At 50.1% G+C, this 58,266-nt stretch overlaps 1 protein-coding gene across 2 annotated transcripts; it reads right to left on the reverse strand.

Moving 5' to 3' along the window:
* Positions 1-9,218: 9,218 nt before the first annotated feature.
* Tent4a (terminal nucleotidyltransferase 4A) lies at positions 9,219-50,406 on the reverse strand. Of its 2 annotated transcripts, none has more exons than XM_046430367.2 (13): positions 49,675-50,406; positions 27,685-27,808; positions 26,638-26,684; positions 25,296-25,416; positions 23,712-23,819; positions 22,915-23,043; positions 20,321-20,534; positions 18,247-18,373; positions 17,153-17,253; positions 15,758-15,930; positions 14,793-14,951; positions 12,899-13,063; positions 9,219-11,377 (listed from the first exon to the last, which is right to left on the reverse strand). In XM_046430367.2, exons 1-13 carry the CDS (start codon positions 50,379-50,381, stop codon positions 11,186-11,188), a joined length of 2,367 nt encoding a protein of 788 aa, XP_046286323.1. In that variant the 5' UTR covers positions 50,382-50,406; the 3' UTR covers positions 9,219-11,185. The 2 variants fall into 2 exon arrangements, with proteins under 2 accessions (XP_046286323.1, XP_046286322.1); XM_046430366.2 differs by having other exon boundaries at positions 9,219-11,380.
* Positions 50,407-58,266: the final 7,860 nt, after the last annotated feature.

The raw sequence follows: 58,266 nt of genomic DNA on the forward strand, positions 1-58,266 counted from the left end.
GTGGTTTGGATGTGGCTCAGTGGCTTAGCTTTAGTGGTTTGGATGTGGCTCAGTGGCTCCAACCCCTGGTACTAAAAAACAAACAAACAGCTGCAGTCAGTGCAGATGTTCTTCTGCTTGGGAAGGTGATGCATCGAAAGCACTGTTAGGTCAAAGTGCACTGAATGCAGCTAGCCTCTGAGCTCACCGCGTGGCCTGCTTCCCTCTGACTGCTCAGAACCCCTACACTAGCCCACACAGGGAGATCATCTACCACGGGGCCCGATTTACAGATGAGACGCAGGACCAGGCTGCATAGCGGAGAAACAACGGTGGAGTTCCACCTGCACATCCAGCTCCAAAATCCAAGTCCTCCCCACCCTGCTCCCACACAGACTCCTGCGCCCCAGGGAGAGCGTGGAAAGGTGCCCACTTGTGAGCCCCACGGGTCTGAGTGGCTGGGGCAGTGACAGTGCTCTTTACCACAACCACCTCACACTCCCTGGGGAGACAGAATGCTGGGATCCCACAGGAGCTGAGGGGGCGGGAAGGGTCCAAGGGGCTAATTTGTACCCGGCAGGTTGTTCCAGTTCTCCACGAGGCTGACAGCACATCACCGCCGTCACCTTGCAGATGTCAGAAGGACTGAGCTGCTGCAGAGACGCGCCCGACCGAGGCTCACACCTTGCCGCCTCGGCCCCCACAGCTCAGCAGGTACCTCCTTTACAACCACAGGGGGGTGGCCAGCACGGGATCCGATGACAAGCCACTGCCGCCTTCTCTGCAGGACGGTGGACGGGGGAGTGGCTGCTGGCTTACTGGGTCAGACAGTGTCCTCCAAAACTCCACATCCACTGGGAACCTCAGAATGTGACCCTGTGGAACTAGGGCTTTTGCAGGTGTCGTTAGTTAACGTAGGATGAGGTCATACCAGACGTGAGCCCCGATGCAATGCCGGGTGTCCTCATAACAGAGGGAATTCTGGATGCACAGGGAGGAAGAGTCCCATGAAGATGAAGGCAGCAGTCGCAGCAACTGCAGTCAAGAAAGGACGAGGAGCTGGAAGAAGCAGGAAGGGTCCTTCAGAGACAGCGTGGCCATGCGACGCTGGGCGTGGGCTTCTGCCCCAGGGATCTGAGAACACCTGCTGCCTGAGCCCTCCTGGTTGTGGTCCTTTGTTACAGCCCTGGGCACCAGGGCAGGCCCAGTGTGCTGCTTGTAGGCAGAGGTCTGGCACCCAGGGGGCTGCAAAGCTGCTGTAGAGCACAGTCTCATCCATCTGTGCCATGCGTCCTCCCAGACCTCAAAGCTAGGTGCACCTGCGGACACTTGCATCAGCCCCCACCTGTGGGTGCTCGGCCAGTGGTCTGCGAGGCTGCAGGTGCAGCTGGACGTGCAGGCCTGGAGCCAGCTGCTGAGCAGGAGTCCCCGCCTGCCCATTGCTCACTGATGACTCTTGGGAAGTTTACTCACATCCGCCACCCTGTCTCCTCACCCGTTCCCTAGGATAGTGGTCAGGATTAAATAGATTGACACCTACCAGCGCTCAGGGCAGCACTGGGCACACAGTGAGCCCTGCATAAAGCCGGCTGATAAGTTCTCACTTGGATCAAGAACAGGGCTGTGCTCTGGGCTCTGTGGACTCTCAGGTGTCCCAGGCTGGGACTAGGGAGCATCTTCTCCCACCAGCCACAGGGAGCCAAGCTCCCAGTCACCTCTGTGATCCCTTACACACAGTCAAGGCCCACTGTCTCCATTACGTCCAGCATGGAAAGGTTGATTCAGGATGAAAAGGGTGAGTTGCAAAGATGAAAAGCTTTGCTGCCATTTTCCAGGTCACTTGGTCCTCATCAAACAAAGTCTACCTGAAAACTGTCTCAGGCCAACACAGAACTGTGAGAAGACGAAATGAACAGGCCCACCTCGGGAGGTCGTCCTACAGGTTCTGGATCAGAGTCCAACCACAGACTTTCCCATGTGGGTGCACACCATACACACACGCCTGCAAGCACACACACCCACACGTGCACACACGAGAGTGAGCACGCAGCACCAAGAGCCACTCCATTGGATCACCACGCTCTCCAGGCTTTGCCAGAAGTCTTTGGACCAGGATGCTGCCCCAGGAGGGCGGGGCAGTGAGTGTTCCCCTAAAGTCACTGACTTGCTGGGAGTGTCGGGCTGGGGGCAGGCCAGCTTCTCTGAGGAGGTGACATGGGGCTAGAGTAGAGTTTTCCAAATGGAGGAACAGGATCTCAGGCAAGGAGGGAAGTTCCCTTCACCTTCAAGCCCCAAAGACAGTGGGGCCAGCTAGGCCAATGGCACACACACCCCAGCCATGTGGCTTTTTGAGACTTGGCCCTTCTCCACATGCAGACACTCACCAACACCTGTGTATCCAGCCAGGGGAAGAGGAGCAGGAAGAAAGCCGGGCCCTCCAGCTCCCCTCAGGGATGCGTCTGGAACTCACCATCCAGCCAGGTTGCCAGAGCAGGGCTTTGAAGGGTCGTGGGAATCTTCCCAGGCAGCACTTAGCATAAAGCAGTCTCCAAGGAAGGTTCTAGAAGCACCCCCTGCCCATGCTTTCTTTCATTCCTTGACTCCCTCAGCAAACATCGGCTGAGCGCCGCCTTGTGTCAGTGCAAGATCCAAAATTAGATTCCACGGGAAGTGCTACCTGAACACCTGAACCTCAAGAGGGCTTGCCACGTGGAGACCATTCCCCACAGCACAGTCCCCAACCAAGCACCCTCCCACGTGGGGTGAGGCCCCACCCCTGCTCTTCTCTGAGCCGTGACTGCTGGGCTCCCAAATCTCCCAGATAAGAAGTGTGGCTCTCTGTGCCTTTACTGTCTATAGGGACAGTGTGGCTCATACTGAACCCGCTCTCCTTCCAGGAGGCTGGAATCTGGGTACATCCCAGTCCCTGGGGGCCGATGTGACCAGCCCCAATAAACACACGGAGACGCTGGAGCCCTTATGCCCTTCCCTTAGTGACAGCACTTCACGTGAGTTGTCACACTTGCCAGAGGAATTTAAGCATGTCCTGAATGACTCCACCTGACTCCGCCCATGTGCCCCTGACTCCGCCCACATGCGTTTTCCTTTGGCTGCAATAAGCCACGCCCATGAGTACATGTCTACACCTCCATTCCTATGACTCCTAAGAAAATCAGTGAAATTCAGGGTGGTCTTGGGACCCCCAACACAATCCCCTAAGCCAAACAGTTCAATAAATCCCAAAGCAAACTTCAAATATGAGGGCCCACACCAGCTGAGAATTTGGTTTCAAGAGTGTGCTCGGAAAGTCAATGCCCAGTGCTCCACCCTGAATGGCGGGGAAGGGGACCTGGCTCCTGCCTCCAGGCCCGGTCAGGCCCAGCCCCCCAGGGGGCTCCCAACTGCAGATGAAAGCAACCCTCAGACCTGCTATGCCAAAGCCACCTTGCTGGAGCACAGGAGCATCCACCAAGCAGGAGAGGACAAAGCAAGACTGCTCTTTCCCTGAAGTGTGTAGCCCGAGGGGCGAGGGGCTCCATTCACAGGCACATGCATGCTGAGCAGTGCTGAGGCCGCAGAACAGACCCATACCCACCCCGCCATGTGTAGGGAGCATTTTTCTAACCCAAGGGAAGGGCCACTCAAGACACGCAGGAAGTCCCTTGCTTTGTGTGCAGGTCACGGTATGCACCCAGCCCTGTCCTGGCTCCTGGAGTACTCGCCTGCCTGCACAGATGCACTGAGAGCCTTCCACCTACAAGGTCCTGCAAAGCTCCTGAGGGTGTGCAGAAGTCGGGCAAACTAGGGGAAGGAAGCAGGTGCAGGCCAGGTAGGTCCAGGGCACCCAGGCACTGTCTGAGGCGCAGTTCCGGGAAGTGCAGCCTCGTGCCAGCTCCTCTTTCCTGTCAACTGGGGCCAAGAAAAGTCAATGTCTCTGGTGGATGCTGTTAAGTTGTAGGCAGTTTCTGTGAGGTAGGAAAAAATACCTCTAGAGGATGCGGCTCTGCCACCACTCAGGATGTGCTGCAAGTTTGCATTTAATTTAGACAAGCTCACACCAGCTCACGTGTGCTCTCCCTCTCCCCCTCTCTCTCTCTCTCTCTCCATCTGGTTCGGATATCCTCCTTTGAACCAATCAAACAGGGAGGGGGGAAAGGAGGACATGCAAATCCAGGAGTCTCCCCCAGGTGCATTCCAGGGTCACTGAAGTTCACTGCCCCAGTAGACAGGCATCTGAGGGACCACATCCTGCCTCAGGAGCCTCACGTGAGCTGAACATCCAAGTGCCCAGAGGCCCCATGCCAAGGGGAGCTGTGTCCCCCAGCACCTTGTCCAACCAGCCAACAGGATGACAAGCCTGAGAACCACACAGCTCTCATGAGGGTCAGGCCACACACACTCCCAGAACGCAGGGACCGGGAACACAACATCTCCTATGGAAATGCCCTGTCACCTCCCTTCCCTGATGTCAAGGAAAAGCCCCCTCCTGTGTAAAAGGACTTCCTCCTGTCTGCCTGCGGTTTCCTTATCACCCATCACTGGGCCACCATCAGCCACAGTGCTTACCTCCTCCTGAAAGTCACCTTGCCTGCACCTAGCTGCCCAGCTCTTTAGCTGACTGTCCCCCAAGCCAGCATTCCTCCCACCTAAGTCTCCCCAAGGCACCAGGCAACTAGAGACCACAACCACCCCTACAGCCCGGAGCCCACAGAGCTACTCAGACCAGCCCATCCTAGGCCATACACCTAGGCCATACAGCCCATCCTAGGCCATACACCTAGGCCATACGGCCTATAGGTTTCTCCTTAATACTAGCTTAATGCCCAGCCTACCTTAGGGAACAACCCGCCTGGAGGTGAGATGCCAGCCCAGCCCACAAGAAGCCTGGGCGGGGGACCACCGCAGGAGCGTGGAGGAGAAAATCTGCATGCGGAGGCTAGAGTGCCCCCTGTCTTCTCACGGTGAGACTGCTCCTGCAGCCAGAACTTCAGGAAGGCCTGCAGAGAGGTCAGCCTGGCAGGGGGAGGCAGCCCCAGTCGGATGGTACTCAGGGATTCCAGGGGGACAGCGGTGCCCACCGGAGCTGGCTCACCATGCCAGTTCCCCTCTGTGCAGGAGCACAGCAGTAAGGCCAACCCATCGGGGATTAAGACATGGAAATGACTGAGATGAAATACTGATAATGACCTGCCTCACTGTGGCTCCAGCTCATCCTCAGCCTATGATGATCAGCTGGCAAAGTCATCCCAGATGGGCCACGGTCAGAAGGCCACAGTCATGGACCTGCCTCAGAGGTGGTCAACATTTATCTATTTAAATTCAAATTTAACTTGGATTTTTGCACATAATTTTTCCAAAATCTAGAAATCCTAGGAAGTAATTAAAGTAAACAGATATTGGGCTAGTAATCAGCAGCATCTACTATGGTGTGTTAGAATAAATTTGAAAACCACTGTACTGGAATGTCAAATGACAGAATTAAACCATACCACTTTTCTTTGAAATTGCTCAAAGCCCCAGACTAAGAATTTTAAATATGAAATGAGCAACGTTATAAACTTGAATGCAAGAAGAAAGGAAAAGAAAAACACACGGCCATTTATTAAAATACATTCCCTTTGCCTCTCAGGGAAATCGGCTCCTCGTCGCACTCCCTTCTGAGGGGGCAGCTTAGTCCCCCCCAGCAGTCCCATGGCTCTGACAGCAGGAGTGGGCTGAAGGGGTGAGGGGAGGGGAGGAGCCCCCAGAGGGTGAAGAGCGCTTTCAGGACAGGAGACGCCTGGATGGGCTTAAGGACAAGGATGAGCAGGTCCCCTGCAAAGGGGCCCTGTCCCTAGAAAGCAGGCGCCTCTCTGTGATTGTGTGATCTGCTGGTCAGGGAGGCAGGCAGGAAGGGGGTCACTCTGGAGAGCTCTCTGACAGGGAGGTGAGGCCCTCTAGGGGACATGGAAGGAGAGCTGGGGAGGCGACAAGAGTTGCAACCAAGTGGAGATTAGGGAAGGGAAAAGGAACAGGAGAAAGGGCTGCTCATGGCAGAAGGGTTCCCTCTGACACATGTCATATGATCCTGGCTGAGGCCCTGGAACCCTCTGCTTCAGCCAAGTCACCTGTGCCACCTACGCTGGACTCTACGGCTTTCCCTGTGCTGGGCACAGGGCTGAGGGCACTGGGAGTCAGTGAGTCCACATGCAGCTTTTGCCAGAAGGACACTATGGAAAGACAGGGGATGAGGAATTTCACCCCGTGGGCCACGTATCCTAAAGCAGGTGCACAGCCAGTCAGCCAGGAGACGAGGGAGGAGGCAGCACCGTAGCGACCCAGTGAGAGCAGCACAGACAAGCTGCAGCGACCCAGAGCGGGAGGCAGCATGCTCAACGGTCAGAGCAAACGTCTCCAGAATCCACTTTTTCAGAGGGCAGAATCTTGTACCTATAAAAACCACCATTACAACCAAGCCCAGCAGGAAATCTCCAACACTTTGTGAGCCTGAGTAGTTTTATCACAGACACTTCAACACTCTCACCAAGCTGAAGAGAACACGGTGTCGCCAGGCAGCACCACGGATGGACAGCAAAGCACGGACACAGGCCACGTGTGGAATTTGTTGGGGCTCAATAATAACGTCGACCAGCTCCCAGCGGAAGACACAGCTGCCATCAGAGAAAGAGGAGGGGTGCCACATTGTGTGACCAACAGCCCCGTGTGGCTCCGCTCTGCACACGGCCTGGCTGCTGCTTCTCACCGAGGACAGAGCAGACTCGGGAACTCTAGCCTGCTCTGGGTTATGGGGCAGGAGTTGCAGTCTCCTGAGATGGGAATTGGCCTCCACCATCTGCGCCACAACCCACTTGGGACCTGAAACACAGGCTGCGATCCTAGAAATCTGCATCAAGTAACACACTTCTTACCAAAAATGCTAATAATTAACTCTCACCTGGTTACAGTCCTAAGCATCATCATTTCATCTCAGAGGAGGGTCCACACTTGCTGCAAGGGTACAGCCTTGGAGGACCCTGAGTGGTGGTACTCCATGGCACAGGGCCCCTAAGACAGGTTCAGACTCCGGGTGACTCGTGCACAGCCCCTTTCCCTCTAAGTCTGGTTTCTTGACATCACTTGAGATTCATCCTCATGCATCTAATGTCATGGACTGTCCTTTTCTAAGACTGAGTCATGTGCTGGAGTTAAAGGTGAACGAGGCTACCATGTGCTCACCCCTCATGCCCAGGGCTGGCAGGACCCAACACCTCCCCACAGGCCTTGGAGACAGTAAATAAAACACCTTGAGCAGTTCTCAGGCAATGAGGACAGCCCTCAGTGTGGGGTGTCCAGGATGTCTGTTCAATGTTGGCGTGGCCTCTTCTAAACCAGCACCCTTTGTCATCGAAGCCTGTGAGCAGGCAAGCACCTCACAGTGGTATAGCACACGGGTGAGCCACATGTGGCCCTAGACATCTTGGTTACACCATGGGGGGGGGGGGATTAAAGCCATGCATTATGGCGACAGGTGCGTGTGGATCACAGATGTCACCATGTGGCATGCATCTGTGGGTTGGGCGCCTCCACTCATTGGTACCACTAGGCGTCAGGCACGGAGACATAACTTGCCACTCACCATCCTGTGACATCAGGCACAGGGACACAGCTTGCCACTCTCCATTCTGTGACACCGGGCACAGGGACACAGCTTGCCACTCGCCATCCTGTGACATTGGGCACGGGGAACAGCTTGCCACTTGCTATCCTGTGACATCGGGAACAGGGACACCATCCTGTGACATCAGGCACGGGGACACAACTTGCCACTCTCCATCTTGCATCGTCAGGCATGGGGACACAAGGCACTCGTCATCCTGTGACATCAGGCACGGGGACACAACTTGCCACTCTCCATCCTGTGACATCTGGCATGGGGACATAGCTTGCCACTCTCCATCCTGTGACATCAGGCACGGGGACACAACTTGCCACTCTCCATCCTGTGACATCAAGCACAGGGACACAGCTTGCCACTCGCCATCCTGTGACAACTCAGGAGGAATCCTGGAATGTGGATCGGATGGAGAGCTAATAGGTTCTCGAGATGAGGGGACCTTGCCAGTGATCAAAAGGAGGCACGGCCACCCTGCAAACCACTGGCCGGTGGGAGCAGCCTCCAGTGTGCCTGATGCCCACCAGGTATGGACAGGGGTGCACAGGCCCTGCTTGGATAGGACCCCTCCATCCCTCAGAAGCCCCTGGCACAACACGTCTGTGCCCCCAGCTTCCCAAGAGAGCACAGTCAACCTCCCCCGTAGGCGACTGGAGTCCCTACTCTCTGGCTCCTTCTGGCTCCCTCAAGCTGTCCTGCAGGCAGGCCCCTCAGTGAGACCCAGGGGCAGGACAAGGCAAGTCCCCTCTCCCCCACCAGCCCATCAGATGGTCTTCCGCTCCATCTCCACTCAGAACACCTGCAGCCAGGTCTTACCTGCTGTAGCATCGTCCTACAGCACCCAACCTCCAGTGGCCCCCATGACCCGGCTCATCTGCTACCAGCCTCTGCTGGCACAGCCATTGCTGCGTCTGCAAGGGGCTGGCTCCCTCTGTTGTCCAGGCCAGTGCTGGAGGCCTCACTGCCCGAGAGCTTTCCCAGACCCACACTGGCCCTCCCGCTCCTGTGCTTTCCTAACCAGCACCACCAGGTACTTCTGCCTCCACACACTCATTAGAACGGCGTGCTGCAGGGGTGGGGCTGTCTTCGCCTGGCAGCACCTGCTGTGAGCCCTTGTGAACCCCTTGAGGAGGGTGATTTTTACCCCAATGTCCGCCTGTGCCAAGCCAGGGCGCTGAGGCTAGTGGTCTCAGAGCACACACTGCAGGGGCCAGACAACCTGGGCAGAGTTCTGCCACTGCTGGCCGTAAGCACCCTAGGAAACATCCTAAGAGTCACACCCAAGGGACAGTAGCTCCACTGTGACTGCTGGGTGGCTGGAACCCTGGGGCACTGCACTGTGGACACCATCTGCTTGTCAGAACTACAAATACGGCCACTGGGAACCCCCTTAGCATGTTGGCACAGAGCGAGCTTCTGTTACTTTTCTCTCACTCTGGACTCGCACAGAAGGCTGGAACCCAAGGCCTCAATGTGCCAATGATAAAATAAGCCCAGTCACCTCTTTCCAGGCTGGATAATCCTGCTTAGACCAGGTCATGAGCTAACATATCACCACCTCACCCATGCATCTACTAACACACAAAACTGGTTTCCAAAGTTTATTAAAAATCAAAGAATAGAAAAACTTTACATAAAAATATGTCAATTTTAGCTTCCACATTGTTGTCCACACACAAAAGAAAATCAAAACATGATATCTTTTTGTTAACCTGCAGCACGTGACCACAGTGGCAGCCAGACCAATTCATTTGGTTCACCATGACGGGAACGGACATGGTACCTGTGTCTCCGAATGGAGCTTTAAAACACGCACCTACGGGACACTCACTGTCCCCACAATGGTTTCCTTAATGTAGGTTTACAGTCAGTATTGCTAACGCGTAGAGATTAGTACAGGCCTATAGATCAGTGTTTATAAATATTCTCTATCGATAGTTCACAATTTAAATATTTTTAAATATTCTGGGTGATTCCGATCGTCACGAGCTGCAGATCACGAGCTGCTGCTCTGGAAGGCTTCCCGGACACTGCGGCAGCAGGCGGCAGCACTGACGACAGGGCCAGGCTGCTTCAGAGGCAGACCCTGACCCGTGGAGCTGGTCCTCGTCGGGTGTCCACTGCGGTCAGACATCAGTCTAGAACTCCCCACCACCAGGCATCGATCAGATGTCATGGCCGTTAGCTTCTTTCCTCGACACTCTCCACTAGTGGGCTTCAAAGACCAACCTACCTTAGTGTTTATTGAGCAGGGCCAGAACCCATTTTAAAAACAGGAAGTCAGAGGACCTACAGGACACAAACCAACTCCCAGGACAACTGTGGTGCTCCCAAAACTCAGGGTTAGGCAGAATGGATATAATCTTGTTCAAAAAAAAGGTAACAAAGACAGTGGTTGTGGCAGAATACACTTGCATAGTATACCTGTATGCTTCTGACAGCGGCCCCAGCCGCCCGGCCACCCTGGCTGTGCTCTCCTGTGATACGTTAGGTGCTCCCCTGGCGCGCTGGCAGCGCAGGTGCTTCTCAGGTATTTGCTCTTAACAGAACGAATGCATACTGCTATGCAGATTCCTCCACGGAATCAACGGAATTCCTTTCTCCACATTCCTAAAACTGGGTGCCATTGTCTGTAATGATATCCACCAACCCACCATTACAGGCCATGCCACTAAAACTGACTGACGCTTCCCACGTTCACATCTAAGATTTTATAATGTGACAACCTTTTCTCTCCTTAGAAAGTTATACTTCTGGCACTTTAAATGCTGGGTTTGTTGTCTAGTTTAAAAGAACCAAAAGCAAAAATGTTAGAACTCCTGGTCAGAGCAGGCAGCACCTGGGGCCTCGAGGAAGGGCCCCTGGGGTGCTGGTCAGAGGCGGTTTCCCCTGCACCTGACCAAGAGAAAGACGTAAAAGTAAAACTCCAAACCTTCTGTGGTGTTCGTAATGATGCTCATCAGACAACCAGCCAACACGATGAACCCAACTTAGAAAATGTAACTTGGGAAAGGATCTAAGCTTGTTTAAAAAAATTCCCTCTTCCCTTAAATATAACTTATGTGAAAATATGAAATTAAATAAAAAATATTTGAGTTATTGCACAAATCATAAGTTTTCAATATTTACATAGAAAAACAGTTCTGAAGTTTCAAACAAAACTTGAGGGCAGTAAAACACGGCCTCCAGCCCTGAACGCTGGGGAAGACGGAACGGCAGCTCTCGGCTGACGACAGGAAACGAAAACCCCACCCGCAAAGGACCAACGCGGCTACTGCAGACACGACTCAGAGTGGCCCACGTCCCGGCGGTCCTGAGCCGGGGCTGCTGGGCTGAGCGGGGGCTCCTGGAAGGCGCGGTGCGCCCCTTTCTGGTGAGGCTCCGCGGGCGCCACAGGGGCTGTTCTTTAAAATGGGGGCGACCACCACACAAAGACATGCAGAGTGATCAGCCGGGTGCTGGACAGCCACGTCGCAGGAGCTGGATGTTGGTCCCGGCTCCCCGTGGGGCTGAGGCCACTGGGCAGTCTGGGGATGGGCGCACAGCCAGGAGCCATTATCTGCTGAGACTCACGGGCAGGCTGTCCCTGGTGTGCGCATGCTTTTTCCTCCTCCAGCCTGTGCGGTTATACTGGTGGTGTCCCCGGTTGCCCACGGGGGGCCGCACGCCTCCGCTGCCCACAGAGCTGTAGCCACCACTTTGGGCATGGCTGTGGGAGCCTTTCATGGACAGTTTCATTCCGTTGTGCTGCTGGAGGGAAAAAGAGGAGAGCAGTGTGGGAGCACAGCACACACACAGGCCCACTGAGACCCTCCCAGTGGAGCCCTGCGAGGCCCAGTCCTCAGGCAGCACACTCGAGCGCCCACGAGCACCCTCCATCTCCAGTGGCAGGAAGTCACCAAGTAGAAAGGGAGAATATGCAATGCCTAATGCAGCACCTTGCCATGCTGCCCACATGGAAACACTGAGGTGACATCACCCAGGCAGGAGTGACAGACACCTGCACTCTCACACCTTGAAGAGAAAAACAGCTTTATTCCCACTGAGCTGAGGGAAGTATGGAGGGCCCATGTCCAACTACACAAATTCATCAGACTCTCACTTCCAGCTGATCTGCACACAGGAGCAAGGTCTTGGCCACGTCTTCCCTGTCTGCCACCTGGCATCACCCACCAAGCTGGCACGCCCCCGCCCTCAGGCCTGCTCACTAGTACATGCACATCCAGGGCCTTCCAAGGCACATTCCCTGCACTACACGGCTCACGGAGCTGGTCTCAGGACAACTCTGAGCAAAACGAACAGTTGTTCCTTGGGAAAGAAGGAAAGCCAACACACACGGGAGTGACAAAGCTGCTTTCCCTCGTCTGACAGGTCACACAGCCATGAGGGGAAAAAGGCCCGCTGCAATGGGGTGGACACAGCCAAGGAGTGCTCGTTACTGAATTACTCAAAGAAAACTAATAACCAGGAATGAATGGCACAGGGCCAAAGAACTAGCACCCAAGAATAAAGAATTTACCAGCAAAACATCATTAGATGAGCTAAGAGGGACCGAGGAAGAGGCATGAGGACTAGCAAAGGCACCAAGCATCACCAGCGTCCAGGGGAAGGCCTCAGACCCTGCAGGGGTCCCTGGAAGGTTGTCTTCCAATACTCAGGCGCATCAAGGGCACAAGAACAAAGAAGACCAGTTTTCTCAGTGCACGCTTCCAATTCCTTGGGCCTGACAGGCGAGCGGCCAGGGGTGTGCAAGAAGCATTCTGGCCCATGGAGACCAAGTGAGCTGAGCACACCCAACAAGGCTGGGCCATCCAACTACCCCTAATGACCTCCAATGGGGACAGGGAACATTAAACTACAAGATTAAAACAGTACTGTGCAGAGGTGTGGCAACAGTGGTTCTTAACTTTGTCTTTTGTTTCTTGAAAACCAAAATATTTAGCAATAAAATGAACTTTAAAAGTAAGTGGGAAAACAGTCTTCATTTTGAACTTGCCTTCTTCAAGTTTCTGTTTTATACTAATCAATTCAACAAAAGAAGGATGCTTTGGGTGAATAATTACACTATATTACATTTTAAAATAATATTTTTAAAGTTTTGTTTAGAAAAGAAAGCAAACGTGAAACTGAATGACAGCAAACAAATTCCCTTTTAAAACAATCTCCCTGGGATTCTCTTAAGAGAGGATGCACGCACTAGCCTCTCAGAGCAGACGCAGCATGTAGGCGTCATAGGCCATGGGCATGTGGGCCCTGTGTGGCACGTACCTTGTGATACAGGTGAGGACTCGACAGTGGGTTGGGGGACGCCGAGGGAATGGCTGGGGAAGACACGTGGTGGACGGCTTTCAAGGACACAGTTCCTTCAACACCTGCCTGTCTGCAAGGAACAGGAGCAACCCCAAGGGTCGGCGGAGGGATAGTGAACCTGGTCTAGGAACAAAACAGAAACATCCCCATGTACAAGTGGAAGCACCAAGTCCCAGTACCACAGCAAAGGCAACAGCTGCCACCCAGGCTCAACAGAGCAGCTGTGTCTTGTTATAAGCTGTCAGCATTTCCTTTGAATTAGAAAGATCTTACATTCTGAAATAGCAACAATATGAAGTATGCCCAATAATATAACTCTTAAGTTTTAAAACTCATTGAAGACCAAACCAAGATTCAAAAATATTAGTCCTCAGAAAACTGCCACTCAGATCCCTGGTAAATCCCCTGCTCCAATCTGGCTGAACACAGGACAGGACAATAGTGGGCAAAACAGTCCCTGCCTTGGCCCCTCCCCAGCTCTGGACTACTCTACATGGCCCTTGCCCCTCCACCTCAGAGGCATGCTGGTGGGGAGAACTCCCCAACTGCCACCACCTAATCGTCAGGCATCACAGACGCAGGCAGCCTCCAGTGCAGGGGACCAGCAGCCACAAGCCAGCAGCCACCCCCATGACACTGGCTACTCCTCACTGTAAGCACAGACAGGGGACTCTCACCCGGAGTCTGGCTTCTGGCATGGCCCTACAATAGACCCACGTTCTCTCCTCTGCAGGGGCTTCACCCCCTGGGGAAATGGGTCACCAGGACAGCAAGCACCATCCCCAGGGGTCTCTCTGACAACTTAATGTGCACCAACTCCAGCATCTTTTTTCTTTTTCCTTTTTGTTACCAAGGCTTGAACCAAGCAGCTTTAACCTCTGAGCAACATCCATGGCCCTTTTTTATTTTGAGACAAGGTCTCTGCCAAGTTGCTGAGGCTGTTTTGAACTCTCAATCCTCTTGCCTCGACCTCCCAAGTTGCTGGGATTACAGGCGTGAGCCACTGCGCCCAGCTCTAACGTCATCTGGCTTAGTCCCCAGATTCGGACACCCTGGTTTTTTGAGCTGCACAGGACAGACAACGCATACAAGTGCCTCAAGACAACACTGGAAGGAGGGAGGCCTCAGCCTGTGTGGACACTGCAACAAGCTGAAAACTCGGCCTCTCTCTACTGGCCTGGGACAGATGGATAAGTGGCAAACTGGACCACCGTCTGACGTTCTGTTAGACAACATAGGCCATATGAGGACCAAGCAGCAACAGCAGCATGAGGCTGAAGCTCAGTGGCTGCCAGGGGCTCTCAGAGCCCTGAAGAGCTGAACAAATGCCTTTTGACACAAGAAGGTCAGATGCCAGGGCCAATGTCATGACCAGGAAAAGGCAACTGAACATCCGGGGCAGAATTCCCTTTGATAGCTTAGGCACATGCTGCGGTCCTGTACGCTGGATCAGTGAAGGATGGCAGGCTATGTGACACATCTTGAGCAAGGCGTGTCACACTCAGTAACAGGTGAGATCATGGAGCTGGGCTTTTGAGTGGCTGGGGGCCTAGGAGTTCCTCCTGTGAGAATAGGTCCCTGTAGAGCCAAACTACTCCAAGAAGCACATCTGCACACACCAACGTCTTTTCCGAAACTGGCCTGCCTTTCCTTCTAAGGAAATCAGTGTGTTGGTTTGTACACATTCAATTTATGTATAATGGGACAGAGATACAATGAGAGAATTTCTATGAAAAGATAAAAATGCTGACCAAATTGAAATCTGAGAAAGCTCTTCTCCTAATTCAAAAGCGTCTCATATCTCCTCTAGTGCCCTTCACAGCTGGGCTCCATCCTGGAAGTAAAGCCATACCTGACTGTTGGTTGTCATGATCAGTGCTCTGGAGGGAGTGGACTGAGGCTTGCCACTGGGCACTGGCAAGGCAGCGGGTAGGCTGGCCATCAGAGCTGCTGGCGCCTGCAGGCTGAACTGGTAAACGCTGGGTGTGGTACATGGTGGTGTGTCGGAGTCCTGGAGTCCAACACAAAAAAACAAGGATTGCTGCTCACGGAGGAGCACTGCCTGGTATAGGTGGGACACAGGGTCTGCTCTGGGAATAAGTAAGCCCTGCTCTGAACAACAGGAGAATGCAGTAGGCCAGACTGCCCTCTGGGGCTCTCAGGACTAGAGAGGCCTCGTGAAACACAGAGGACACAGCTGGGTTCCTACTATTTTCATTTCTATACAGGCTTTTTAAAAACTGTTTAAGAAAGTCCACTGACTTGACTGGAACAGTATCACGGCTCTTGACCAAGAGGTCACATGAGTGACCAGGACCCCAGGTTCTCAAGGGGACGCAGACTCAGGGTGCATACACACACAAAGAGGGATGCAGACTCAGGGTGCACACACACATACACACACGCACAAGGAGATGCAGACTCTGGGTGCGCACACACATATACATTCACGCACACAGGGGGATGCAGACTCAGGGTGCACATACACACACACACAAGGGGATGCAGACTCAGGTGCACACATACATACACACACGCACAAGGAGATGCAGACCTAGGGTGCGTGCATGCGCGCACACACACACACACACACACACAGGGAGATGCAGATTCAGGGTGCACACATATGCAAGCACACACATGCCCACACACATACACAGGGGGATAGAGACTCAGGGTGTGCATGCGCACACAGAAAAACCAAAAATTCCTAAAACTGAGGAATGGGTTTTGGACTCGCTAGGGCAGGTGCCTACCAAGAACACAAACCATCCAGCAGACATATCAGGAGGTGGTGGAGGGCAAGGTCATACTCACTATGTCACTTCCAGAAAGTGAAGACACAGAGGAAGCAGAGGAGCCTGAAGAGAGGAGCTGGGGACTAGACAGGGACAAAGTCAGGCGCTGGCTATAGGGTGACCCGGGCTCTCGGCTCTGCGTCTGCTCCCCGTTGCACGTAGTGACTCGCTCCTTTATCTTGATCCTGTTGTCTGTCACAGGGCACAAAAACAGGTTATGAGAAGAGCAGATGCACACCGTCCCAAAGGGCAGCATCAGGCCCTGGTGCCGGCAAGCCCAGGAGAGCTGCCAGTGTGACTGACAGAGTCCATTCCACGTTTTCATGAATCTAACCTTTTTTTTTTTTTTATTGGTTGTTCAAAACATTACAAAGCTCTTGACATATCATATTTCATACATTAGATTCAAGTGGGTTATGAACTCCCATTTTTACCCCAAATACAGATTGCAGAATCACATCGGTTACACATCCACATTTTAATATAATGCCATATTAGTAACTGTTGTATTCTGCTACCTTTCCTATCCTCTACTATCCCCCCTCCCCTCCCCTCCCATCTTCTCTCTCTACCCCATCTACTATAATTCATTTCTCTCCTTGTTTTTTTTCCCCATTCCCCTCACAACCTCTTATATGTAATTTTGTATAACAATGAGGGTCTCCTTCCATTTCCATGCAATTTCCCTTTTCTCTAATCTTAACTATATTTGATGAATTACTAGAAAACATTAAAATGTTTGTAATAATGTAAATAAATCATCTCCAACTGCAGCTTTTCTGAATTCTAAATACAGATCAAGTTATTTCTCTTTTTTTAAAACTGTTATGAAGGGTTTGTTTTTTTCATGTCATCATGAAAATTTTATTTCTATTGGTTCTTTCTGTTTATACACGACGGTAGACTCCATTTTGATATAATTATAAAAGCATGGACTAAAACCTTGTTCTGATTCAGTCCCCTCCCCCACCTCTGCCCCCTTCCCTCATCTTTCTGCCATTCACCCAAAGTTATTTTTTAAATTAATTTCTTCTAGATATACACAATGGTGATATTTAGCCCTGAACTAGGATGTGCTATAAGTATAAATAATGCTGTATTTCAAAGAGTTAATGTAAAAAACGCTATATAATAATTCAATAATTTTATTTTGATTACATTGAAATGTTAATATTTTAAGATAAGTTGAATAAAATTATTGAAATTAATTTCATCTGTTTCTTTTTATATTTTTAATGCAGCCATTAAAAGTTTTCAATTCTACATGTGGCACACACCGTATTTCTACTGGGGAGTGTTGTCTAGAGCGTATTAATGACTACAGAAAAAGACCTAGCTATTTTCTTAGTCCAAAGAACTGACCACAAAGAAACAAAGAAGTACTTGTGCACGAGCACATGGAATCGCTTCTCACCAAGATCTGGTGCTGCGTGGACTCTGCTGCCCCACTTCTCCTTGATCCACCTCCGGTAGTCGATCACTTCCTGAGTCACTTTGATGATTCTTCCTAGAGTACTGTAAGGGACAAGGTGGACATCAACATGGTACAACAGGCAGCCATGGCCCCTTGAGGAGCTTCTTCATCTCAAGAACAGTGTGCCATCTCAGTAAAGCAGAGATGGTGGGGAAGAGCAAAGGTGACTTCCAGAAGCATGAAGACTGCCAGAGTAGCTCAAATGCACTAAGACCACAGTGCAGAAAAGTGGGTCCACACAGGTGACATCCTTGACCCTTCATCTGCTAAGTAAGACAACTGCTCCAACCCAGGGGAGCTGCTTCCCACCCACAGGGCAACACACATCTAACACTTCCATTTGTGCTGGGGCACTGTCAGTGGAGGGACAGTGCCAAGAGACACTGAGTGCCTGTCACTGGGCCCAGGACTGACCCAAGTACATGTAACTCCATGGTCTCTATCACCACCAGGGCAGGGAGATGCTCCTGGGACAGGCCTCCAAGTCCATCTACTTACTTCCCCAGGAATGGAAGTAAGGATGCTGTGAGCTACTAGGCTCGAGAACCACATTCTTCCTCCTTTCTATGACCACTCATTTTCCTCCCTCCACCATGGCAGCATAAACCAGCATCAGAAAGAATATTTCTGGCTGCCAATAAAGTGTACGTGGCAAAAGTGTTCCACAATGTAGCACAAGGGACATCCAGACATGCGGAAGGCAACTGAGGCAAGTGTTCAGATACCTTCACTTAGAAACGCATGTGCTCACCTAAGGACTGCCCGGAGGGGAGGCACCAGTCCAAAGCTTTAAAAGCCCACTATCACCTCCCAAAACAGTATACCCCAATAAACATCAATTCCCCAAACATTATCCACAGGCAAATCGACAGCCGCCCTGAGTTCCTGCAAAGGTCTCCCTTCACAAACATGGGCAAGTTCAACTAAACAGGAGTGTGCGTCCACTAATAAAGGTCACAGAAGTACAGGACACAGGAAGGGCATAGCTGCTATCCTGTAGGAGCTGAGGGACACAAACACAGGACATCAGCTACCTTTCGGAGTCCCTGTTGGGATAGGACCTGGCGAGCGGTGACACAGCATGACTGAGCACAATGTAGGCGTAGTCAAACACCTGTTTCACCTGCATAGCCCCGTAGGAGCTCCGGCCAACATCATTTCCTGTAAAACAAAGGTAAACGTCAAACTCACCACAGACTTGAGCCAGTTTCCAGAAATGTCTCTGAGCTTCTCATAGTGTTATTCAAAGTCAGGCCCAAGCCACCAAAACACTTCCAGCCTCTACCATCAAAGTGGAGTTGGGCTAACAACAGCACTCCTGGAAACCAGATCTGTGGATGCCCGTCAATCTCAGAGTGTGGCTCTCAGCAGCCAAGTGCCCAGGGCCCAGCATGAATCAGCGTCCGTGTGGTTGCAGTCTACCACCAACAGGGAGGTAGGCTTCAGCCTCAGGAGGTGTGACAGTTCCTAAAAAGTGTGCTCATTTCCCAGGTGGTAAATACACAAAGAAGCCAAAGGCCACTGAAACAGACCAGCTGCGCGGACCTGCTGTGATCGATGGCTCCAGCTGTGCACATGATGGGCAGTTCACCCCGAGGACCTTGGGATTCAGTTAAGGGTAGTGGAACGTGAAGGAAGCAAATCCTTAGGACAGAACATTCCAGATATGAATCCTCAGGTGTTGGAAAGAGGGCAAATAGCTAACTCAAACAAGGCCACCACTGAAACCAGCTGCAAGGCGCTCCACGTTCACAGGGAAAGCGGTTCAACCTCAGAACCATCCTCTTTGCAGCCCAGGCCAAGTATGGACTTTTAAGGAGATGTGTTCCAAGTATTAAAATTTTACCTTTTCTAAATTTAAATTAACCTAGTGATAATGCAGGTTTGTGTTTTTCCTGTACAATTTAAGTGGACACTTGAAGACAATGGAGTCTCCAGTGACAGATCCAACAGACACAGCCACCATTGTCACCATGCCACTAAGAAAATCAGTTCTCCAGAGCATAGTACAAGCCACACACTCCAAAATCACAACCAAAGGCAATAGTGTATTTTCTTTCAAATGATTTTTAGGAAATAAATCTCACATCCTAGAAACCATAAAACAAAATTAAAATAATCACTAAATCCGAAGATGTTAAAACAACAACTGTACAGGAGCAGAACAATAAAAACAGCCAATACAGAGGAACAACAAACTGGAGGGAAGTGTGGTATGTGGGACAGAAAGGTCTCCCTAGCACACACAGCCAGTGAGAAGACAGCCCAGCAAAAGGAGAGAGCGAGCGAGCATAGGAAAGGAGCACAAAGGGGCGGTGTGCCTGCAGCTGGTGTCTCCACCACCCTTTCTGTCACCTGTGGGCACTGATTCAATAAGAACACCGTTTCAAAAAACGTTTGTGGAATTAACAAATAACAATGTATCAAACCCACTCTCATTAAAGAAATGTAAATTAAATAAAAATTTACATCACATGATTTTGTCAGGTTGGCAAAGATTAAAAAAACTATTGCCAAAGGAATGGAGACAATAAGCACCCTCAACACACCAAGGGGACCAAGGCTGGGAGGGGCAGAGGCCCAGCCCGAGGTCTTCCACATGGCCATCCCTAAACTGGATCATGACCTATAGGCAGAGTGGGGTCCCGGCCTGTCAAGTCCAAAGCCAAGTGCAGTCTTGTTGTTATGGAATCTACCACTGAACTCGTAATGGTGAATACTGCTCTTCACACAGGGAAAACTGGAGAAATGGACATCTACAGGGGAGGAGGTCAAAGAAAACTCTGCTTTTCTAGTAGATTACCCCTGTGAAGTGAATGGCTTGTGGTGAATATGTAATGCCTTTGTAATCTAAAACAAAAAACAAAAAAAACTTTTTCTTAATTCTGGCTGATTACAGAATGTAAGAAGTTTAGAAGACAGGAAGCTAATCATAAGAATTAAAGGAATCCTCAAAGTGTGACTATTAACTATGTTGATAGCGGGAGGAACCTGCATCCAGAGCAGACTACCTACCCTGGGCTCTCAGGGCCCAACTTGTCACCCCCACTTGCCAGGGCACCCACGAGGCCTCCTGGCCCCCTGCTGTGTGGAGCAAGGTGCTCTTACCAGGCAGCAGGGGGTCCTCGATACATAGCATCGATGGTCTGTACCCGCTGGTCATGGCTTTCATGATCTCTTCTTTGGCGATATAGGCACCTCCTTCTTTTATTCTAATACCAGTTTTCAAGTAATTAAAATTTCTTCCGTAGAGTTCAAAAAATTCTACGAGAAGCATTCCAAGGTTTTCATCAGCTCTCCGGGCATCAATTCTTGGATGCAACTGTAAAAGCAAGGCAGCCACAATTTGTGTGGATTCAAGCAGGGCTGGAAAACAGGTGGCAGATGATGGAGCAGGCTGCCTAGCAGCCTCTGCAGGGAACCCCACTCCAGGGCACTCGCTCACACATCAGCCAGGGAGGAGACACCCAGAGCCTGAACACAACCGGGACCAACTGTCAATATAGGACGTTGAAAAAAGATCAGATACCCTGCTATGAACATTTTATTACTTTGAAGTTTCGAAATTGGTAATCCATGCAAGCAACATCCTATAAACACAGACATCTGATTGGCCCCAAGTTGCCAAATATCGATAAAAACATTGACCACATTCTGCATAATTTAGTCATCTAGATGGTGGATGTACCTTGATAGATTCCAGTCATCTTAATGTCATCATTCTGAAAGAGGACCATTAGGTGGCAGTATTAGACAGAACAGTACCATATCACATAAAACTAGAAGGTACAATGATGGATTTAAGCTGTGCATAGGTAAGGAGTATTGTATCATAATATTCATGCCATACTCACACCCTGATTGTCATGCAGAAGAGAGCCAGTGCTGGTGTTGCCCCACCCTGTCTTCAAGCTGATCTGTCCCTAAGCTACTGTCGGCTGGCAACTCCTGAGTACACCAATTTAACAGATCCAGAGTTCTCAGCTGCCCCGGCCTGCATTGCCTACATGCAGCTACTGCTATCTGAATGAATTTAGACGCTGATGAAAAGTCCAGCCACACTCTAAGCACTTAGGAGTCAGGCCTGTGGCCTTCCTGTGTGGGCTGTGCGGATACAGAGCACTATCATCCGAACAGAAAACTCTGCTGGGCAGCACCGTCCTACCAACAATGGTTAGGTTACCTCCAAGAGAAAGTTGTGGCAGAGGAGGGGATGAAAACACCTGAGGCTCAGAGCTCCATGAGGTGAAAACAAGAATCTGAATGGCTGTAGCTTCTGAAGATCTGCTTATTTCCACGGTGCAAGCCAAGTTGTCTCACTTCTGCCCCACCCTTAGTCCCTCCTGTTAGTGAAGTCCAATATCTGAGAGCCAGCCTGGCACAGGGTTTAGACACCATGCCCATCAGCTGGAAAATGATCATGGGTGCTACATGGCCCTGCCCTGAGGCAGGCCAGGCTAGGGGCACAGGCAAGGCACTGGGTGAAGGGAAGAGGGCCACAAAGCTGTAACAGGAGGCCTGACAGGCCCCACACAACACACAGTGCAAGTCTAGGCTGTCATTACAACATGGCCACTGAACCAGCCCCAATCAAAACCAGAGACAGAACAGAAGGCTGAGTTCAGCTCAACGTGTCCAAGCACTAGGGAGGGACGGCTGAGGGCCACATTACAAGGACAGCCAGACTAGTTGTATGTGCAGGCAACAGTGGGACTGTCTCCACCCAGCCTCTGTGGATATGCTGGAAGCTACAGGGGCCACAGGCAGTAACACTACAGTCAGTCCTGCTCTCCACTGGTCAGCGGCAATGGGAGACACCAACCCCAGGCAGACAGTCCTCACTGCACACAATCACACATGTAAAACGTGTGGCTATGGGGGCACAGCAGTGTGACTAAGACACAGGCAAGAACAGGTCGAGAATGAAACCCCAGCTGGGTTGTAGGCAGTGGTAGAGCACTTGCCTAGCAAGTATGAGGCACTGGGTTCAATTCTGAGCACTGCATATAAATAAATGAATAAAATGAAGGTCTGTCAACATCTAAAAAAAAAATTTAAAAAAAGAACGAAACCCCCACTCAAGAAACTGTAAGCGAAACAATCAATGCTTTAATGAAGACTCTGCCATGCATTAAAAATCAAAGATAAATCCTATGACATATCCATGAGCTTTATTATATTTTCTATCACGTTCGTTACTCAACAAAATAAGGACCATGTATTAAAAAGGCAAAAAATTGATGTTTCATTAATGCTAGAAGACTTGCTCTCAAATTTTTTTCCCCAGATATTTTTTCTTTAGATATTGGTACTGAACTTGATTCTGACATTTTTTTTTCATTATAAATCACATTTGAGTACCATGGAAAACACTTTTTTTTTTTTTTTTTTTTTAAATAAAGGAATGAACACTTTCTTAATGCTGATGACTGAGAGTGTTTTCCTGGGCTCGGACTGACATGACTCGACTTTGGATCTGGAAGAGCACCCTGTACCCATACAGTGGGTTAGCCAGGAAACAAGCTGCCATGGGGCAGGAAGCAGTGCTGACCTTGAGGGGATGTACCACAGCCAGAAATCTCCTCCTCAAATCAGAACAGAACTGGGAAGGGAAGGCCAGACCTGTGGATAACTCAGGAAGCAACTGGTCAGAGCCTCAGAGCCTGCCTCCCACCGTCTTCTCAAGGACAGCGCATACGCACCTGCAGAAAGCTGATGGCCATTAAAATCAGGCTGTACGAGCTGATTCCACCTGTGAAGACTTCATTCAGGTCCCTCTGCAGGAGGAACTGCTTCAACACTAAGATCAAGTACGGCAGCAGTGAATACTTCTGGAAATTCCAAAGAAGAAGATCGACTTGGTTAGTTGATATACCTTTAAGGAAATTTCAGACAGCAAATTTCATGAGAGAAAGCAAAGTTCCACTGATCCTCATCAAGAGTGTGAGTTGATAGGTCCCAATTTTAGGGACCTAAGAACACATTTCCCAATGGGCTGTGAGCATCTGCAAGTGAAGACCCTTCCCAGGCAGTGATGCCAAGGCAGAGGGGGACCTGCCTGAGGAGCTCCAGGCACAGAGGGGTTAAGTACGTTTGTGCCATAAGGGGAGCAGGGAAGGCCCTCACCCCGTGGGCACTGGGGCCTCCAAAATGAGTCACTCTAAACTTCCTCATGATTATTCCAACCTCCAAGGACCCTGGGATTAGATGTGTCAATGTGGCACACCAACCTCAGGCAACATCACTTTGCAGGAACAGGAAAGCACACTTCAACAAGCTCTCCAAAATAAAATCAATTTCAGGAAATGGTGATGTAAGAAAAGCAAATCTGAAAAACAGCTATGCTTTCAGAGCATCTATAGGAAAATTGCTGCAGCGTGTGGTCTACATTGTAAAGACGCCTACATTCAGGTGAAGGTTTTTAACATGTGAAAGAATAAGGACACCCAGTGTCAGCCTCGACTCCCTTGTGTGGATTGTGCCCTGCCAATGACAATACCTTCATGTAATTCTTGATGAACTCTGCTGCCCGGACACCAGTCTCCATGTTAAAGCTGATGTCGACTTTAACTTCAGTCTCCTGATCTGTGAGTTTTATTATCGGTACCTGTAAAGATTTAATTTTAAAAACTATACTTTAATATGCAACATCCTCCATAGTCAGGCTTCAAAATGTCTCCAAAGTTGTACAGAAGTTTTAGTTTCCTTTCTTATTCCCCAGAAGAGCTTAGACATCATGAATACCAGTTTTTAAAAGGAAAAGAGGCCTTTGTCAGGATTTAATCTCAGTGGTCCCTGAAAACTATAACAAGCCCCAGCATCTAATGGTCACACAGTGGCACTCTTGCTCTGCATCCCACTCTCCACCCCATCGATGATGACTTTACAGAAAAAAGGGAGGGGGCAGGTCAAGTAGAACAGGTGTCTGATGGAAGGAGGAGGCAGGTGGGAAGGCCCAAACCCACATGAATACACCCCGAGGAGATGCCACACCACAGGCCTGGTGATGGTCCCCCACTTCTGCTGAGAGTTTTTGAATACGTTAATAGACACAGTCAACTTCTGGCAATGAGCAGTAACTCTACAGTACTGATGTTTGGATGCTTGTTCCAAATAGACTGTGCCTTAAATAGAGCCTTGACCCATAGGCTCCTGCCCATGATGGCTTTATTGGAGGGTATACAGCAGAGAAGAGCTGCCAGTCAACAGCAGAAACTGGCCCTCAGACAGCACAAAGAAAGGTACTCAGTAACCAATCTGCTATAGCAGCAGGGCCACTGGGACAGAGAAATTATTACAACAACGACTCAAAGCACTGCCTGTCTTCAGATGCTAGTGATATGGCATGCACAGAGTAAAAATGCATCAAGATGTTCACCTGGTTTTTATTTAAACTCCCTCTCGTGCCCAGGGAAAACATCTGACAGAGCAGACGCTGGAGGGAAGTGGAGTACCTTGATCCAGCCTTAACTCTGACAATCTGCCAGCGCTGTGGGACATCACCACACTGAGAATGAGTGGACGCTCCAGCTCAAGACTGAAATGCCTGTGCACAGCACAGCTCAGCTCAGCTGATGACTGTCACATCACAGGTCAGTGCCCTCCAGGCCCTAAGCTGCTTCCATGTTGAACTGCTATTCTTGAACAAGCACACATGGGAAGCAGTCTCCATTCCAGTTTCTCCCCAGGGCAAGAGGCTTTCCACATGCAGTGTTAGCAGCAAAAAGTACAGGAAGTTTACTTTCTGGAATATAAATTAGCAGACGGCAATCTCTTCCAAGTCAATCATAAATGTCAGCGTGATCACTGAAATATACACTCCAAAATGGGCGGCACCCAGTGTGGTGTTCCCTCTGTAGACATGTCTCTCCTTTTCTTATCCACACTCACAAGGGATATATTCAGTCTGAAGATTCACAAATTTCCACAGTTCAGACTGTCACTAAACCTTTTCTCAGCTAATAACCATGAACATAATAATCACATTTACTCCAGAAATAGAGAACTATGGAAACACAGCATGGGTTAGTCATTCAGGGAACCAGAGGAGGAGGCTCCCCCCAGGCAGAGCCCATATACTCACTGTAGCTTTGTCAAGGACTTTGATGGAACACGGTTCAGCCACATTGTGCTTCCGCAGGGCTTGTTCCAACAGCTGTAAAGGAGGGCGTTCCCATTTTCCAAAGACCACCAGATCTATGTCACTGGGCAGATGAGAAAGCACATATCAACCACGCCTCCCCTGAGCCACGACACAATCCCATGACACGCACCTCCCTTGGGAACGTGCGGCACAGCTTACGACTATGTGTCATGATGGAGAGCAGAGGATAGAAAGCTTTTCCCAACAGCACCAAGTTACCCAGGGGGTTACAAAGAAAACTCCCTCCAAGCCACACTGTGCCCATACTTCCCAGCACCCACTCCTGGGCTGCCCACACCGGACCATGCTTCCTGGCCCAGGGATCTCTGAGTGCCCTGGATCTGCTCAGTACCCCACTGTCCCTGCCAACACCAACCCCAAAATTATGCCATCACAGCCTCTCAGCCTGCAGATGCTAACCAGCCACGGGTAACAGAAACAATCACAAGAAATTTATTTAAATATCATGAGTCCTTAATGAGAAGACACTGAAAATAATGTGAACTTTACATTTTTCTATCATAAAAAAAAATCCTCAAAAAATATTAAGTAGAATTTTGTTTCTTAAGACTTTATGTATTTACTTATTTATTTATTTACTGGTGCTGGGGGTCAAACACAGGGCCTTCTGCCTGCCAGGTACGCTGCTCTATACTGAGCTACACACCCAGTCCTTCATTACCACTTCATAAAGCAGTATTTCAAAAACATCCCCCCAAACCATCAGCAGAACATTCTCCACTGTGTTTACTCCCATAGTCCCTGCTGTGCCTTGAACGTCCCTGCAGTCCCTCCAGAACCTACACTGTCATGGGATGGGAAACCTGCCTGTGCTGAGGCAGGGCCTTCAGGAGTGGATTAAGGGTTGCCGTGTGAAGCGGTCTGCCCCCCACCCCACGTGATGATGCACAGAGATGGTGCTTGCAGATATGGCCTCTGGAGCTCAGACTCCACAGCCTCCACAATCAAAAGCAAATGAACCTGTTGATTATAACTTATTCTCCGTCTCTGGGATTTTGTAACAGCAGCAGAAAATGGACTAAAACCTCTCATTTTTCTTCTGCTTCTCACATCCAGCATTTTTGTTCCCCAACACATTAAGTGTAAGAGGAAATTAAATTTTACTTTCTGTCCATTTTCTCCTTGGGCCTTCAAACTTTTCCTTTGGCTGTCATTTTTAGACTTCAATTGACCACCAGGAACCGTGTTTCAGCCTTCATGTGCACACCATCTGCCCCCAGAAGCACGAACACTAACCTGTGCAGTGTGATGTGCTACTCACCTTGTTGGAAGGTAGAGACCTGTGCTAAAGCTGCCAAATATCTGCACCTGAAAGAAAGTGGGGCTCTGTTAAAACAGGCACCACAATTCAGTAGGCAGACTTCCCAAAAGGCCTCACTATCCTCTTGGTAAATAGTAAAGCCACCTTGGAAATTGAGGAGAGTGAAAATCCTACAACCAACAAGAAAATTCCTTATGTCTTTGTATTAAAGACCAGCCCCAGAAATATTTTTAGGATTCAATATTAAAGAGATGAAATCACTATGGTCCTCGGAAAAAAAAAAAAAAACATTTTATATATATATATATATATATATATATATATATATATATATATATATATCAACTCACAGATGCGGACTTCCCAAAGCCTGTTTCCAACCTTCCAGTAATTTCTCAAAGCTACAGTTACAGTACCGGGCAGGGCTCTGTTCTAGGGCACTGAAGCTTACAGCCTTATTTAAGCAATTGTATTGCTTTAAAAGAGATGCTCCCTTGCCCACTAAGCATGTACACAGCTTGGCAGCAGGGCTCCGACCAGCAGACGGTCACCCTTCCCTGTGCAGGTCAGGTCATTGGTAGGCCAGGCTGACGGTCAAAACAGGAGGCCTGAGGGTCATCAGCAACCTGGTCAGGGGCACAAGCTGTCCCATCACCCACAATCTTCCTTAATCCACACCTGGACGTTCACGGGAAAGCAACAGGTGAGGAAATACTTGCAGTGGTCACAAACTGCGCCACATGCCTTCACGTTGGTGGGACAGAGGCTGGGTCGGGGAAGGGGATAAGCTCTCCAGCCTCTAGGTGAATTTAATGCAAGAACAGCCTTCACACAGTTTAAGAAAACAATCCCTCAGGCCAGGGGTCCTGTGTGTGCACCAGCGAGCTGCAGAGCAGAGGGCTGGCGCTGGAGCAGGAGCAGTGAAACGCACCCTCCCCGGACAGCCTGGAGGGCCACCTGGCTGTGAGAAACCCCGGTCTGTGCAGCCAGCTGACAGGAACAGCTGCGGCGGACCTGAATGTGCTGTGTGACACCCAAGATACCCACATCAGCCGTTGGCCAGAGGTCTTTGACTACAGTTTCGATCCGCTTCACCACCTCCCTTCTCATGGCTGCTTCTTCAGGACAAGGGGACATGAAGTTATAAAAGTCAATTATTTCCTCATGAAGTCTGGTGAATAAAAGAGAAAACATCCTAGAGTTAGAATTACACTCGAATGTTTCCCATTGCATTAGATCAGTATGGCATGAACACATATTTCTGGTCACAACCCTGTTTCTTTCCTCCCCTGAAAATCTAATGAAGTGAAACTCTGGTGGATGAAATTACACCGAATGATTCAATACCACAACTTAGCACGCGGGAATTGGGTCAATACCAAATATCAATACATTTCCAATTGGCCTTTAAAAGATACATTAAAAAAAAAAAATGTTAACGACTTTACATTAAAAATGAAAGAATGACATATACAAAAAATGAAAGAGGCTTACAAGGTATGCAGGGCAGCACAGGAGATGGCCAAAGGTGGGACCCAGCCCCAGGCCCCATCAGCACCTCCCTAGGTGCCTCACACTAAGGAGCATCGAAGGCCTGAGAGAAGAACAGGACATGTGTCCCTGGGAGCCCTTGAGCCCATCACAGCAGACAAGGTTTGCCAGAGCCTGTGACACTCTGCTGAGTCGTGTGTTGATACATCACCTCCGTCACAGAGCAGCAGACACTGGAGGTGGCAAGCACGTGGTCTAACACACACCCAGCATTTGCTCCTCAGGCTTGAGTGAGGAGGAGACAACCCAGCGGGAGTAGCCAGCTCCACACCATGAGAAGTGAGATTCGAGGACCACCTCACACCTCCACAGTGGACTTCAAGGAGCCAGCCCCGCGGTGGATGGCACCAGCCTGTGGAGTGAGGTAAGGGGCAAGCTGGCAGGAAGACAGGACTATCGACCTTTTCAACTTTAAGAGACTAATTAGAGATGGGAAGAGGCAAAGCAATCCAATCTGAGGACTTACAGCAAATCAAATCCACCTGCTTCTGTTTGATTAACAAAGCAAATAGTAAAAGACAAAAATAAAATGTGGTCAGCTCCACAGCTAGAAAAGCAGTCTGCATAGAGCAAGGAATAGTTTTTGACAGAACCTATTAAGCCAAGCTAGACAGGCAACTGACTGACATCACCTTATTTCACAGTCTGATGCTTATTCAAGGTTAATTTCAACTGTCTCTCACCCAAGTATCCTCCACCCCTGAAAACACCCTTTGAAGTCATCCCTCCAAAGACCCCAAAGGAAGCTTACAGGCTGGTCAGGCCTACTCCATGAGGAGGAGTGCAAATACTGGAGGCCCTTCTTCACTGCAGGGCCATAGTGTCAGGCCATCCTGAGACCCGATTCCATCTCATTTAACTTAAAAGAAAAAAAAGGAAAGAAACCCTCACCCAGGCACATTCTCGATGCAAAGCCACAAGCCGTTTTTAATAAATCCAGAAAGGTAGAACTCATACAACATTAAACCATGTTTTCCAAATTATATGTCAAACTGCAAACTCTCAGAGTAGAGCTTCCATCTTCTCACAGCTACTGAGTACCAACCACACAGTAGGCCCTGGTCTTTCTCCTCCATGGCATACTCCACAAAAGCAGTGCCACCTCAATTGAAAGTGTTCCTAATTCCTGCCATTTAGAAATGTAGGCAGGACAGCTATGCCCAGCCAGAAGGTCAACAGCCATAGCTGGAGGAGCTGCAGGCCGCCATCTCTGTCAGCAAGGTGTCTGGTGGGGTGCCCTTCAACTTCAGACTCACTGTTGCTGCAGAGCTCAGCAGGGAGGCAGCCCTGGGCTCTCCATGAGAATAGCACAACCAGGGCCATCAAGAGGCACCTCTCTCCTGTGCCTTTCAGCCCCATGCTAAGGACCACAGGACTAAGGAACCTAGAGGCATGTTAGTAAAGACACAGGCTGAAAATAATCAAACACCTGGCCCCGAGTCCAATGTGCTAAATTCTATACATACCCCAGGGATTTACCGCATCAAAACAGCCAGTAAACAGGGCACCCCAACAGGCCAAAGCACCCCTCCAGGTCTCCACCTGCGGAGCAGAATGTGCTATCAACCTTCTTTTAAGTTGTGTCTGAAATCACAACAATGTCATCAGTCTCTCCTCCGTGCTGCCCAGGCATCCTCAGACGCAGCCCCCACCATCAGCCCCATCCCTGACACTCGGGAGAGGGAAGTGCGCAAGGTGACTGACACCTGCTACCCTCCACAGCAGACATGACGCGATTGATGCTGCACTGGGTGTGTTTGATCAGATGTCTGCTTGCTTGCTGGGCCAAGAACAGGTGGCCTAGCACTTGTGTGACAGCAAGACCCAGCCTGCCCATGTGCCCAGAGGAACAGAGGCCACCTGACTTCAAGCGTTGTGTCCTCCCAATAAGATATGACAATCTCCACACCTTTTTGAAATCTGCAATAAATGAAGCCTAGACGTTAGCGACTGTTGTAATGAATATGAGGCAGAGCCAAGAATATTTGTTTGGTGTTCTCAGAATAGAATGGACAACACTGGGGGCCTGCCTCGTGTTGTCTATAGGATGAGGGAGCCAGGCAAGAGGACTCGGACCCTGTTTACTGGGACACCAAGGACTGGGGAGTATGACTTATGCTGGCAGCCAAGACAGAGAAGGGATTGGAAAGTCTGAAGAGCTCTCTGGCTGCCTCAGGCTCCCGTTCTTTGTGAAACCTGGAGGGTTGCTGGGTGGAGACCCAGGTGGACCAGTGGCACAGTAGAGAAGCAGCATGGAACCGGAGCAATCGAACAAAACTACACCTCTGCCCGTGCTGCCAGATCCCTCCCCAGGCCCTCGCTTCCTTGCAAGCACAAGCTGACAGGCTGGGTCCACCAGCACCGGGAGGCAACCTCCAGCAGGAGGGGCTTGCACCAGTGCCCAGACAGTGACGGGCTGCAGTGTGCAATGAAGTATGCATGTGGACGGAGCCACCAGGCTCTGCCACCAGATCTCTCGTGTGGCCTTGTCGCTGCTGCTCTATGCTGCTTGCAATGAACTATCATGATGGAAGTTCCTTCTATCCCTCCACAGGACGACTTGACTTGTCAACAGGAGACCCACACAGCCAAGAATCCTTTTATAAAAATGTGACCAGTACTAAATAAAATATGGGAAATTACCCAGGCAGGAGGCATGCTCATGTAATCCCAGCAATTTGGGAGGCTGAGGCAGAAGAATCACAAATTCAAGGCCTATCTCAGCAACTTAGTCCCTGTCTCAAAATAAAAAATAAACAAATAAAGGCCTGGGGATGTAGTTCAGTGGAAGAGTGCTCCTGGTTTCCATCCCCAGAACCACAAAATAAAATGCTGGGAATTATTTTACTCCATACCGACATTACCAGTAGTTTTTAGGAAAACTACACACAAGGGCATGACACTGTGCTGTCCCTCAGTATCTGTCAGGGCCTAGCTGCAGAACCCACGACACCAAAGCCCATGGCGGCCCAAGTGGCTTATATAGAATGGTGTGGTGCCTGCATGTGCCCACATACATCCTCCCAGGTGCTCACAGCACCACACAAACACTGCTAAGACCGCAAACACACGTCCATCCACGCTCAGTAGACACACGATCTTCTGAATGCTCTCAATCTGCAGTTGCCTGACTCCACGGATGTGGAACACACAGAGCCAGCCACTTCCATAGTGAGGTGCCACCAGCCAGGCAACAAGTGCACTTTTACCAGGCTACGCCTCTCAATACTGGAAATACGCACAGGTTCCATTCTCCAAGATGGTCCACAGAACTCTGTTAATGAAAAGTTTTAATCTTTTGCTTCTTCTTCCCACTTAACAAAAGCCCCAGGGAATTTCAGTGAGGTGACATCGGCATGAAACCACACCAGGCCTCCTATCTGCAGACAATGCAGGCATCAAGACTTCCTGGAGTTCAAGCTCAGTTCAGCTCACTGACATTCAGTCTCAAAATCAAGATCTGGAGGACACTGCTGGCCTCCAGATCTGCAGCCAGGCTGCTCCCAAGGAGAAGCTTTCTGTGGCAGACAGCAGCACCAAGAAAGAGGGCCTAGGCTGACCGCCTCCTCCACAGCCTCAGGGGCCAGGGAGCCTGGTGGAGGCCCTGGTGGAGCCCCCGGTGGAGCCCCTGGGAGGACTTCCTAAGTCACTCATGCCTGTCCTTTCCTCTCTCCTGAGTTGTGGAGCACCGACTGATGGTTGGGGCTCCAGCAATGGGGGCACCCGGGTAGCCCTGAGAAAGACAGCCAGATGTGGAGTGAGGTAAGTGGGGCAGGAAGGTGCACTGGAGCCCTGGTGTTTACTGCGTTAATCTCATCTCCATACACTGTGGCCTGACATCCCCCAGCTCTGGCGAATGACCCAGGAAGGTTCTGTGCCACACGGATGCCTTCTCCGAGAGGCACCAAGCTGCAGGCCAGCTGCAGATGCTGCAGGGAGAACACATGGGCCGCGCACCCACCAGGAGCAGAGCTATGCTGCTTTGCAGTGGGCTGGAGCTTCCTGTGGAGTCCTAGGTTTTGTCTTCAGTTTGAGGTTTCTGTCGTGTAGAAAAGGAACCCTGCAAGCAATGGACACATAAGGCAGCAAGATTCTGATGGCTCATCCTGGAGAAGTGAATCCTGAGCTCCAGCAACAGCCCTGCCCACACAGACCAGGTGAGCTTGGAGACTCCTCTGCAGGAAGCCTGCAGACACCTCACAGTGGAGCGAGCCCAGCGCTTCACAGTCTGGTTATTTTAAGGATGGAAATGATGAGACCAGAGGTTTTGGGTGAATTTTAGTTTTTATCATGAAACTATTAGAGAACAATACAAAAACATTATTTTCCAGTATAATTTTGTACTAAAAATTGAAAAACAAACCAACAAAAAAGATAGCTCTCATTTACAATCACTTCCTTAAGGGTCCAAACCCATTCAAGAGGTAATAACTGACTTTTCACAATGTTAATAAGTTTCACAAATTTCTGTTTCTAGTACCCAAAAGCAAGATTGATAGCCTCTGATGTCTCGGTATCAAGTGCACGCTCACCATACGTACTGAGGAAGCCCAAATCACTGTGCTATTTTAAGAGCAAAGGAAGGACCACAGAGAACTAAACTAAATCACTTAACAGATAATACAGCTATTGACGAAAACAGACGACCATCCCAGGATGACCTTCACCTGCAGAAGCTGAGCTGCTTGAATTAAGTGGTTCCCAACTGTCCAGGTCTGAATCAAAGCCAAGGATGACTGGTTGGTTCAGCCACAGATGTGGAGTGATGGGAGTGGTGGGGCAGCATCCTTCGCCCACTACCCGCACAGGGAAGAACACATTCTGCCCTGGGCTAAGCTGGCTTGTGCCCAACTCCCAGCCCCTGTGGCTCTGACCTCCACTCAGACCAAGCACAATGTGCACCTTGTTCAAAGGTGACTTCTCTGTATTCGACCCAATAAAGACTGGCTGGCAACTGCGCCGTGGTTAAGTCAGCATGCAGAGAAACAGGGGACAGACCAGAGCCCACAGCCCCAGGAAGGACAACTGAGATTAAATGGCTATGGAGAGAACATGGCGGAAGGACACCCAGATGGTGAGTGGAGCATCCTGCATGGGGACACATGTGGCTCTGCTCACTGGGGCAGCTCCTGAAATTCTGCATCCCAAGGGGTTCTCTAAGCAAACTACTGGTCAAAGGTCAGGAGTCACTCAACATTTCCTTAAGGGAAAAGAAAGGTCAGAAAGAAAGGCGCACCATCCTCCAGTGTGGCCACAGACACGTCAGCCCTAAACCCACAGCCAGGAGCAGGTGCCCCCGAAGGCCGCGCTGTAGCTCCCAGCTCACCCCTGGGTCCACGGTCCTGCTGCTACCTATTCACCTGCCTTGGCTTACACTGAACAGCCCGTGACTCCTGTGAATTCCAGGTCCTAGGGGGAAAGGTGATTTTATGAATTGTACCTGACCTCAGTTCCCAGTCCTCCTTTTATGATGTAAAATGCAACTGAAAATGCTGGAAACCCTTGTCAACTATTACTTTATTCCCTCTCTCCCTCTTCTCACTCTTCCTTCAAAAGCCTTCTCAGAAATCTGGGCTCCTTCACTCCAACTCCACAAGGTTGCTGCCTGCATTTTGCCAGAAAACAATGGATCAGTAAAACTACGAGGCCTTAACTACAGCAGTTTTATAGATGTTATGACATGCTTTGATGCAATCAGAGTAAAACGACACCTCCAAACCTGCTCTGTTACACGGACAAGGTCTGGAAAGCGCAGGTTGCTTAGCAAATGATAAGTCCCAACACCCACAAGGGAATGACTGAATTGCTTCTACTAATCAGAGGGGTGATGATCCTCTTCAAAGCATCCCTTCACTGATGCAATTAATGGGCTAATTAGAAAGCATTTTTACTTATCTCTAACTATGTTATAAGGCAACTAGTATCTGCACAAATTAGTAAATCTTGAAGCGGGCTCTGAACGTGATTTTTTTTTTTTTTTTTAAATCTAGGCTCAGAATAAGTGAAAGAAAATAGACTGACACGTTAAATGAGAACCATCAGTGTTTCTAGGGCACCCACCACTGCTGTCAGAGCCTGCCCCGGCTTCCCTGCACACAGAGCTCTGAATGAAGCTGTGGGTGTTTTCAAATATGAATGGAGAGCAGTCAAGGCCCCAGGAGAGTTCGCGGAGGAGGAGGGCTGACGGCTGGGCACCAGAGAGGCACAGCCCTGGAGAGCAGCAGGAGCAGCAGCTGGACTGAGAGGTTCGTCGTCCATGCAGTACACTCCCTGGGGCAGCTGAGTCTGCTGAAGTGATAGGTTAGATAGGTCAAGGCCAACAACACACCAGGACAGAAGGGCTCCACTGCTCTGAAGTCAATGTGGGGCTCTGGTCCACACAAGCTCAGCTTCCAGGGAAAAGGAGCCTTCTCTCATCTTCCCTTTCAGATTTCCTTCTGGGGTCAGTCACATGGACACTGCAGCAGGTGGACATCCAAGAGCCTTTCAGAGCCTAGTCTGGTGAACAGAGATACCTTTGTGCAGCATGGGAAACACCAACACTCATCTCCCCTAGCAGAGCAAAACCAACCACACTGCAAATTTCAAGCAAAGGCCTGGGGCCACTCAGTGGAGCACAAACCACAACAAGCCTTTCCTCCCCTCAGAAGAGAGAGCTAGATCTTAGGTACAAGAAGCAGCTTAGAGGAGTAAAGCCATGGAGGAAGTATTTAACATGGGAGTCCACACGCTGGCTAAGCCCCGTACCAATGAAGAGATCTACAAAGAGAACTCTGTTGACACCAAGACGAAGCCAACACCAGCAATCCACCAACCCAGGGTACCCATGTCCCACTACTAAAAATCATTTCTAGTCACTCTATCACAAGCCTAAGAAGCACTGAGTCTCAGGCACAGAGGTGGCAAACCCAGGGATGGGTACCCCACCTTGCTTAGCACAGACTGGACCAACTGAGAGCAAAGCCCCCCACAAGCTTGAGGGGGTCATCTCCTAACACACTGTCTGTGAGAACTCACAGCTGGGGACCTGCAGACTCTGCAAACGCTGGCAGCCAGGGGAGCAGCTGGGGATCAAAGAGGCCCAGAGGGGCTGTCACAGAGCCTCACCTTCTGGCTTCCCTGGCTGGCCGGCCAGTCTTACAGCACAGTCACATTACAACCACTGACCACTGCAGACCACTCTGGGCTGTTCTGAAGGAACCCCCCACCACTGTGAAACTGCAGAAGTATCTGGAAGCCACAGTCCCCAAGCCCAGCTTGGTAGCTCAGGCAGCGAGATCAGTTTTGAAATGGAAACAGCTTTCCTCCCTGTTATCCTTCCAGACATCCTTACTCTGGATGAAAGATAAGTGAGGGTTACTGTTTGGAACAAAAATGTGTAATAAAAGGCAGGAATCCCCAAACTCAGTATTCTGGGTATACCACAGCTACCTCACCAGTATTCCTCAGATCTCCCAAACAGTTCCTGAAGCAGATAATAGTGTCTCCATTTTACAGATGAGAAAGTTAAATCAGGACTCACTAGACAGGTGGTGGACTGGCCTGAGACTACAGAGCCAGGACTTGAGGGCAGAGTTGAGCAGCTCTTCAATTTGAACCCTTATCCAACCCGGCCCACACCCAGGAAGTGACCAGACACAGAAACAAGAGGTCACTGTGGTACTCTAACCAAGAGGGAAAAGTATAAATATAATCCTCCAATTACTCAGTAAACAATGTAGCATTATACAATATTTTTTAATTGTGTGAAAGAGCTTGTCCATGACAGGAGAAATACTGGTCAAAACTCTCCTCCAGAATTAGATTCTAACAAATACAAAATGAAACACTCGTTACATAATTAAAGCAACATTGAAAATAATGAAAACAAATATGCTCAAATGTGAATTATAGCAAAATCATGAATAGCTACTTTGTATTTTCCAAATTTTTCTCAGTGTGTTTATTATTGCTTTTATAGCAACCAGAACAAGTACCAGCACTTCAGCTTTATTAATCCACACTCACCTATCACAAAGATCAAAGAATAGATGCCACCCCAAGTCACCAGTTTTAGAAACCACCTGAGACAGCAGCACCCATCCCACCCCATCTGCAAATCCAGACTCCTGAAAGCTACCCCACAATCCCAGGAAAACTGTGCCAATGTGGAAGCTGAGCACCAGGACAACTGTGTGCTAAGGGAGCACCTGCCCCGGGCAGTACAGCCAACAAGCTCCAGAGGTCCCAGGGTTCTCACCAGAGGCACTGCATCTGGACCAGACAGGAAGGACTCCAGGACGCATTCAGACCCATGGAAAGAAATGCTCCCGTTCACTAGCAGTGATACCACACTACTATTCTTCCTAGCTGCCATCTGCCTCTCTGCCCAGGCATTCACTGTATGACACACGTCACTCTGTGTGACCCCAATAACCACCACGGCCATCCATTCTGCACGCTAACTGGCCTCAGCCACACAGCCGGCATGCGACCCTGGACAGGGGCAGCAGCAGCACCTGCCTTCTTCCCCAGCACTCAACCTTCTGGGGCCCCGCCAAATGACAGAAAGAAAAAGGGCAACCGGGCAGGTTCAACAGTTAATAGAACTTACAGACAGAAGGAAAAAAATCAAGAGAGAAAATGAGAGAAGAGAACCTAATGGGCGCACACACTTACCTCAGTTCTAAAGTTGAGAAAGCAGAAGCGGCTCTCTCACTGCAAACCTACCACGTTGCAGGCTCTGCCCTGAGAGCCGGCAGAGCAGGAGCAAGACAGAGCCACGCCAGGCCCTGCTCTCGACAAGGAGAGGGAAAGACAAGTGAATAATCAAAATATACCCAAAAGACACATGTATAAATTTAGCCTGGTGGCACACAGCCACGAGCAAGACTACTTCAGGATGAGTGGCCAGGGACAGCCTCCCAGGAGCTGGTGTTAAGGCTGGGTAGGAAGGAGAAGCAGCCAGACAAGTACAGTGGGACAAGGACCCCAAGTGAGACCAGAAAGAGAGGGAGCAGCCCAGCCTACAGCAGGCAAATGCCTGAGCTAATGTTAGAGTTCAGAGTGAGCCCCTGCCCCCAGTGCACTGACTATAGGGCAAACAGGAGGCCACAAGGCAGTCGAGAAAACCCAGTTCCACAAAAGACAAGACTTGACCAAGAGAAATGAGCCATCAGAAAGTCGAAATTATTCAGGGCACACAGTCCAGACCCCAATGAGGGAAGCCCACCGCCCACTCCAACCTCCGCTCTCCACCACACAGCGCCAGCAGGCCAAAGACAGCCCAAAACATGGCCGGACTTTCAGGCCTGCAGCCTGGGCAAAAAGAGGAAGTTCCAAGTATGGTAGAGGGGCTTCCTAAGAACGTACTGTACCCACGGGCAGGGCACGGCACGGCACCACACAGCACCGCATGGTAAATACTGGCGACCACACCACAGAAATGTGCCATAGTAGGAGGGAGGGAGCAGGAGAGGGGTCAGAGCCCTACACACAGTAGAACTAGTGACCATGCAGGAAAAAAAAAGACTTGAGAGTCAGAAAGAAACCAGTACAGTGCCTGGTGCTGCAGAAAGACTTGGGGGGGGGGGTCAACAAGCTAGAAAGGAGACAGGCAGAGGAAGAGGCCACAAGAAGCTACTGCACCCAGTAACAGAAGACAGGGCAAGCAGTCAAGCAAGTGATGGCAGCCATCCAGGTGTTCCCACCCACAAATGGTGACCACAGCAACAAGGCAGCAGGACTCCAGGAGGTCTGCCTCCTACAACAAAGGCTCACCAGCAGGGTCTGAGCAGACTACACTCTCCAGAGGACCACATGCAGATGGAGGTGTGGTCCAGACAGTAGCCATCAGTCACCGGCCACAACTGTAAGCCAGAAATGAGGGCAGCACACATGGCTCAGGGCCACGGAGGCCATTCAACTGGTGGCGAGGTACAGCGGACTTCAGGGAATGCAGCCCCACCGGCTCTTCCTTCAAACCCTGGCCATTCAGCACACACAACAAAGCGGCACTGGCAGTGGCTCCTATGTGCAGATGGAGCAAAGAAGCACAGGGCTGGCTCAGGACAAGGACAAGATGCCAGGATCACGGCAGAGCAACTCACCACGTCACAGCTGGGAACACTGTGATGCTTCACAGGGAAAACGAGGCCCTACAAAGCTGAGTGGAACAGGCGAGCAGGCACAAAGGGGCAGCACCAGCCTTGAGAACTAGTGAGAAGGCGGAGACCTCCAGAAGCCCTGGGAGTCCTACAGGCCAGCACCAGTCTGCACACAGGACCAAGGCGCACCAAGGAGGGAGGCCTGGACTGCCTGGTCAGCATGCGCCCTGCTGCTTTTCAGCCACCAACCTTGCAAGACCCTCAGACACTCTGTGCCTGGATCCCCTCATGTGGAACAGGGGCATCCTGGTACACCACAAGGACTACTATGGGGATTTAATAAACCCACAGTAAAGTTCTGAGAAAAGGACTTGGAACTCAGGGCAATAAATATTAGTGAGTATAACTAGAGAACAAAATACAAATGCTTAAAAATAATGGCAATGTGTACATTATTATGTATAAATTAAATGTGCCATTATTACATAAATAATGTAATACAAATTGGGAGGTTTATATATTCATAAAGATCTGATTTCTACAAACTGCAAAGTGGCAGGCAAATCAATGTTTCATGAAAATGACTTTTTTGCACTTAGCCACCTAATATCTCTACCATGTTTCATGTTCTTAGTCTCAGCAATACCTCTTAGAAACTAGTATTTCTATCTGAGGTTGTACATCTCTCACTTTTAAGCAAAATTAATAATTTACCAAATTTTAAATAAAGACAACATGATTTTAATGAAAGTTTTTCTGTGCCTATTTTTTCATGTGTCTATGGATTGAGAGGCACATAAGTTGAGAAAGAGGGATCTAAAACCGGAGTCACCTAATTGTACGTTGGTTATTTCTGAGTGGTGAGATTTAAAAAAAAAAAAAAATCAGTTTTATAAAAGCAATGTTATTGTTTATAAATTAACATAAAGCACTCTTAGAAATAATCTCTAAAGTGATTAGCAACATAAGCGACAGTGTCACACAGCAGTGTTGTCACCAGCCTTGTAAAGTAGCCACTCTCACCAACAGGAGACAGTGCCAGGTCCTCCCGTCTGGTCTGTACAAATCTACTCTCAGACTCCTTTTGGGGGAAATGAGGGCACTAGCTGTCTGCCTCCAGGGCACCTGACCACTTCAGGGACTAGGCTAGGTAGAGCTTCATGAGAATCTGCAATTCCTCCTTAGAAGTCAGCATCACTTTTCTGGACCCAGAAACTGGAATTCAGTGTAACTGTCTTCTTCCTATAGTCTTACCTCTTTGGACAATTCCCTTTCTGCTATGCATTTACAGTGACTTAAGATGATGGGCAATGACTCAGAGTGACTGGGCTCCAACACTGCCTCTGCACCTACCAGCTGTGACCCCAGTGAGCCCTCTGCTTAGCTTCTAAGCCTCAATTTCTGTTTTGGAAGTGTGCACCAGACTCTCTCCAGGGAGAATCCAGGGAGGCCTCAGGAGAGGCCACATAAAGGAGCAAGAACAGAGCCTGGCCCACGGTGTGGGAACAGACTCAGGAAGGCCAGCAATGGTCACTACTGTAGCTAGTTTTGAACGTCACAGCCAGATGGGAACAGGGGAAAAGCAGCAGCACCCACCTAGTAAAGGAGGTCTGTGAACAGTAAGTTACCTTCCTCAACCACAGACCTTTCTTTTTTCTTTTTTAATTTTTTAGTTGTAGATGGACACAATATTTTTATTTTATTTAATTTATTTTAAGTGGTGCTGAGGATTGAACCCAGTGCCTCACACATGCTAGGCAAGCGCTCTACCACTAAGCCATAACCCCAGCCCCATCACAGACCTTTCAATTTCTATGGTTTTACTCTAAAATTGCTCCTGAAAGACCCCTTTTATCCTTAACAATTCCCCAAGCCTGAGTTCATTCCAAGGCTTCACCTCACTTGACAGTTATCTCAAATTTCCATTCTTTAGTGTCTCAGCATTTCTTTCTGTCCATCCTGACTGTACTTCAGTGTATACATCAGTATCCTGCAAGTCAGGCTTTGATGGAACATGAACTCTAGGCAGATCACCTTTTGCCTTCTTTTATGGAGTAACTCATAGCTATACTTTAGAATTTCCTTGAATTTCACAGACCATGCAAAGTATCTTCTTTTATATTCTAGGTTATCATCTCCTACCTGTTCTCCTCTTTTTGAAAATCCATGTTGCTTAACATTAAAGATGTCCATTACCAAAATAGACATCTTTACAGTACTGTCCTACAGTTCCCATCTCTGCCAATTCACCAAGTTCAGCTCCCTTTCTGGGAGGCAGTGGAGAGGAACCCGGCTATCCCTACTAAGGGCCTGCATGTGGTCCCCAGTTCTATTTCTAGGTGCCCTTGGCCAAAATGCTTCCACCTCCTGAGGATTAACCTCTCTCTAGCAGGAGCTGCTGTAGAGGTCTGTGGGATGCAGGTCACGCCCCCTGCCTGGGGGTCTGATGTGCACTCCACTGCTATTCCCACCTCAGATCTTCCAGAGTCCTTGCACAGAACAACAGTCTGCAAGTCAATAGCTCATCAGGTGATCCACCTGTGCAGAACGCAACTGCTCAGAACACTTGGGCTCCCACCCTCCCTACTGCCTCCTTCAAGCCAACTGTGCAAAGCTGAAGAAAGTTCGGGTCCAGTGCGCTGCAGCAGAGGACTCTCCTCACACTCCCCTCTCCAGATCCAGCACCTTCCTAACTGGGTGACCTTCAACGAATCCTCACCAGAGGAACTACGCCATGGCCTGTGACTCTGATCTCTCCCTCTAGGAAACAGGAAAAGCCCTTTTACCCAAGATACCTTATCAGGTATGCCAGTGACTAGATAAATGTCATCCCCAGTCCTGGTCATACTTCTTTCACCTGACACTCTTCAGAGTTCTTAGACATAAGTCCTGGGCTGACATTACCAATTCTGCACTCTTTGCCAGATCATACTAGGCGTTCTAGGCTAGGCTTTCTATCTGCAGAATGGGAGTGACACTGCTCATCTCACCGCTATGATCTGCAAATTCATGAAGGAAAATCCAGCAGAGCAACAGCCCCAAAGAGCCCCATGTATTGATGCACTGGGTGCTGGTGACTGAAGAAGCTGTCCAGATGGAGAAAAGATCACCTGGACTACTGTCAGTAACTGCACAAGCCAACAATCTGCGCCTTAAAAGTTTTTCCAAGTATACAGGGGTGGTGACGCACACCTGTAATCCCAGCAGCTTGGAAGGCTGAGGCAGGAGGATCAAAGCCAGCCTCAGCAACTTAGGCCCTAAGCAACTCAGTGAGATCCTGATTCTAAATAAAAATATAAAAAAGGGCTGGGGATATGGCTCAGTGGTTATATACCCCTGGGGGTTCAATCCTCCGTACCAAAAAAAAAAAAAAATTCTTCCAAATTACACTTCACCTTTGAACCTATTTTATGCTTCATGTGTTATTAAAATAGCCTTTTGAAAGGATTTTCATTGGAAACTCAAACACAATTACTAGAGCTTTCCAAGTGGAGACTTGCTGAGCAACACATTTTTTTTTACCGCCATTTGAGTTGTGATTTATTTCAACAACTGTCACCAAATCAAGCACTATGTTTCAAATACAGTCTTAAAAGTCACACCAATTCAGCACTGTCCAAATGTATGGTCATATGTATTTTTCCTGAAATTAAATAAAATTTAAATTCAGTTCTTTGGTCACATCAGTCATACTTTAAGTGCTGGCTAGCCACGTAGGGCCTGTGGCTGCTGTGTTGGACAGTCCAAGCACCACCGTGCCCTCTTCACAAAGCACTGCTGTACCGTGTTTTTCCAGCTGAATGCTCCCATCCCACACTCTGTCTTCCTTCGCCACCTATGGAACACCATGCTGGAGGGCCCAGAGAAACAGCAGCACTTCTCTCCACTCGCCCGTCCCCTGTTAGCAGAGAAAGCAAGCACAGGTGACCTGAAACAAGCTGTACCCTGAACCAGCTGCACAACAGCATGTGCACACCTGAGCAAGTCCCGAGGACCCCGGGAGCGACCGTTCTTATTTACATACTGCAGAGCAAGCACTACTGCACTGCTAAAGTTTATAAAAATCAAAGATATCTCTCAGTGCAAGGAAGGATTTCCAGAATTTCCACAGCATCACCTTAGTCTGGCGGTGCCTACACCTCCTCCCCTCTCCAACACTGGAACTTTAGTCTCTAGTTTCTCCAAGAGAAAACTTTTGGCCTAAAAGAGAAAGCTGTCTGCATTTTCCAAGACCAAGTGAAAGGCTTTTCCTGCTGGCAACAAGAACCACCTAATTTGGGGTTTCAACTTCCTTTGAGAAGAGGAGAAAGAAGGAAAGGAATGGCATTAACCCTTCCCCTGGCAGTTCACAAAGCGCTTCTAGGTCTTCCTTTGAGACGCTCTGTGAAGTGGACATCTTAGACTCTGCTTCTTGGGTGGGGAAAAGGAGGCTCAGAAGTTAGAACTGAGGTGAACCCAATAAACTCAGACTACAGAAGGTGTGTCCTGGGCCAACCACGGGCTCTGGAGGCCATGCCATGCTTCCCAACACCAGGGAATGGGTTTGAGGCAAAATCCATTTTACTTTCCATTTGAAATAACTTTCCATTTTCCTTAAACTCCTGCACCCTGGCCATTCCTTCAAATCAACAGGATTCCAGAAAGACAATGATAATCTGGGATCTTTTAAGCATGCAGAGATAGATACTACCTACACTCAACACGCTATCACTTAGACAATCACCAATCTTAAACCACAGGAGAGAATGCCTGGTTGTGCAGAGCCACTGTCTTGGGAAAGGAAAAAACCACAAACCCACAATAAAAAAAAAAAAAAAAAAAAATGTGTTGTGATAATCAAGGACGTTCCTAGCCAAGGGAACCCTAAGAGTGCTTCCTTCTAGTCCACCCTGTCAGCTGTGAGATAGTCTGCACAGAGACCTACTTTCCTGAATACTTTCTGTTTTGCATTCTATACTGCAAGACATAACACCAATATAATCTCTCTTCAGGAAGGCAAGCACAAATAAATTGCTATAGGCAATTAATTATTATGCATTTAATTCCTTCAGAATTGACAATCAAACTTTTAAAATGTGTAAGACGACAAAAGTTTTCCCCAGCATCTGGTTTATGAATACCATGTAGATTTGCCATCCCTCACCAACTTTCCTGAGTTGGCAGGTCCTGTCTTTCATTTGACATGTGTCCAGTGCCTGGTGTGGGTCTGGGTGTGTGTGTGTGTGTGTACGCGTGCACTGAGAATGCAGGCCGAAGGGACCCAGGAGAGCCGTGGTCTGTTTTCTCAGAAGGATACTGAACTCTGTAAGTGGAACACACAAATATGGGGAAGGGCTGAGGAAAGGACAGGAAAAGAACTGTGAGGGGTCTTCTTGCTCCTCCTGAAGGAAGCACAGTGCTGAGGTCCCGAGCAAGTCACCATTCCCTGGATCCTGGGCTGCAGGCCAAGTGTTACCCACCTCTTCTGAAAAGCAAAGATGGACTGTTGTACATCTACAATGAGGTGAAACACCAACCCCCCTGCACAGGAATGACAACTTTCCTAAACTGGCCGACGCAGGACACCTCATGAACAGGATTTTTCAATCACAATGTTTTCAAGTGTCACATGGGTCTCCTGTAAATGCTTCTTAAATGACTTATTTTAAAAAATAGTGTATCTACAAGAGGCACAGAAACATTCTCATTGCTCTCATGGTCACTCTAGTTGCCCAATTCCAGAGGTGACAATCAAGCTAGAGGACAGGCCCAGCAATATACAAGTTACCGCAACAGACTGGAGTCCAGTCAAGAGACAGAAATGCTGGACAAGACAAGCAGAGCCTCCTCAGTGTCCAGAGGACAGAGTCTCCAGGCAAGGACATCTGCACCTGTAGCAGGCAGCACCCTAATGCCCAGAACCTGGGGCTCTAATGAGACTGTCATGCCAGGATCGTACTGTACTGGTATGTGGCTGCAGCAGGCGGGTATCTGGCGGGTCCCGTCTAGTCATGTGAGTCCTGAGAAGCAGAAGGCTTTCTCCCATTGGCAGGGGACAGCCTAAGAGATTCAACGCACCTTGCTGGTTTGAAGATGGAGAAGGCCATGAGCCAAAGAATACAGGTGCCCTGAAGCTGGAGGAGGGTCCAATTAGCAGTCAGCAAAGAATCAGGGACCTAGAACTACCACTGCAAGAAAGTGAACTCTGCCATACTAAGAACATGCTACTAAGTGGACCTTGAGAACCAGATGAAAAAGCAACCAGCCCATGCTCCGACTTTAGCCTTACAAGTCTGAGCAGAGAACTGAGTCCACCACCCCAATTTAACTAAGACAAAGTAGTGCTGCTCTAAGCTGGAGTTTGTGGTGAACTGTTACACAGCAACAGAAAACTAGTACAGCACAGAGCTCTCAAGAACAAGATGCTGAATTACTGTGCATTTCAACACCAGGGGAGGAGACAGGGTGTCTGGGGCACACATCACTGCCTACCTAGATCACTGGCGCCCAGTCTCAGAGCCTGGCCCTCACAGAAGCCCTCTGCAAGGCATGGCTTCCCATCCAACTCTGCTTCAGAGGAGAGCAGCCACAGCACCACAGTCCTGGGCAAGTCTCAGCAACATTGTGGCTTCAGTCTCCTGTGAGCCTGGGGACCAATTCTGTCCCTGGTACCGCCACCTGTGGCCTGACTGGCTGTCCCATCAAAATTAAGTTTCTGAAATTGAGCTTTTTTTTTTTTTTGGTGGTGCTGGAGATTAGAACCCAGGACCTAGTGCATATAAGGCAAGCACTCTACCAACTGAGCTATGTTCCCAGCCTAAACTTGAGCATTTTAAACTACAATATCCCCACTTTTTTTTTCTGCACAACTAGAAGATCTGATCCCAAACCATAAGACCTAACCAATGAACACAATGTTTTTATTTTCCACCAAGGTGGACAATTATCGCTCCTCCTGCTAGCCACTTGCATGAATCCAGCTAGGATGAGAACCAGGAAGGTATATTAAACAGTAACCAAATTCTGGGAGCTTACGTTAAAACACGAATCTTAACATTATAAAAAACTTTTTTTTCTAAAATATTAACCTAAAAACTATTTTTTTTAAATAATAAGTCACAACCATGTGTTATTCCTATTAAAAGAAATAGCATTGGTTTTTCATTGAACGCTCCCAGCAGTAAGATGAACAGGATCTGCTCTCACTTGCACAGCATGAGTATGAAGCCATTTTTTTCAAAAACTTTGAGGAGTCTCATTTTTCCAGAGGACCACCCTACGGACAACTCTAACCTTCCTTTTCCCAAGAGAGGGTCTGTAGCACCCCGGTGGGCAGCACCTTCTCCAGCGTCAGCTGTCCTATGTGGGTCCTGGCTCATCAGTGACTGGGCATGGGGTTTAAGCAGTTCTCCAGCAGGAATTTCCTCAGCTCTATGCCAGGCAGCAGCCTGCATTTTGTGGAGAATGGCCACTGCACAATGGGAAGGAATAAACGATGCTATTATGAAATGGGCAGGATCTGGGGGAAGCTGACTTTGTAAGTGATCCATGTGGCAGAAAACATTTGTGGAGTGGGGTCATTCTCGCTTCCACTCCAACAATCTACCTTTAAGGCCTCCGAGAATGGAACCCAGAAAGCAAGATCCACTTGTGCCATTGAGAGCCTTGGAGGCAGATCTCACAATAAGCTCACCCGACAGCGTGTCCCATGATGTTCACAGGAAGACAGAGAAGAGGAAAAAGGTAATTGGAGTGCTGACAGCAGGCCTTCCCAGGCCTTCACCTCGCCTCCCACTCAGGCCTCCCAGGGATGTTCTGCGAGAGGTTCCACGGCTCTACTGGACATCCTGTAAAGTCAGGTTACAGTTATGGAGGCAAAAGAGGGATTCCAGTTGCCTCACCATGTACTGACTCCCTCAGGAGAACAGAGCCAAGGGGGCATGCAAGGAGCTGGAAGGAGCCAGCCAGGGCCTGGAGGCACATCTAATACATGTCAACACTGGTCAGCTTCTCACAGACTTCAGACAAGGAACAGAACTTGTGTTAGGAGTACAGGAGATGTTAAAAGACCAACTACTGTCAAGGGACCTGCACAGGACGCTATGTACAACCACTGCCCATCTGAGTAAGCACAGCCTTCAGATGCCAAACTGAAGTGCAGCCGGTCAGGGTGCTGATCCATAGGTGTCTGCTGGGTCATCCACCTGCAACCTTCATGGGGCTTTGCAACCTTCTAGTGAGGAAGAAGCCAGGTATCTGAAGGCCACTCTCTCACCTCACTTATGGAGAACATTTCTTTACCACTAACCTGAGGCTTCTAAAGTTATTGGGACTGACCAGTGCAAAGAAGTAACAGCTAAAAGCACTGCACAAAAGTGGCAGCAGTCAGAGACTGGAGTCCACACTCCTTTCATGTCTCCAGACCAGAAAATCAAAAAGCTGGCATGTCTTGCACTATGCACCTAATTCCCAAAACAAAGGCTCTTGAGTGTTCAAAGAGAAATGGGATAACAACCAGAGGCAATGGCCAACTCCTAAACCAGGACCACCCTTTCTCCACTGGAGACGTAACTGCACTAATCCCTGTCTTCTCACCGGCTCCTTCACCCTAGTAGAGACTGAAAGCAATCTGGCAGTCTCACAAGCCCTGTCAACAAGCAAAGTTTCCAAGGCATAAAACTCCTCCCAAGCAAAGGATGAATGGAGCAGGTTGCTATGTGGGCCACCAGACCAAGACCCACATGGGCCAAGTAGTGCTACTCAGACTCCTACCACAGGCCATAGCTTCTCCTTTCTTGAACTGTAGACACTGTCTTTCCAGAAATGCAGACCCTGGAACCAAAGAAACTCTACACAGCTCCTCATCAACAAGGTCCTTCTCTGTTTGACAGCTAGACACACCCTGACATCACTTTTTTTCCTTTCTAAGCAACAAGACCTGGTACTGGTCTTGCCCAGGGCCAAGTACCAGACATGGCTTTATCTTGACACCACAGGTTGTTTCACTTAAGACCAACAGGCCATACGGAAACAATTGCTAGTGCTACCTCCTTTCCTCTGACCACAGGCTGGGCCCCACCACTGCTTTGATTTACTACTTCCTCTCCTGTCCCTTCTGAAAGGCGCCTGGAGCAGGCAATCTAGTGGAGAGTACCCCACCCTCCTCGGCACCTGGCATGCAGTGCTGGCAGGCTTCTCCTCTAGGCAGACATGGTAGAAAGTGTATTCACCTCCAAAATTCCTACTGTGGACGTGGCACATACCATCAGAGACAGGAAAAGAAGAATCCCCAGGCAAAGGAGAAAGGAGGATTCATAGCTTCATAGCACATGATGGTAGCATCAACCTACGTGGGAATCAAACCAGCCCTCCTGCTGGCTTTAGAGCCCACTCTTAAACCCTACACCATGTTGCCTCTGAACTGACCTGGCAAGCTGGGTAGCAGGGCAAGTAGATCGCTGAGCTTCAGGCCTTGGTATTTAGCCTGGGAGTGAGGGTAGAAAGAGGTTTCAGTAGAGGACTGGGAGGTTAGGGAACCTGATCACACCAGCTGACAGAGTATCTCAACCCACTGGCAGTGTGGGGAAAGAGCCCAAGCCTGGTGCATGGAAGACATCAGCCATGGGTTGCTTGGGAAGTCTCCACCACAGTGGCTAGAAGGCAAAGAGGATGAGGTATGGAGAGAGAGTGAAGCCAAAGAGACAGCATCTGATCAATGACTGGACGTGGGGGGCAACAGGGTTGAGAGAAGCCAGATCTGCAAAAGCCGGACAGCCAGTGCTGATGTGCACTAGGCAGGGGGCACTCAGAAGAGGGCCCAGTTTGGGGTTCAAGATCATAAGGCTGGGTGTCACAAACACCAGATCTTAGCATGGCACCTGGCCAACATGGCTCATCATCCAATGAAAGCAACAATACCACACACACACACCTAGAAGCCTACAGGTTACCAGTAAGAAAACTCCAAGAGCATGGGCGATACACACAATGACATGATGCCACCAATGCTTGTAAAGGACATATGTGCAACACCGTAAGGGACCAAAACATGCTCTTCAACCAAAGACAATGTCTTCCAACACTTTCTACTTCAAAGACACATGGCATTCACCCTGTTGTGTAATAGGCTGGAAACCCAAAGGCCCCCAACATGAGACCCTAGGTTTACTGCCCTCAGCAAGAAGAGCCTGCCATGACCACTATACTCAGAGTTCTAAGACACGGAAGTGAAGGAGCATAGGCAGAGAAGACTGGGCTCCCACTTTGGTCTAAAGTGCATGCTCAAGCTTCAGGAATTTTAAGAAAGTAACATTTCTAGCCCAAACCAGGTGAAACAATTTGCAGAATGTGAAGCTATTACTATGTAGCATACACCACCCTTTAAAGTAGTATCTACTCGTGTTTCCAACATACTCCAAGTGGGAAATACACTGAGTTGTAAGAAGAAACATTTTAAGAAAGAATCCCAGAGCCTAGAATTTATGAGTGTCTTGTATAAGGCTCTACTATCCCTAACAACCCTAACACCCTGAGAAATCCTTGGGTCATTTTAAATTAGCAGAAACTGTTACAGCAAAGCTCACAATTAAGTATTGAAACACAGACACAAAACTGTATGTACAAATATTTTGTTTCTAGAAATCCGGGAAAGTAAAACAAGGCAAAGTGGCTGGGTGAACAGCATCACACCTGAACAACTTCACCTGGGAGGAGTCCAGCCCACGTACCCCTCATTTAGATCTGTTCCACACCTTGCTGTTTTTAGGTGCACTGAACTTGCAGAGACCTTTCAAGGCCCTCTTGGGCTGACGTGAGGTGTTCAAAATAAAGACAGCATCTTCCAAAGAAGAAGTATGCAGAGCAAGTCATTTTTTTTTCTTTACTTTTTTTTTTCACCAGTAGCCAGCATTTAAATGCTTCAGATGATACTCTTTATGTTAATTTCTGCACAGAATTAAAACATAACTTGCAACTTCATCTCACCACCACTACCTACCCAAATCACTTCTAAAGTCACTTTTGGCTAAATTGCATCAGTACAAAAGCCTCATCCTTTAAAAGAGCTTTCTCAAAAGAGAAAAAAAAAAAAAAATTAAGTATTTACCTTCAATTTGACTCGAGTTCCTGGCAATACTAAAACATTGAACTCACTTGAAACGCCAAACCTATCTAGCCCCACTTGGACAAAGGGTCCCTAACTTTCCTGCTGGGAAGAGGAATGAGAAAAGTGCCAGTTACCCCTTCCACTGTTGGGGGCAGAGGAGTGAAACTTCAGCACCACGGGAGTCAGCCCCTTTCCAGCACTGACAGCCCCGGGCCGGCAGGCCACTCCTTCCTAAGGGAATCTAAAAAGCCTTTAGAGCACTGCAGGGCCTTGGCCTTCAACCCCATCCCGGAAACGCAGCGCGGCGGCCGCACTCACCCCTGGATGCCGGGGCTGTACGCGCGGCTCTTCCACGGCGTGCCGGGCCGCGGCGCCTGGGCCCCCGGGCCGCCCCCTCCGCTCAGCGCGGCCGCGCGGCTGCCTGACAGCAGGTAGTTGAGGCCGTAGGTGCTGGCCTTGTTCTCGCGTTTCCGGCGGCCGGGATGGAACTGGTGCTGCGGTGGGGAGCCTGCGGGCGCGGGGCCGCGCGGCCCGGAGTGCCCGTTGGCCGCGCCGGGAGCGCTGGGCGCGCCGTCGGCGAAGCCAAAGAAGGCGCCGCCGCGGCCGCCGCCCGCCCGGCCCAGCGAGGCGCTGCTGGAGGACGACGACGAGCAGCCGGGGCTCTCGGTGCCCGACTCCGCGTTGGACGAGGACGAGGACGAGGACGACAGCGACGGCGACTTGTGCAGGCGCCGCGCGCCCTCGGCCGCGGGCCCGAGCGCCGTCAGCAGTGCAGGGGGCAGAGCGGCCGGCCCGGGCGCCGGCGGCGGGGGCGACGCGGCGGACAGAGCGGGGCCCAGGCCGCCGCCCCGCCCGGCCGCCCCCGGCGCGGCCGCCGTGTCCAGCGCCGGCGAGTTGAGGCAGAAGTAGGACGCGAAGCCCGCGCCGCCGCGGCCCACGCCCTGCGAGGTCTCCCAGATCTGCATCCACAGGGCATTGGCCGGCCCCTTCTGCTCCGGCTGGATCCAGGCCACGCGCGGATCCATCCACGCGCCGCCCCCGCGGGGCCCGCGCCGCCGCCGCCGCGGCCCCGCCCCCGCCGCGCCCCGGGCCGCGCGCGGACGGACGGACGGACGGACAGACGGACGGGCCTCGGGGCGCGCGGGCCCGGCTTGGGGCGCGCTCCCGCGGGTGCGGCGGCGGCCGGACAGGGGCGGCGCTCGGCGTTCGGCGCCGCCGTGGACGGCTGCGGCTTTGGCTCCCGCTCACACGGCGCGGGACGGGCGCGGGGGCCGCGGCGGCGGCGGCGGCGGCGGTGGCGGCGTTGCGCTCGGGCCGCGGGGAGAGGCCATCGGAGGGGCGGCGACCGGCCGAGGGGGCGGGCCCAGGCCCCGCGGCGGGACCCGCGGAGGCGCCGCCGCCCGAGCGCCGGGCCCTCGGTCACGCCCGCGCCGCGCGCTCCGTGCTCCTGCAGCGGCCGCGGCGGCGGCGAAAAGACACTGTCGGAGGCGACACGGCGTGGGGGAAGGAGGGGGCCGCCGCCTCCGCTCCAATGAGGGGCGGGGAGGCGGCGGGGGCGGGGGCGGCGGCAGGAGCGAGCCTCCCTCGCCGGGCCGCGGCGCAGTGCGCACGCGCGGCCGATTTCAAATCCTCACTAGACAGCGCCGCCTTGGTTACCGCGCCTGCGCACTGAGCGCCCGCGGCCCGGCAGGGAGGCCGGCGACGGAAGGCTGCGCGACGGGGCGGAGCTGAGGGCTGGAGGGCGGTGGCGGCGGCGGCTCGCTTCCAGATGGGGAAGGGGAAGGGTTGGGCTGGAGAGGAGGCCGCGGCTGCCGCAGCGCGCAGGCTAGGCGTGCGGACATGCGCGCATTGGAATGTGGTTCCGGCAGCCGTGGGCCGAGCCGCGCGTGCGCAAGACCGCCGCCGTCTGCTGGAAGTTCTTTGCAGCCGGGCGCGGGCTGCAGATGCGGTCTCGGCTTTTCCTGCGGCGGGTGGATCATCTCAATGAGTGCCGGTCCCCTCTAGGAAAGAACGAAATCACCCGGCTACCCGCCTGTGTGCGTTAGAAGGCCGTCAGGGTGGTCGCGCTGCGGTCAGTGTTGTCGGCGCCCCCTCCCACGTGCACCCCGCAATGGGACAGGCCGGCAAGTGCCTGTGCGCTGAGCTGGAGGAAGGGACGCGCCTCCTCAGAAGGGCTGCGGCACAAGCCGCCTTCCCCGCAGGTCTGTTGCAGGTGTTTAATTCCCTTTACAAATTCTTTACTGTGCAAAAATAAACTTGTGAGTCAGTTCCCCAGGCAGTGTGGACAGTGCTTGGCATTGGAGATGCAACTCCTAGGCTTGCCTGGGCGACCAACCCGGGGGTTGGTCACACCAGCCAGCACCGAGTTGGCAGCACTCTTTAGGGAACTGTCCCCATCGTTTGCCTCCCGGGTGATGCGGGTGTCCAGAGTGAGGGTAGCGAGGTTGACAGTGGCATTGTTTGGAATGCAACGCTGACCATGCGTTCTGTGAAGTCTGAAGCACAGGCCAGTCACTGTTGGTATTTGCTGTGGCAGGCAGACAAGCCTAGAGAGCGCAAGGGCCCTGGTCTCCCACCAACGCAGATCCTCTAAGGGGGCCCCTACTGGGGCCCTGACTCTGCCTTGGCCCCACAGCGCCTGGCTCCATCCTTTGGAAGCATAATGGAGTAATTTTTAAAAAACATATCTTAAAAGCTCTCCTCCTTGTCTGCATCACAGATGAACAGATACTATTAATTGCTGGACACTTTAAATATTGCACCAACGTGAAGTCCATGTATTGGTACTAAGGACTTTAGGCGAGTGGTGTTATTTACTACTAAAAATGAATGTTTCGGTTTAGACAGTTTTTAAGCAACTGTATATTGTACATGTGGAAAATATGACCAATTAGAATATGTGAGTTAAATGAACTACAGGAAACCCAGTAAATTCCTTGTTAGTTTTGAACTCTGCTTTCAGTAGCTTCAACCAAAATCTTTGAAGTCATACCTGGCTAGGCTGTTGGTAACCAACACACTCTTCTACTGGCCAGAAACATCCAGTACCAAACTGCTATCCTCCCCCTTCTTTCCCCGTTTCAGCTACCACTGTGTCTAGCCTGTGTTAAAACAGTGTCTCCGAGCTGATTTCCCACATTACCTTCTTGCTCACTTCAGCATTTACCCACACAAGGACCTGAGTGAAAAAGTGTTTCTTTTTAAAAATTGGATCACCCAAGTCTATTCCAAACCTTTTCATGGCTTGCTTTCTCACTCAGCAAAATATAACAGTCTTCCTGCTACCTATGCAACATTGTGCTGTGGTCCCTCCTCTCCCAGCTCTTTCCCTAACTCAGTCCTGAAGTCACAAGCTGGGCATACTGCTGCCATTACAGGGCCATTACACTGGCTGTTTCTCCCTGCCTGGCTGTCCTCCCCAGACATCCTCAGGTCCCTCCCTTCCCTCTAGCATAATGGCTTCCAAGTGGTTCTATTTAAACTGCACACTTAACATCTCCTATTTCCCTTTCCTGCTGTATTTTTCTCTTAGCATTTATCTCCATTGGTTTCCTGGGACTACATAAACAAATTGAGTGGCATAAAAGAATAAATTTGTTCCCTCACAGTTCTGGAGACTACAAGTCTGCAATCAAGGTGACAGCAAGACCACACTCTCTGAAGTTTCTATAGGAGTATCTGTTCATGCTTTCCCCTTAGCCTCTGGTGTTGTTGGCTAAGCATGGGCATGGCATTCCTTGGCTTGTAGACACATTATTCCAATCCCTGCCTCCTTCATGGCATCGTGTTTTCCCCATCGTGTTTTAAGAACACCATTTGTATTAGATTAGGACACACCAGAATGATATCATCTTAACCAATAACACATGGGAAGACCCTTTTTCCAAATAAGCATTCACAGTCACCAAGCCTAAGGATTTCAACATATCTTTGGGGACATACAATTCTATCCATGAGACTAACTCGTCGTAGTTTATTATCATATGTATTGTCTATGTTCCCTGCACTCCATTAAAATGTAAGGGCCACAAAAAAGAAATGTTTCTCCCTTCCTCTGCTGTGTGCCAGCTCCAGGACTGCCTGGCACATGTGGTTAGGTCCTCCATATACCCAGGTGGAATCAGCCAGCTGGCCCACTGGGCATGACTGCGGGCAGCCGCCCTCACAAAGCTGCCGGGGTCTGTTGCACAGGTTCTCATTGTCACTTGTCCAATGGTGGGCGCTTCTTCCCTGCTGCCTCTTGCACTGTCTTTGCAGTTTGCCTTCAGGCAACCCCTTTGATTTGATTCTTAAGCCACCAGACAACTTTTTATATTTCGAGTCAGAGTTTTATTATTTATATATTTAATCACAAATCTTTTTATGTAAAAGGAGCAATATATTTCTGAATGCAAATCAAGAAACAATATTGAGAGTAAAATGCAGTTCTTGAGACCCAGATTAAGGGTCTTTGCTTATCAATATCTACAGAAAAGCCCAGCAGTTTGCCCTTGGGGCTAACACACACACACACACACACACATTCTCTCTCTCTCTCTCTCTCTCTCTCTCTCTCTCTCTCTCTCTCTCTCTTCCTCCCTCCCTCTGATTTTGGAGGAGAGATAAGATTAGACATTACACTATGGTTTTTGAGATTTTTTACCATGGAAAAATGGTTTGCAATGTATATTCCATGGACTACCCATGCCAGAATCAGCCGAACTGGTCAAAATGCAGATGTCTGGAGCTCACCCAATCTACCAAACATCTACCAAAACTCTTGTTAGGAGCAAGCTCAGGAGTGTAGCTTAAGCAAATTCCCTGAGCGACTCTTAAGTACAGTGAAGTTTAAAAACTTCTGCCTTAACCAGTATTCCCAAACTCAGTAATGTAAGTATCTGAAGAAAATCAAAGTGTGTGTGTATTAGTTACTACTGAGCAACAAGCCACCCTCAAACGCAATGGCTTTACTGTTTCTCAAAGACAACCTCAGTCACCTGAGTTGTTCTACTGCTCAGATTGGACAAGGCCATGGTTGCAATCATCTGGCAGGGCTGCAGAAGAGTGCTGCCCTAGAGCTACCACACTTTCACATGGCTGGCAGATGGCTGGCTGGCAGCTAGGGTGTCAGGTTCGACGGGCCCAAGTGTCTCGTTACCCAGCAGGCTAGCCCCAGCTTGTTCTTAGCTGGCTGAACATGGTCTCCAGAAACAAGCAGACGTGCACAGGCTCAGAGCTGGTATCCCTCACTTCCTCAACATTCCCTGAGCCCAAGTGAGAGGCAAGGCCTTGAAAAGAGAGCCATGGGGTGTGGAAGTAGCCTCCATGTCCTGACTGAAGAAACTGCAGAGGACATGGGAAACTGGACAGGGAATAACTGGGGCTGCATTGTCCAAACCTCTGTCTTCACAAGGCATTTTTCCAGTGTGTCTCTGGGTCTTCTCCTTTTGTAAGGATGCCAGTCATTGGATTTAGGGTCCAATCAAAAACCAGGATGATTTCATCTTAAGATCTTTAACTGATTGCATCTGGAAAGACTCCCATTTCCAAATAAAGTCATATTCTGAGATCGTGGCTGGACTTGATTTTGGGGAGGACACCATTCAACCTACTACCAAAGCCTAAACAAAAGCAGAGGGTCATTTAGCTCACCTTGTAAGAAATTCAGAAATAGAGGTCCAGTGCTCTGGACTGTCCAGGCTGACCTGTCGGTCATCTGGCCTTTGCCCCGTGGCTGCCCTGCCCCAGTGCTCACATCCACACTCAAGTAGGAAGGGGAAACAGGGTGGACAGTGTCCACTGTATGTGACCCTTTTGATTGGAAAAGGGAGATCTTTCCAAGAACCCTCCAGATTTCTCCTTAAATATCCTTGACGAGAACTAGCTATGATGCCACTCCTAACTGCAAGAGAGGCTGGGAAAAGAGGTAGAAGCCAGCTGTGCACCTTTGCTCATGCATGGGCCATGTTGAAAGACAAACTGAAAACACTCGTGGTGGGCATCCTGTAGATGTGAGGTCTGCCACCAGTCTCCTCCCCAGAGCCTGCTCTACCAAAACCCAGTTTTAAGGTTGACCTTGAACAGGGTGTCCCCGCCATCATGTGCCCTGTGATTTCTTGTCAGGAGAGCCAGAGGGCCTCCTCTCCCACATCACTCCAAAGCAGGATTTCTGTTGGGCTGATTAATCCCACTGGGCTTGGTAATGTCTAGAAACATTCTTGATCATTAGAACTAGAGTTTGCTCACTGCTGTGTTTCAGGTGCCTATGGATGATGTGTAGAAGACCCTGTGTTTTTTGTGGGAACATGTGACTGGGAGCACAAAAGAGAAAGGAACCAGAAGGTGTTGCCAGACAGATCCTAGAAGATGCAGAGAAGTCATCTGATAGAGGAAGGACATTTCAGGATTTAAAGTTTGAATATGAGGTGTACCCTAACAGATCCTGTTAATGCAGGAATATTCAGAGGTAGAATTATTAGATTGTGAGAGCTGTAACCTAATCAGTCCCTCCTAGTTTGAATGGACCCATGAGTGGGGCATGGCTGGGGGAGGTGGGTCACTGGAGCCTACCCTGGAAGGGTGCACCAGCAGCCCCTACTCCCCCCACCCTGCTTCCTGACACCACCATGAACTGAGTAATTTTCCTAAGCTGGACCCTTCCGCCATGATGGGGTACCTCACCTCTGGTGCAGAGCAATGGAGTCGGCCATCTATGGACAGACCTCTGAAACCAGTGTCCTCAGTAAACTTTCTTCCTCTAAGTTGTTCTTGTTAGTTATTTTGGGGTATGTTGATCACAGTGACACAAAAGGTAACTAAAATACCAGGTGAGAGAACTGAGGACAGAATGGCCCAGGGCTCTCTGCATCCAGGGCTCATGTATGGCAGCAGAAATCTAACAAGGTGGGTGATGCTGGTCAGGCACGGGGAGACTGGGTGTCCCATTACAGCACTCTGGGGATCCCATTTGAACATTTCCACTGAGGAGGGGTAGGACTATGTTTTAAGAAGTCCACTCTGCCTTAACAGCTGGAGTTGAGAGGCAGGACTGAAGGTGGGGATAAAGGCTAACAGAAGCAGAAAACTAGTAGTAAGACCAGGTTAGGCATGGAAAGGATTAGGAGATAAATTAGGGTTGTAGCTGATCTCAGATAACAGTGGTGTGACACATCCCAGTGCAGAGCGGGTCTGTGATGACATCTGGGTGTGGGGAAGGACAGGGGCCTCGACACAGTCGTGGGGATCCATCCAGGTGCTTTCATGAAGAAGTTCTGCCATTCCCCAGGGCCTGGGGTCCTCTGCTGGTTCTCTGCTGAGGACCAGCTGGGGATAAGAAAGTAGGAAGAGGGGTCCTTCAGGAGGCTTAGGGTCCAAGCCTAGCGGTGCCAGCACATCCTGTGCCCCCAAAACTCAGGCACAGCTTCCATCCAACCCAAGAGAAGCTGGAAAACGTGGTCCAGCTGAGAGCCCAGAACAAAAGGCACTGGATCTGGCCAGCACACTGCACTGACTTCACCACCAGACGTTCAGGAAAGTGAAATCACCCATACTCCATGATTGATCCCGTGTGGTGGAAGGAGAGGGACTCTGAGCACTTCCGGGTTTCCACTGAGGAGGGTGGGACGGGATGGCTCCGATGGGGGGCACAGGAACCACCGCCCCAGCAGGACCATGGGTCACCATTATAGCACCATGGGACACTTGGCATTCTCTGTTGGTTTTACTGTGTGATCTGCTCACCATTCATAGGAGAAATGCCGCCTTTTATTTATTTTTTTAAGTGGCTATAATCTACAACATAAACATAAAAATAACTTGAATGCAAACAGGAAAATACCTATTTTCAATATTTCTTCCTCATCCTGTGAAGACACCTCCCTTTCTTCATCTGTCCTCACTCTCTGGCTTTGGTCTGAGGTGACAACAGGAAGCAATTACTGGGCTGCTCCTCAGCTGCTGAAGACACCACAGCCCCTGGGTGCTTCCTGCAGAGAAGTCTGCCACCTTTGCTGCTGTCCCTGGCTGGGGTCATCATGCCAGTGCTGGCCCATTCTTACAGCTCAGGGAGTAAGGCTGTGGCTCTGCACAGAGGACAGGTGAGCAGAGCTGGGTGCACAAACCAGCTCTCCATCTCAGGGAAAGTCTGTGGAACTTCCTCTGTTTTCAAGTCTATAACAGGCCATGTAGCACATTCTCAAACCCAGCCCTGTTTTTCTGCTAAGAACAGGGACCGTGGCGTCAACTGACCTGATGTTAATCACTGTGACATTTCCTGGCTAATAGCAAATGAGCGAGCCTGTCATTCCTCATCTTCAGGATGGGGTGATGCTTGTAACTCATTCTTAGCATTAAGAGAGGACGGGCCGTATTTATGTGCGGGGAGTGCTGCAGGAGTGACTGGCTCCCGGTAGCGGTAGCGGTAGCATCATCTGGTGTTAGAACCTGTAATTTCTCTGTGATTCTTTAAGAAGGTGAACTTTCTCCAAGTCTTCCAAGTTTCTCTTACTCTCTCTCTCTCCCTCTCCCTCCCTCCCCCTTCCCCCCTCCCCCCCTCTCCCTCTGATTTAGCTGAGAAAGGCAGTCACTGGACTGCTCCCTGCTTTCTGCTCTTGGTTTAGGCTCCTGCTTCTCCATTAATGGAGGAGAAGAGCTCTCCTGCCTCACCACCTCTAAGGAACTAATTAATTTTGTGTTTTTCTAACTGTTTGCTGTCCCTGCCCAGCCCACTGTGTCTGTCCTATGTTCAAGCTTGGACTTGGGGGGTGGGCTGGAGGCCTCCCATTTCCAGTCATTGCTCACCATTCACATGAGTTATTAGCTTCTACCCAGGATGCCAAACTCCAGAGCTGACAGCAGCCTCCCGGGCCTCCAGGGGGAGGCCACCCACAGCTTGTGTGTCGGCTTCACAGGCCAGGCCTTCCCTGCGCCATT

The sequence above is a fragment of the Marmota monax genome, unplaced genomic scaffold (genome assembly GCF_021218885.2).
Source record: "Marmota monax isolate L192 unplaced genomic scaffold, Marmota_monax_Labrador192_F-V1.1 WCK01_AAM20220418_F8-fsc00082, whole genome shotgun sequence".
Taxonomy (NCBI): Eukaryota; Metazoa; Chordata; class Mammalia; order Rodentia; family Sciuridae; genus Marmota; species Marmota monax.

Excerpts from the sequence above, each read along its gene's own strand:
- Tent4a (XM_046430366.2), bottom strand. The coding sequence starts at position 50,381 with ATGGATCCGCGCGTGGCCTGGATCCAGCCGGAGCAGAAGGGGCCGGCC. Across the intron at positions 23,044-23,711 it reads TCATCAAGAATTACATGAAG|AAGTATTCACTGCTGCCGTA; the intron begins GTATTGTCATTG and ends TGGAATTTCCAG. Across the intron at positions 11,381-12,898 it reads GTCCTCACCTGTATCACAAG|CAGCACAACGGAATGAAACT; the intron begins GTACGTGCCACA and ends TTTTCCCTCCAG.